Source organism: Acartia tonsa, chromosome 2 (genome assembly GCF_053477335.1).
Source record: "Acartia tonsa isolate MP-2025a chromosome 2, ASM5347733v1, whole genome shotgun sequence".
In the NCBI taxonomy this organism is placed as follows: Eukaryota; Metazoa; Arthropoda; class Copepoda; order Calanoida; family Acartiidae; genus Acartia; species Acartia tonsa.
Genome location: NC_137261.1, coordinates 38703632 through 38764579, shown reverse-complemented (window position 1 = coordinate 38764579; position 60948 = coordinate 38703632). Strand labels below are relative to the sequence as shown.

General features: G+C 33.9%; 3 protein-coding genes and 1 long non-coding RNA gene across 4 annotated transcripts; 3 read left to right on the top strand and 1 right to left on the bottom strand.

The window, feature by feature from the left end:
• Nucleotides 1–8094: 8094 nt before the first annotated feature.
• LOC145311770 (uncharacterized) lies at nucleotides 8095–9815 on the top strand. The gene is made up of 4 exons (XM_080150756.1): nucleotides 8095–8178; nucleotides 8668–8875; nucleotides 9004–9098; nucleotides 9243–9815. Exons 2-4 carry the CDS (start codon nucleotides 8669–8671, stop codon nucleotides 9784–9786), a joined length of 846 nt encoding a protein of 281 aa, XP_080006882.1. The 5' UTR covers nucleotides 8095–8178; nucleotide 8668; the 3' UTR covers nucleotides 9787–9815.
• Nucleotides 9816–13515: 3700 nt separating this feature from the next.
• Nucleotides 13516–15231, top strand: LOC145311771 (uncharacterized). Its single transcript, XM_080150757.1, has 4 exons — nucleotides 13516–13628; nucleotides 13745–13952; nucleotides 14275–14369; nucleotides 14523–15231. Exons 2-4 carry the CDS (start codon nucleotides 13746–13748, stop codon nucleotides 15064–15066), a joined length of 846 nt encoding a protein of 281 aa, XP_080006883.1. The 5' UTR covers nucleotides 13516–13628; nucleotide 13745; the 3' UTR covers nucleotides 15067–15231.
• Nucleotides 15232–16932: 1701 nt separating this feature from the next.
• Nucleotides 16933–20678, bottom strand: LOC145311769 (uncharacterized). Its single transcript, XR_013876788.1, has 4 exons — nucleotides 20534–20678; nucleotides 17838–17893; nucleotides 17400–17465; nucleotides 16933–17110 (listed from the first exon to the last, which is right to left on the bottom strand). It is a non-coding gene; the product is annotated as an uncharacterized LOC145311769 (long non-coding RNA).
• A 16201-nt stretch (nucleotides 20679–36879) lies between these two features.
• On the top strand, nucleotides 36880–39225 carry LOC145311768 (uncharacterized). Its single transcript, XM_080150755.1, has 3 exons — nucleotides 36880–37003; nucleotides 37794–38136; nucleotides 38328–39225. The coding sequence occupies exons 2-3, from the start codon at nucleotides 37795–37797 to the stop codon at nucleotides 38922–38924; spliced, it is 939 nt and encodes a 312-aa protein (XP_080006881.1). The 5' UTR covers nucleotides 36880–37003; nucleotide 37794; the 3' UTR covers nucleotides 38925–39225.
• Nucleotides 39226–60948: the final 21723 nt, after the last annotated feature.

The following is a 60948-nucleotide window of genomic DNA, read 5'->3' as shown; positions in this document are numbered from 1 at the left end:
TTAAAGTTCAAATTACTTAATTTTTATTCATAACAAATTAGGTTGTAATCTTGAATTCTAAAACTTTAGAATACATTGCTATTTCAGATCCATTGAAGGATCCCTATATCCCTGGGAAAAGGTAGAAGATAAAATTGCCGCTACATGTAAATTTTACCTATAATAGAAATTTACTATTATAAAAAAGGTAAGGTTAGGTGAATTGAATAAAAATGTTGTAATTATATATATTATATATGTATTATTTTTTTTTTATCTAAGTTGTTGATTGTAGATACCCTTGATTTCCCAGGAACCCAAAAGAAATCGCTACTTTGCGTTAAATGATTCCTTATTGATTTTTTTTAACAGCTGACCTGCCAACTTTTGACTGCCAGTGAATTAAACCCAGCGATAACCAACACAACTTGAAACGAAAATTCGTTAAGGATTCGTGATTTTGGTGGGAAGCACAGTAGTATAAACAACCTTTTTACTTGTCCTGAAATATTATTTTAGATTTATTTCACTTGTTGACTATACCTTATTCCTGAATTAAAACACATTTGAACTAATGTAGGATAATACCTAAAAGTTGAACAGGATAGAAATTTACCAGAATTTAAAGAATTTATCATACCTACATATTACATAACCCGTATATTGTTTTGCACAAAAATACTACGGACCACAGAACTCTAGCAAACCTAGAAAGGTCATCCAGGTAACCAAAACATAAATACTAAAAACTAAAAAAAAACTTTTAAAAGATCCAAAATTTCAATTATACATAACTAAAGTGGTTTTTTTTTTGGCAAAAAAAATAATTGAAAATATATCAAATGAATCGGTAAATAATTTGATTGATCCAAGGCCTAAAATGTTACTAAATAATAGGCGTAATGTTTATACTCTGATGTGAAGCTGCATCATCACTCTTGGACAAAATTTTTCTTGTTAAATGAATGACATTAAAGTATACTACAATGTGCAACTTGTGTTGTATAACGAATTATCTAAGAAATGTGTTATAAATTCTATTGGATCAAATTTAACTCAGACTTTGAAACTGGAAGTTGATTTAATTATCTTTCTCTGAATGGGATAATCTCCCTTATCTAACTTTTATTATCAATCTATAACTAAATAGAACAAGGACAGCTATGCCCAGTAGACTATAAAAGTTGGAAAGATTTTTAATCAATATAATAGATTTGAAATCTGCATAAAATTTTAAGGATTTTTTATAAAATTCGTTTTTTATATAATTCTTTATTTAAAGGCGCAAATACGATTTAAGTTAATAAATTTTGACCAATAGGATAGCTGGATTGGAAACTACCTACGCTCTAATTGGTTGAATGATGTACGTCACTTAAGCTTCTCCAATCAGAGCGCAGATAGTTTTCAATCCACCAATCACAGATCTCAAAATTATTTAACTTAATTTGTATTTGCGCCTTTAAATAAAGAATTATATAAAAAACTAATTCTATAAAAAATCCTTAAAATTTTATGCAGATTTCAAATCTATTATATTGATTAAAAATCTTTCCAACTTTTATAGTCTAATGCCCAGAGGTAGCACGGCATAAATATTTAACAGAGTGTTCAAATGGCAAATTGTGGGTAGTGTGTTACTTTCAAACCAAATACCTATCGAACACTGAAACCACCCCTATTATTTGGAAAGATATTGAGGGGAGGGTGGTAGTATTTGTAGGCCCTGATAGTGGTTCGAAGCCTGTAAGGCTACACAGTAAAAAAAATAACCTAACCTAACCTGACTACAAGTTAAATACATACAAACAATAAGTTACACCCCGTCTGTTTTGTTTTATCCACAAATATGTGGGGAGTTGTTTCAGAACGGAACAAGATATTTATGTAATGGCGCCGCTGATCTAGATTTTTAAAAATGCTATGCTTCATTCTGCTTCAGTAACCGATCCAAGTTCGTTTTTTTTAGTTTTACATACTAGATAGGTAAAGATTTGCTTAATCTAATATAAAAGGTCATAATCAAAACGGATATATAGATAAAATGAGACGATAAAGTTATTTGTTTATTTAGATAATATCAGCATCATCAGACTAATTCTTAAAAAAACAGTGTCCTGTTGCCAAAGTTAACTGATCACTTTTGTAAAATTATTTCTTAATTTTCATTAGGGTTGGCATTTTCGTGAGATTGCTAACATAAGATGTTTTAAACTGTTTTAAAGATTTTTATCAAAACATTTAAGATCTTTTTAAAGATTTGATGTTTGGTTGTATTCTACTGCTCTAAAGCTGAATCGGCAAAGTTTTGCATTGAAATAAGAATACATTCAATTTAGCCAATATTCCGGAAAATTAATCCACCCTACAAATCTACCAATTTTGTGTTAATAGAAAATGACAAAATATAGAATTTAAAAAAGTGTAATACTATATTGATAACTGGCGGTTACGCCCCTGGAGGCCTATTTATTATTTTAGTTTGTTTCAAAAATTGAAAGTAAATAGAAAATTTGTAGGGGGGGGGGATTTTCTTGGAGCGTGAGTGTGCCCCCTCCCCCTAAATAGCTATACACCTTCACAGGAACTATGAGAAGTTAGCCTGTAAAGAAGAACCATATCGGTTCAGTGATTAGCGAGATACAAACAGATCATTTTACTTTATTATAAGGATTTCAAATTTACTTATAACGTAAATTATTAATTATGCAAATTGTAAATCAATATTGCAATTTAATATAGTTGATGTTGTTTTGAGAATTTATTAGGCCCAAACCAGAAGCATTCCATCAACATGTATATTTTGAATCTACAGATAAAGATTGTACAATCAAATGGTTGGTTACCGACTATAGAAATTTAACCTTTAATTTGATCTAGCAGTTTTCAATCTTTAAAACCAAAAACCTGATTTTTTTTCAAGGGCAATACTTTGCAAATTTAAAGATGAGTTGTTAAAATTGCAAACTTTAAATAGCCACTCTAATTTCTTGCTTAATGAGATGTGCGTACATAAAAAAAAAGTATTTTGCTGTTATACATAAACTGCCAAATTAAATTGCTCTGTTTTGCTATCTGCAGTTTTAACCAATCAAAACAAAGATTTGGAGCAAGATTTATAATTAAATCAGTCTATAATGTATAACTATATTTTCAGTAAATGGCATCGAATCAAACCGATTACTATCCACACTAAATAGAACTGGTTCTCAGCTATACTGAAAAATAATGTATAGCATCGTATTACAGACATATTTCAGCGGATACTTTTAAAAGAATTGTAAAATCAATACCAGTTTTGTTAGCCCGAGTACAACAAATCTTGAATTCTTTTATTTTATATCCGTGGAGAGCTGTCTATAATACGAAGTAATAAATAACTATTTCAACATGGGCTCCTAAGCCAATTAGCTTCTGCTTGACAAATAAATCAATTTAAAACGTGTTGAAAACTCATGTATAATATATATTTAAGATTAAAGAAACTCCAACAATAAATAAAATTATACTCATAGGGTTAGTTCTAAATATTTTTCTCGCATTCATTCGAATCCGGTGGATAGGAACCGGTTCTCATCCATACGAAAAAACTATGTCTAGCATCAAATTATTCCCAGCTTTCTACGAATATAAAAATGTACAATCATAAGATTAAAACTGGTTTTAATCTTATAATTGTACATCCGCGGAAAGCTGTTTATAATACGTTGCGAGAAATAACTATTTTTTTTCTATGAACGGAAGATAATTATAATATCCGCCGGTCTTACAGTAATGCTATAAAATATCAATTAATCAACGTGTCTCCCAACTTGACTGATACGAATTCTCTTTTCCTCCTTAACGTCATGTCCTTTACACGATGATTAGCCCCTCCCCCTGGACATTACATTGGGTACTGTATAATTTAAATTAATTATCCCCTCCCAACCTGCAATGTTAAAACTTATTCCAGACAAGGGGAAGGAGATTCTAAGTTAATTCTAATGTCAACATTTACATTTATTTTATAATGAAGATGTCAACATTACTACTACAAAAATACAATTTATTTACAAAGATCTTATTCTATGTTGTTATTTTTGGTTTACTAGCAACTACGCCCCTATGGTCTCTAAGGGCACTTAAGTGTGGAGGGAAAGAGCGATTCCTCTGCTACGTATAGTTAGGGAGCAACGTGTTAAAATGTCCCAACTGACTTAAAACTTGACTTGCGAGTATATTAGTAAATATTAGACAATAATTCTTGCAAAAAAGACGTGCGTGCATTTTTAAAATTCAAATTGCGCAGCTTGTGTTAATGGTAGAAGCTGTGAACTGTATTTATTGGAAATATAAGAACGGTTCCTGTGCTACAAATAATCTAGGAGCTAGGTGGTAAAATGTCTCAAAATTTACTCGCAAGTCAAGTTTTAAGTCAGTTGGGACATTTTAACATGTAGCTCCCTAACGATACGTAGCAGAGGAATTGTTCTTATATTTCCAAAAGATAGACCTCTTATCGGTTCTAATGGTATGCGTAACATTTTTCTACTATTAACACAAGCCGCGCAATTTGAATTTTAAAAATCTACGCATTTTTTTTTGCTCACCCTTTAGATAGATAGATAGATAGATAGATAGATAGATAGATAGATAGATAGATAGATAGATAGATAGATAGATAGATAGATAGATAGATAGATAGATAGATAGATAGATAGATAGATAGATAGATAGATAGATAGATAGATAGATAGATAGATAGATAGATAGATAGATAGATAGATAGATAGATAGATAGATAGATAGATAGATAGATAGATAGATAGATAGATAGATATATAGATAGATAGATATATAGATAGATAGATAGATAGATAGATAGATAGATAGATAGATAGATAGATAGATAGATAGATAGATAGATAGATAGATAGATAGATAGATAGATAGATAGATAGATAGATAGATAGATAGATAGATAGATAGATAGATAGATAGATAGATAGATAGATAGATAGATAGATAGATAGATAGATAGATAGATAGATAGATAGATAGATAGATAGATAGATAGATAGATAGATAGATAGATAGATAGATAGATAGATAGATAGATAGATAGATAGATAGATAGATAGATAGATAGATAGATAGATAGATAGATAGATAGATAGATAGATAGATAGATAGATAGATAGATAGATAGATAGATAGATAGATAGATAGATAGATAGATAGATAGATAGATAGATAGATAGATAGATAGATAGATAGATAGATAGATAGATAGATAGATAGATAGATATAGATAGATAGATATATAGATAGATAGATAGATAGATAGATAGATAGATAGATAGATAGATAGATAGATAGATAGATAGATAGATAGATAGATAGATAGATAGATAGATAGATAGATAGATAGATAGATAGATAGATAGATAGATAGATAGATAGATAGATAGATAGACAGATAGATAGATAGATAGATAGATAGATCGATAGATAGATAGATAGATAGATAGATAGAAAGAGAGAGAGAGAGAGAGAGAGAGAGAGATTGAGAGACAAACCTAATCTACATAGAAATGATGTCTTATTCCTTTATAAAACTAGGAACATAGGGGTTGTTTCATAGAAGATTATTATTAGCAATTAATGCGCACTGCAAAGTAGATGCTCACTGGTAAATTTCGTAATGATTTTTAGAAGTCTTTTTAAAATAAAAACCGACCAAATAACACTAAACATAATGTTGTGTACTTATTAACTTAAAAAACATTGTAGCTTACTTTTTTGATATTAGAAATTTGAAGTGATAAAATTTTTATGTGGGGGTACAGAAGGAATAATTGTTCTTCCATTGACCTATCCAAATATTTCTGAAAAACCTGACCATTTCTATTTATTCCATTTCATTTTTTTAATAATATTTTCCTCACGTTGTTTCTATCGGATAAAGAATATAAATATAGTATTTGTGACATTTTCTGTTTTAACTTTTTTTTAATGGCCTAATTTTTTTCTGTGGTTAATTAGTCTATCATTTTTTAGAAAACCACATAGCTATCAATTCGATTTTACAAAAAAAAATGTGTATAAAACCACCTGACAATATTTCTATTCTTTCTAATCTTGTTTTAGCTACAAATGGTATACTGTCCCTATTGCACCTATTACCACTCCTGATCATATAGTTTAATTAGTTAATCCCCTTTTCAAAGTGTCAAAAATACTCTTTAAAGAATTTGAATTAATTTGTTTTTTTTCTTCTACTTAATGCTAACATAAATACAAGTTTTTCAATATTTACTTCTAAATCTTAAGTTTTTGAACCTATCTTATTTTTTAACATTACAATTCAAAATAAGATTGCTTTATCATTATTTGAAAACTTTTTTATCAAGATAGTACATAGACGTTTTTTTTTTAAATACGTGAGTCATAATTTCTAGACCTTACTTGATTTTTTAACCACTTATGTTGAGTCAAACAGTACGCAGAGGGATGAAAACATTTTTTTTTGCTTGGTATACAAAAATTAGAAACATCTAGAGAGAGAGAGAGAGAGAGAGAGAGAGTGTAGAAAGTAAATAAAAATGATTGTAATTCTTAGACAAATAACTTGTAGATAATTCAAATACATGTTTTGAATAAGTACTTTAAGCTTTATTAAAAACGCTAATTTAAGTGGCTTTTATTTTAATCATTTGAATTTTAATTTTCATTGTATGGTGTATTCATATGCTTAATTAGGATTTATTGGGGCATCGGAGCAGGTTTATACAACCAACTGAATTTTAAAGTCACAATATGAAAATTCTCTGAGGCTTAAATGCTGCCGAGCCCTAGCTTTTATGTTATACAGCTTTTGGGTAATCTCTAAAAAAAAAAAAAATTCCTAAACTTCCAAAATTGTTTTACATAATTATAAATTTCTTAATAATAATTGTAATTCCTAAAGCAACAAGTTATCCGTTTTGGCGTATCTAAATCTAATTGCTTATTAAGTGCATGATTATGCAATCAAACCCTTTGATTGCACGACCTTTGTCTTGCACTCCTATCTACATATTCTTGGAAAAATGTTGCGCCTGTTTTGTGTCAAAGTATTCTCCCTACTCTAACTATCTATGTATTGCAACTGACATAACATCAGAAGGAATCTTTTTTAATGTCTTTACTTTACTTACATTGTTTATTTGTGTGAATGGGTTTCCAATATTAACTTGAAAGTTAATAGGCCTATTGTTAAAAGCGAATCTTTTCTATAATTAGGGTCCGTCCGTCCGTCACAGAGAGTTGGCTCTTTTCGTTAATTTAAACAGGTTAGAATTGTCCTATCGAATCCAAACTTTGCATGATGATTCCTATAGTAGTTAGGTACAATTAAGAAAGCGTAGTAACTCTATAAACAATACCAGAATGTCCGTACATCCATTTTAAACATGTCGATTTTTAACTTTTTTGACAACAAATTTTTGTATGTTAAAATTATCCGATTCTTCTGATTTTTTGAAAACTGATTCCTATTACAACAAGGTACATTGTTATAAGCGAAGCATCTCTATAAACAAGTCCCAAAAATGTAAGTATGTCTTTAAACAGTATCATCTATTTATGCAGTTTTGCAACAAATTTTCTTAAAATATTGTTTGTACTGATGCATTAATATTCTGCTAATTCAGTTCTGACAATCTACAAGTGTTAATGTTCGTTTGTCCTTCCATTTCAGAGCTTCGCTTTTATGGATGTTGTCATCCTTGTTTTAGTATGTTTTATGATATGTTAAAGTTTTGACTATTTTTTCTACACCTTAGAATTAGGAACGTAGCAAGTATCCCTTAAAAATACTTTTTGTTTTGAACCAAAGATTTAAAAAAAAAATAATTCTAATATTAAAACTCCTTTATCTTATAGACCCAGCTTAACAATATACCATGACTCTTATTTATATGTATTTCCTTTAAGGGGTAAATAACACAATTCTAAGATTTTTTTTTATAAATATAGTCTAATAAGTAAAAACTTTGTGATATAAATGTTACATATAGTTCAAGTATTTGAAAAATTAGAAAAATTTTAGGAAGAATATTTAGAGAAATTTCTTCCACTTGAGTTAAAGTCGCAAAGCCTGGTAGAAAAAAATTAATATATAAATGGGTAGAAATCTAAATTTCTCCATCAGACAGCGTCTGGACACCAAACAAGGTAAAGCTTCTATAATTCTAAAAGATAAGGAAAAATCCCTTGAAATTTAACTTTTATAAATGTCGGACTCAAAAATTAGATAAAGATTTTATTTGGTAAAAACGATTGAAGGCTTTTAAAAATTGTTTTAGAACAAAAAAAAACATTTGCAAAGGCGAAGACATTTCTCTTTTGAAGAGTATAACTTATATTATACTTACAATCTTTATGAATAAGTAAAGGGATCTGTTTGTGAGTGTGCGTGTACCAAAGTATATTACTAAGTACTGAACTGATATGGTTCCGCTTTACAATGTAGCTTCTATTAGGTCCTGGGAAGGTTTATAACTAATTTGGGTGTCGCTACCACCGACCCCCCCACCCCTAAGATAAATTGTACCTAAAAAAAAATTCTCAAGAGACCTCTTGACGCGTAGCCGCTTGTAACTTATTTTATACGTACAATGGAAATAATAAAGTATTAGTTTTTGAATCGAGATGTTTGTTTAGGATGAAGGGTATCGTAATTTTATTTGTTGCCTGTCTGGCCACCGGCAGCATGGCCATGCTGGACCAGAACACCAAGGACATGATGAACAAGTTCAACTTGTACTCCATGTGCTTTGGTAAGGAAGCAGCCAAGAAGCACTACAAGTCAATCATGGAAGCCTGCCACTACTGCATGGATGTCTCCACCCCTAATGCCCTCTTTAATGAGGTAATTATATGATTTTAACTGGTACTTGTTATCGTTTTTGAATCATTTTAACAAAAAAATCAAGGTTAAAAGGTATATAATGCATAGATGATATATTTATTTCATTTTAAAACAATTATATTTTACAGGTTGACAGCCTTTCTGGAAACGAAGTTGAAGTACTGAAGGGTCTATTGAGCAACCCTGCCCTTGCCCAGCTTATCATGGCTTCCACCAATCTCAGGTATTTTCATTTTTTAAATAATAAATTTTTTCCGCATAATGTCAAAACATTAAAGAAAATTGTCTGGTTTTACAAGTCTCGTGTGACAAAAATAAAAAAAAAGAAAATATTTTTATTAATTGATTTATTTATTCTTGTTTTTAGAAGAAACAAGCGCGAAGTTGACCTGAACGAGCTGAAGGACAACATCCAGGACCACAAGATGGAGATGATGACCAAGATCGGTAACCTGACCTGTGTCCTTACCCAGATGAAGGTATTGACTGCTGATGGCAACATCAACATGGATTCTTTCAGCTACTCAGCTCTTAAGGCCAAGAAGATGGAGAACGCTGGCAGAGATGATGACTTTGTTAGAGCTATGGAGACTGGACTCTCTGACTGTAATGCAATCTCCCAGAGCTGGCCCCAGAAAACCTTGGACAGACACCCTCTGATGGCTGCCTATGGCAGACAGTGCGTCTTCTTTGAGTGCATGCACAAGATCAAGGAGAAGATGTGCTACCAGTGGTGCTTGTATGAGGGCGTCAAGGAGATGCACGGTATTGACACCGGCAGAGTTGATCTTGGTATTCCTGGCAACAAGTTTGATGTTGCCACAGGAGTTCACATGGTTATGCATGAGAATGCCCCTAAGGAGATGAGATTTGTTGAGAAGTTTTTCTGGGGCAAATCTGATATGATGTAATTTCAATAATTAAAATAACCAACATCAAACTTGTTTTTTTTTCTCCATTTGTAAACAAGATTTAGCCATTTTTAACGAAATGCATCTTGATTTTCAACCTGTTTTAACCATTTTAAATTAATTAAAAAATTTTAATAGGTTTAAAAACTGCAGGCAGCTGAAACATTTTAATTTCTTTCAATGTTCCTGTGATAATTTAATTGTAATTTTCTGTTCAAATAAAAGTTAAAAAAAAAAATTTTTCTATTTTTTTTAGTAATTTGTTTTACAATAGTAATGTTAACATACAACATAAACTTAAATTATTAAAACATAAAATAATGCATTAAACGCTTTTGACAGGTTGCAAAATTTTAAAAAAATATGGAAGCCAAAGAAAAATTTTCAGACTTAAAATTATCCTTTAATGGCCCTTGACTCAAAGAATTATTTTTAAAATTTTATATTTTCATTGTTAATAAAAGAACGATTTTGGTGTGGCATCTTTATAAAGCAAAGCAAAAAGATTGAAAACTTAAACAAACTACCGTGTTTGAGAATAGGTAACAAATAAATTAGTAGTTTAAATAATTCATAAGTTTTGGCCACATGAGCCTTGCAAGGTTTGCCTGGTCTAGAGTATTATACCTGGATTCTGGATTGCTTGAACACTTTAATTTGTTATTTTTTGCTATTAGGGGATATTTTAGTAGTTTATATTCTTTCATTGATTTTGATTTGTTAAAGTCAAAATTATATATTTCTCTGTACCTGCATGATCTTGTAAGGTTTGTTGGCATCATGTGCCCACCAAAATGGGGATATTATAATAAAAAATTTCTAGTTGTGTGAAGTTATTTCATAAAAACAATTAATTGATGTTAAGCATTCTATTGTTTACAACCAGAAAACCGAATTGACCAATATCCCTATACTGGGAGGGGGAAGGGAAATTACTTCACCCTCCCCTCTGCTATCTCTGATTCCATAGTTTAAACAAAAACAAACTAAAAATTAAAGTTGCTTGAAATTTTGAAATGAAAAATAAAATCAATTTTACCGCCACGGCCTTATATTTCGGTTAAATTCGGCAGCCGCAAGTAAGCTCTAAATTTAACCCGTTTGGATGCTCTGAAATTTTTTTAAAAAAGGGATTGCCATATTTGCGTCAAGTATATCTACTTCCAACTAATGTTTTAAATAGTACAGGTTAATTTCCCTGACACTTACAGGCGGCTAACGCGCAGCTGCCGAGTCCTGAAAAGTAAAAAAGTATTTTAACCATCAAGTCTGTAGTGTAAATTGTTTTCTTTTTCTTTTTTTTGAAATCAAATATTTATTTTTAATTATTCTTATTAATTTAACATCTTAAATGTAAGATTTGAAGCGGGGCGAGTTGGAAGAAGTATATGGAGTGAAAAAAAACCTGACACAAAAAAGGGGTGAATTAAACCACCCCTAAAAAGAAACTTTACTGCTATGATAAAAAACTTTATTAAATCTTATTTTTAATGCCCTGCAAGTTAGAGCAAATGGTTATGAGTATCAGTCAACATCCTTCAATTTAATTAATAGTAATCAAACTACTTTTAACCCTTACCGGTCACGCCCCTTTCCGGATCCTTTTATCTCTGCTCCTAATAAAGCTAGAAGGCTAAAAGTTTGTGTGTATGACCCCTGCTTGAAAATCAACTTCTGACTATAAGGTAGTCAAAGTAACTTTTCGCTTCCTTCATCCTTTTATTTAACAACCTTTGTTTTTAGGTACTTTTTAACTTTAAAACTATAAACGGCTGTAATTTCCTTATTGTTAAAGCTAGAAAAACAATTACTTATGTAAATCTTAAAACATAAATTTCGGCGGCGTATGTTAATACGTATGTTAGAAACATGTTTGAAAATCTTAAGTTTAAAATTCAAATTATATAAGTAAAAAGTCAGGACCTGCAGGATCATACCTTTAAACCTAAAAATTAACTTAAACGCCTATATTTCATATGAGGATGTAATAGTATAGGATATTTTAGTATTTTGGTAACATAAAATGCTTTGTTTGAGTAAAAAAATATTTTTAGATTTTACCTGGATGACGCTGCCAGGTTTGCTGGCATCCTGTGCCCACCCTGATGGAGAAATTAAAAAACTCTTAGTTATGTGTAATAACCATATTTAAAAGTCACTCATGTATAGACTTATATCTTTTACATACAGAATTTGAAATAAAAAAAACGAAGGGTTAATAGTCAATGAGCATGAACAAATTATATTGGTTGCCTAACTTTGTAAATATGTCACAGTTCTTCTCATATAATTGCAGTTTAAATGATAATTTCAGGAAACCATTCTGTAAAACTCAACCCTTCCATACACTAAATTGTATTGAATTGAAATTCTCTACTATGAAACAAGAATGATTAGGTCCATTGGTATTTGAAATAATACCGACAATTGAGAGTGTTAAAGAAAGAAGAAAGAGGAAGTTAAAGATGAGGAAACAATATAAATAAAATATAAAAAGAAAGAATAAATAATAAAAAAAAACACATAACAGAGGATCTCGAACCAATCATATAAATTTCAAGAAGGGGTTAAATTATTATTCTGGCTACCTAATTATAGAGGGGGGGGGGGGGGGGTCCGTGCGCTAATGCGTCTAAAAAATCAGGCAGTCTATTCTAGGGGGTCAATCTTTCTAAGTATAGCTTTGGTATAAAATGAAATGAAATATTTATTTCATGACACATGCACAAAAATGTATATACATACCATGATATAATCACAAACAAACAATAAAATTGATCATGATTACTTACATGTTACAGTTAAATAACAAAGGTAATATTATTTTCCCCGAATTCGTCTTGGAGAGTAGAAAAATTTGTTTTAAAAATATTGATCTTAGCCAGAGAAATACTAAAATAACTGTAAAGTTAAGATAATTTCTGCAAAATTCTGTTGGTTTCGATAGTTATTTTAGGATTTTACCTTTCATTTTTATTCACCAATATAGATTTTATGGCATTTTAAAGTTAGCAGGACGCTCCAGGATCCAGGTACCTCTGGTGCCAGGTATACCTGTTAACAGCCAGAGAAAAAAAGGAAGAGAACTTTTATTTTTATAAAATAGGGTTTATTAATATAGAGAAATATCAGTTATAGGAACTTTTGGGGGGAAGAGATGCTTATTCTCATAACAGTAGTTTGCTTTTCATATCCCAGGTAACATACATTAAAGACGGAACGACAGACAGGTGGATGTAAACCAGTCTATATTATGAGAGAAATAAAAAGTGACTATATTTCTGAATGTATATTGTTTGCTTTAGGTTTACATAAAAAAAAATCTTGTGTAAACCAACAAGCTTAGATAACAAAAATAATGAATCAGTTTATTGTTTTAACTATAAGTGGTAAAATTTTTACCTAACTAAGAATATGTTAGTTGGGATGAAATGTAATTTTCGTAAAAGCTTTATAAAAGCTCTTAATTATAAAGCACTTTATCAAAATTAAATATAACCAAATTTGGGTTCAATATCCTTTACTTAAAAGACAAATATTACCTTTAGAGTAAATACCAAATTGAATTACTCTTTGACCTCTATTACAAGGCTTGAAAACAAACCATGACTGTTAATAGTGTACACATTTCCCTACAGGGATGAATATAGAAACTTTTATAGATATAAAAAAAAATATGCTAATGCAGTGGAAAATTTTAAATTAGTACCTATTCATTAAAAATTATTTAGGGAGAAATATTTTTGAGAAATCACTTCCACCTAATATCAAGCTCAAATTGAATATATAAATGGGTTGTAATCCTAATTTCTCTATCAGATTTTATCTGGACTCCAAAAGAGGTAGACCTTCTTCATTTGAATAAATACACAACAAAATTGAATTAATTCTTTAGTGTTTCTTTGATAGTAAAATTATTAAGAATTTACTTTCTCTTTTGAATTTAATATCTTTTTAGGATGAAGGGTCTTTTAATTATATCTGTTGCCTGTCTTGCAACTGGCAGTCTGGCCATGCTGGACCAGAACAACAAGGACATGATGGACAAGTACAACTTGTTTGTCTCTTGCTTTGGTGAGAAGTCAACTAAGCAGTACTACAAGGCTATTATGGATTCCTGTCATTATTGCATGGACGAAGCCACCCCGAATGACCTGTTCAATGAGGTAGGTCAATATGAAATGAATGTTTTACATTGAAATATTTAGTATTAACAATACAATTTCTCTCATCTGAAAGTTCTAACTTTTTTTTAGTTTTGAATTTCATATGATAATGCATTTTGTTATACTAACGTATACGCCTCTAGGGGCCTCTAGAACATTTGTGGTTGGGAAGGGTATTTGACTCCCCCTCCCCTTAATATCAATTTTTAGTCTTAAAAAGTATAAACTTTCGGAAGACTTCTATTTTAAATGAGAACAATATCGTTCAGTGATTAGCAAGATTCTCCGGCACAAACAGACAGAGATATCCTGTTATTTTTAGGTTGATAGCCTTTCTGGAAATGAAGTTGAAGTTCTGAAGGGATTGTTGAGTAACCCGGCTCTTGCCCAGCTTATCATGGCTTCCACTAATCTCAGGTATGTAAAATGATGATATTATTTTAACAAATTGGCTATTTATTATAAAGGCTTCCTTAAAAAGTTTTATATATTTTTTTCTAGGCCAAATTTTTGCAATTGCTTTAATATGAAATTTAAAGGAACTAAACAATCAATGATTCTATATTTTAGAAGAAACAAGCGCGAGGTTGATCTTTATGAGCTGAAAGACAACATCAAACACCACAAGATGGAGATGATGACCAAGATCGGTAACCTGACCTGTGTTCTCAACCAGATGAAGATACTGACAGCTGATGGCAACATCAACATGGATGCCTACAGCTACAGGACCCTGAAGCAGATAATGACTGAGGAAGCTGGCAGAGACAATGACTTTTTAAGAGCCTTGGAAACTGGATACTCCGACTGCAATGAGATCTCTCAGAGCTGGCCACAAGCCACTCTTGACAGACACCCCTTGATGAAGGCCTATGGCAGGCAGAAAGTTTTCCTGCACTGCATGCACAAGCTTGAGGAGAAGATGTGCTACAAGTGGAAGGTATACAAGGGCATGAAGGAAATGTACGGTCTGGATACTGGCGAGGTTGATCTTGGAATTCCCGGCAACAAGTTTGATGCTGCAATGGGAGCTTTTATTGTTAAGCACGAAAATGCCCCTAAAGAGATGAAGTTTGTTGAGCACTTCTTCTGGGGTAAATCTGACATGATGTAATTACATCGAAATTTTTAAGAATTAGTTTTAATGTAAAATAGTAATATTTGAAGAAAAAAACTAAATAAGGCAGCTCAATCATTCCTTAACAATCTTTCAATATTGCTGTGATAATCAAATCTGTGTAACCTCTGATTTTTTGGATCAATACAAGTTTTAGGATAATTTGTTGTTTATGTTTTTGTTTTGTCTTGTTTACTCTCTGTTGAAAAGTTTATTTAGACTCACAATACAGAAGAAATCATTATGTGCACTTCTTGTGTACAACGTATTGTCATACAATATTCAGAATTAGTTACTAGCTTAAACGTTTCTTTAGTTAACTATAGATTATATATATAGATAGCATTTATATTTACATTTTGAGTAATCTAAGACTGTTTATATTGGATGTACTCTAAGACTTATCTATAATACAAAGTAGAACGATGTCTGTCCGTCTGTCTGTCCGTCTGTCCGTCTGTCCGTCTGTCTGTCCGTCTGAAGCTTAAGATCTCAGTAACCACTGAACCGATTGGGCTCTACTCTTCAGGGAATATACCTACTGGTCCTGTGATGGTTTTAAGCTATTTTCTTGGGGGGTGGGACACCCCCAACCCCCCCAAAAAATGAAAAATACCCCCCCCAAAAAATTTTTTTTTTTACTTTTTCTTTTTAAATCTAAAATAATAAAAAAATTAGGTTGATCAAACCTCTTGGGGCAAAGCCCCTAGAGGCTAGGGTAGAAGCCGCTAGTATAAACATATAGTACATGCCAAAGTTTAAATACAGCTAAACTATAAAAAGCAATAAGCATAAAATGTTTTTTTTTTACACAACCTTTATCATATTTGCAATGGGTTCATATGTGTAGCACATGTAAAACAGCCAAGTTATTATTGATATTCATTTTGAAAAAGGGTGGAATATAAGCCTCAAACAAAAAAAATGAATATCCTGTTAAAAAACTTAATTATAGTCCTAAAAATTCTTTTTATTTTCCCTTTTTTCTTCTTCAGAATTTCAACGAGAAGGGTTGACGCTTGCTAAAACAACCCTTTTTCAATTTCCATTTTAAATGCATACCAACGAATGTAACTGCAATGTTAATGTATAACCATAAACATTAAACTTTCCAACTTTATGCAATTTAGCGAGTAGTATAGAGCTCAATAATAGAGTAATAATGTCCTTAATATTTTAACTTGTTTCGAAGCTAATAGCAAATAGATTCTCACTGTTACAGGACTAATCACGTACAACAGACTCAAAAAAAGAGAGATAGCTTATTAATGAAAATCCAGAAAGAGATCAAAATGCAAAAGTTACAGAGAAATTATCTAGGGCCCCAAAAATCCCGTCTTTTTTATGTTGATTTTTATTTTTTTCTCGATATATTTTTTATGGATAAAATTATTCTTGTTCGAATATTGTAAAAAGATGCATTTTATTTTTACGTAGCAAGTTCTAAATTTAGACAATTTCCTGCCTTTTAATTGATTTTACTTTATGGTTTATGCAAAGCAAATTATTAGCATTTATTTTGACTATTTCTAATCTAAATGTGAATTTAATCTATCTATCTGTCTGTTTCTTTCATAAGATACAGCTAATGGCTAGATCGATTGGTTTCTATTTTTAATGAAGCTTTATTTTGGGTCATAAGTCCCTTTCTGATAAGAATCGTCCTTATATATGATCTTAGCTACGATTTTGAACACAATGGGTTTAAGATTAACCACATACCCTCAAAGGATTACCACATTATTACCCAAAGTCAAAGTGATTAAAGCCAAATTATCAAACATATATGAACAAAGGTTTTTTCCTCATCAATTTAAAATATACTACCAACTTGTAGGGTAGCTTTGCTGCCAAAATATACTTAAGATACGCACATTTCTTTATTCTAAATACATTAAAATTTTTTTTACAATTACACAATTTAAAATTCTGTTTCAAGATTTTGATTAATATTTATTTTTGTTCATATTCTTTTCTTTTGTAGAACCAGGAATAAAGATTTGAACTGGGAAGATTCTCGTACACAAGGGCGAAAAGTAACCTAAAATACGCCATACATTTTATAGTTATTTTGTTCTTTCCCTTAAAGTATCTTCTGATCACAGAACCCTCCTCCCGTATTTTTAGAAAAATTGAAAATAAAAAGATAGGTTGAAGGGGGGGGGGGGGGGTAAGGTAAATTACTTTTTTGTGTCTTAATGTAAACACTTGATGTATTTACTATATACTTAACTTACTCTTAAAGATTACTATACTTTTATTGACGTTTTTAACAAAAATGATCCACGAAAGTTACCTTCACATTAAAATTGTTAGATTGATGAAAATACCTTATAGGGAAAGCAAATCCTTCATAGGCCATTTGATAAACAGATTCTGAATAAACCTCACCCTCTGTCCAATTGAAGAGACACTATTTTTGTAATTAATAGTAAATAATCAATTGGTGCTTTCCTACAAAGTGCTGGTTGAGCACTAATAAAGTCTCACCCCCTTTGTTTTTTCATGAATTAGATTGAAAACAAGACGGGTGATATTGATCCCTAAGTCTAACATATGCGAGGTCAACATCTGCGGTGCCCTAACCATGGGGGGCTACACAGAACTCAAAATAACCTTACCTAACTGGATCTAAAGCAATAAACAAACAAACGAAAAATTACCCCCCTCCTCCTGAATTTCAATTAATTTGAAAATAAGAAGTTAGGGGTGGTCAAGAGGGCACTCCAAACATCAAGCAAATAAGTGTAAACTAAAATAGTGTCCCTTTAATTTGTTCTTGTCTTGATCTCACATAGTTTTCATTATCTTCTTCCTCGTAATACTAGAAACAATATAATTTCATTAATGGGGTTGAGATGGAAGGGAAACACTTGACTGCAAATTAGACTGGTACCCAAAGTAACAATAACAGTAACTGTTAATAATTATTACATTGGCTTGAGAATTTTTGGAACTTTAAGAAAACTTTTATTAAATCTAAATTGGTTGGTATACACTTTCTACAAAAGACGTATTTTTTAATTTTAGAATAGGAGGTACTTCAATTTTTCGTCGATTGTCTTATTCCTTAAGATCCCTGAACTAGGTGAAGTCTAAAGGCATCGTTCTATTATAAGATAGATTATATTTAAAACAAATAAAATTTGTGTTCTTTTTGATTACCTAAACTAAATCCTTATTCCAAGATACAAAGCAAGGCTCCCTGGTAATCGTTGGCATAAAGGGATCTATTTTAGTTGATTCTTACTTATTTAATTATTTATCCATTAAGTTTTTTCAAGTGATTTTATAGATGGTCTAGTTTAAACTCAAATTTTGCATATCATAAATGCACAAAGTGTATAAAATAAAAACTATTAAGATTTTGCAAAGAAAAGTAAGTGTTGAAAAAAATAAAAGTTAAACACTCGAGCATTATCCTTTCTTAATTAAACTTTAAAAAACCTTTTTTCTGCCCACTCTACTTAATAATAAGATGCAGAATATCAGCTCATTTCTTGTTTAACTTATGGATCTTTAAATAAAACTAAGAGAAAAACATTTTATTATGTTATTTATAGGATTCTAAAGAAATTTTTGTATAAACCAAACTGCATAACTTTTGCACCACTTTTGACGTCATATTCTCTGTCTCTTTTTTTAGGGGTTTCTTTCCCACATCTCCAATCATCTTCCTCATTATATGACGTCACAGGAATCAAAAGTGGTGCAAAAGTTATGCAGTTTGGTCTTCGTCGTTGTCTAAAAAGAGGTTCAATCTGAGAATACATTTTTTCTATTTTCAACTTGTAAATGTGTTTGAACAGTTTTATAAACTGCAGAAGAGATTAAAAATCAATTATTTCAGAATTTTCATTCTCTACAAAGTTGTATAATGTGAAAATAATCAAGGATAGCTAGCAGCACCAAAGATAAAAAAATCTCAGATTTTTTTTAATATCTTTAATATACTGCTCATAAACAATACTTAAAATGACTGTCATATATACGGACAGTCATACAAAATAATGGACACAAAGCCTCATACAACATAACTGTGTTTATTAAAATGACCCAAAAAATATACACTATACATACATGAATTGAAAAATATAACATTAATTTTACTTAATTAATATAGCCATTCTAGAGATCTTTTAAGAAATAGTCTATCCATTGTTTAGAATATCCATTGAGAAATTAGGATAGTTCTGTAGCCAGTGAAACTTATACCAGAGAAAGTTAAAAACAATATTGATTTTTGATTAACGATCTAAACTTTGCAAAATTAAAAACTTTGTTTTTCACACCAAAGTTTGTTTTATGTTTTAAAATTCGTGGAAATGAAGATATTAAATGGTTTGAATTTTCATAAATGCCTTTTAATGCCTGTTTTGAAAATAAAACAAATTTGAAAGCGAACCTACTTTAGAACTTTATTAATCTCTCATAATAATGGATTTATTATTACTTGGATCTTACACCATGTACCCTAATTAAGTGACACTCGTAGCTGGCTAAAATAAGGATACCCCCCATCACCGCTCTTTATCGTATCCTCTCCGCTACTACTGGATGAACGAAATGGCCAATACATGAGTTCCATGTAGGCAAACTAAATAGACGACAATTTTTCCCCTGTCATAATATCTACATATGTATATTCCATAACCATTCTGATATCGTTCCTACGTTAGAATAAGTCGAGTTTATTAGTAGCGAAGCTACTCTATGATTTGAAATGTTCGTTTGTCCGGCCGTCCGTCTGTCCGTCTGTTAGAGACAAAGTGGGAGAAACGTGATTTTCTCGGCTCCTATAAAAGATAGAAAGTTGAAATTTTCATGGATTAAATATGTTAACATTCTTCATATTTTCACCAAGATTAGTCAATTAATTGGGGTGCTAGATCGATTCCTACATTTTTAAGTTTTCATGATTTTCTCAACACCTATTCAAGATAGACGGCTAAAATTGTCAGGGATTATTTTGCCTTTTGGTTGGGGTGCTAGTTTGATTCCTAGATTTTTATGTTTTCATGATTTTCATTACTCCTATTCGAGATAGACGGCTGATATTTTAAGGGATAAAATAAGTTTACAATTAACATATACCCACAAAGTTTCATTGAGATTTGCATATTGGTTAATGTGCTAGATCGTTTCCTAGATTTTCACGTTATAAATCTTACAAGGTTTCGTGATTTTTTTTGTTTAATATTTTTTCCGGATATCTATCAATAATTTTGAGCTTATTTGTGTATAATAAATGTCCAAATGGATTCTGAGTTCCTATATAAAATTACTAGCGGCTACTCACCCAGCCTCTAGGGGCTAGAATAATATCTTAAAGCCCTCTGAAAATTGAATAGCCTTAAACCATCACATGAGTAAAGTAATGCTTACCTTAAAAGAGAACTCAATCGGTTCAGTAGATCTTAAACTTTAGACAAAAACTTTTACTGCTTTATATAATGGGATTTACCATATAATCTTGTTTAACTACCATACCATATTCTAATAACTCTGCAGGGATACTCTGAGGATCTGCCATTGTGTAGTGAAAAGTTTCCATAAAGTAAAAACAATTGCCTGCATATATCTGAAAATTGACGAGACACCATCATTATATTATAATTCTAACCGCTGAACCGATATGGTTCTTATTCATAGTGAATCGTCCCATGGCTCCAAGGAAGGTTTATAACTATTTAAGGATACCTACGCCCTCTCAAAAGAAATAATCACAAAAATTGACCCAACAAACTGCTTTTTTAACATAAATTGAAAGTGAAGGGTCTACTTCCGCCCCCCTCTCATTACCTCGGGTGCCCATTAAGGCCTCTGGGGGCATAGCCGCAAGTAATAAATATTTTAACATCTGACTTCATTTAGTTTGTTTTGTTTATTGAAAAATTGAAGATGATTACAGTCCCTCCACAGATTATGACGTCATACGATAGAATAACCTATGAGAGGCCAGTTTACACTGTAATTGACCAATGGTAAAATTTATGCTGGCCTCTCATTGGTTATTTTATCGTATGACATCATAATCTATGTCATCTTCTGAAAAATTATTTTTTTAATCTTTAATTATGCCAAATTTATTAATATACGTACATGTTTGTTATGTAAATCTATTCGTAATCTAATAATTGATACTCTGTTTGTTTCACTTTCATATTACTCTCTTTATATGGTCAAAGACGGCCTTTTTTCGAATTCTTAAATAACGCATGTTTTTTTAAATTTATTAAACCACTTAAAGATAAATTAAAAAGTTTAACTAGTCACAATTAAACATTTCTTTGATAACTAAATGATATATATTTGTGGTCAGAATGTTATTATGTATTATCATTTCAAGTTTTTAGGAGATAAGAAAAGTATGATGATATTTTACCCATATTATCGTATTATTAGCTACGCATTATCTTTAAATTATTGAACATATTTTATATTGTGAAATAAGGTCTTGAAGTTGGCTTACAAATTGCTCAAATTTTTATGATAAACATAAATATTATTGGTCTAGAAATTGTTTTAGACAATTCCAGAATATAGGGTAAAAAGATGAAACCTCACCAGGTACACGGGGCTATTAAAGGCCAAAAATAAACTGGAGGCGGAGCATTGAAGAGACCCTAACAAGGTTAGAAAATGGAGGGATGGATCGACTTCCCCTTCAGTGACCCGCGACTGTGCTGGTTATCGTGGGAGGTGAGGGGACCGAGTATTGACTCAATACCGTGTCAAAACTAAAGACACATGAAAAATGGTTCCTACTGCTGTTATGTCAAATGCGCGACATTAAAAGTTGACCCAGAACAGGTGCAAATGATTACCATGCATGCACAGTTAGGCCTTTCAGACAATGTTTGTGGAATCAAAGAATTTGTTGTCTGTTGGATGTTACATTACTGATTAAGCACATTAAACATGTTCAATGGGCGTGGAGAGGCTAAAGTGCCCCCAGTGACTAACAAACCATGTGTAAACGTCTGAAAATTAAAACTGTTAAGAACACGCCTCACTTGCAAAATTTCATTTTCAAATATTTGAGTACGATAATATTCTTTAAAAATGTTTTCATGCGTTTTTACGTGCTATAGCAAACATTTACAGTCAAGACAATTTGTCACTAATGAATTTGCAAAATTGTAAACTGTAAAAACTGTTGAATTTAAAGTAAATTTAATTGTTTGTCCGTTAAGATCTCGTACCACCATTGCACCGTTAATCTCCTTCATTTTTGGCGATTTCTTGCCGCCCTTTTCTAAATATAAGGGACACAGCCGCTATTTTTTTTAGATTTAACCTAATAATTACCTAATCTATAACTGAGTTCTAGGTTAAAATGATAAAAGATTAAAAATCACGAAACCTCTTCAAGATATTTTACTAATATACCTGTCATGTCATTGTTTTGCTTGCTTACACATAATTTACTGACAAACAACTTGATTCTTATTTTGTCATAGCTGATATTTTGATTCATATTTCAAGACATTTCCCCGATTTTTGCAACAAGTAGAATTTTAGAAAGTAAAATACTATATGGTTTGTAATTCTGTTTGTTTTGTTATTTATACCTTTTTATAAATTGTTTACCTTATGAAAGGATCATCTTTACAAAACAAATGAGAGGTTTTTGAACCAACAAAATTATTTTACCAATTCTTATATGCTTTATGCAATAATACGCAAATAAAACAAAAATATTCACTTAAGAGAGAATTATTGACGCATATATAAAGGTTATTCTAACAGTTCAATCGTTTGTCGTTAGTAAACAGTTAGTAGTGTACCCATTAAATTCATGCATAAGTGAAAAGAATAAAATTATTAAAAAAAGGACGTACAGAGCTTTTTGGAAGGGAGAATTCTTATTTTTTACACAAAACAAAAATAAATTATATATATATATATATATGAAGTTTTTTTCTTCTTAAAACTGCTCAAAAAAGTGACATGGCAGTTTTATCCCCTAGTGGCTGCCTGACATCTGCCCACAATGATTTAAAGATTTTTTTCCATACCTCAATAATACATTTCATGGATAGGGAAGTCTCACCCACAGAAAATTTTGTAGTCCTAATAATTATCATTGCAATGTATTGGGGGAAAGGGTTTCTTTTGCTTTATATAATAGTTATTAATCACATTGTATTTCTACATTGCTTTCTACATTTCATTACTATTATTAATTTTTTTTTGGGATGCAATTGATGAGATGCTACACGCTGAAAATACATTTATAATCATCATAGACATTACAATTTTAAAGAATATCTTTTTCGTAACTAAGCAAACAAATTCAAGTTAGGTACCAAATCCCCGTCCCTGAAAAAGAAATAGATATTTTTAGGCCCCTTCGGGGGTTAAAATATACGTACACTATTTGTAGTATTAGGGGATAAATCACACGTGGTTACAAGGACGCTATACAATTTTGAAAAAAAAGTATATGTTTACATTTAAAATATTTATATCATGGTTTTGAAACAATATAGAAGAAGGATTAATAGTAAGGTTACATAGATTTTGGATTAAATCAACAAGATAATTTTACAAATGGTATTATTAAGACTTATTGAATAGTTATGAATTTTGAGAAATTGGCTATAAGATTGTTTTCTTAGAAACGTGGTACAGCTTATTTTGTGGAATACTCAACCTTTTTATCGACGAAAAGTTACGGCTCCAAGCTGTTGAAATATATATAGAAATAAAATAAAAGCCAAGGAAGCAGAAAGAGGCGCCAGGGGAGGAATTGTTGGAGAGTAATGCTCCCATGACAAATTAAGAATGTGAAGTAGTGTGTTGGTTAGATACATTTGGTCATTGTTCTAATTAACTGATTAGTCATTATATTAGGGTTCTTGTAGAGTGGTATTATATTCTCTTGAATGCCTATTTCTGAATTCTTTACAGTTTTTACCTTAGAATGACCATTGAAAGGTATACCTGGCACCAGAAGTATCCTGTACTTGAAAGGATCACATTTTTTTGTAATTCTTAAAAGATATGTATAAAATGTTCAAGGGCTAATTAAAGCAGTATTTTTTCAGCTATAGAACTAAATTATAGAAATTCTATTTGGGTTAAACTCTGTATTTTTCGTTCCTCAATTAAAAAGATCTCTTTCATAAAGGTAATCTTATCTCTATTACTATAACTTTCAAATTTCCCTGGTTTTAACTGAATGAATTAACTGTTATCATCTATTTGTATGCACTTCAGCAGTTTGCACGACAACAATTTAAAAGAAGAATTAGTATAAGTGGCTGTAAAATAGTTGTAAAAATACACAAAAAACTATTTGGTTATTCTCATTATAACATAGGGCTATTAAACTTGATCATTTTATTCTTAATCTAATATTTTTTATTTGAATTTAAAAACGCCTACTTTTAATATCGATTTAAACATCGTAAACGAAATATTTCCAATATATTTATAACCTTATTCATTATACTTCCTCTGATTAAAAATATTTTCTACAGAACATATTATTTGACACAAAGTCAAACGTTTTACCTCACAAAGAGGGTGCTCTCCCTAAAAGTGACTACAGATCACTGCCAACGCCCCATAATTTTGAAAATAAATTGAAAATAACCTTTCCCATACCAACAGGGCTTTCTACTAACTATCATAACCTAACCTAACCTAACCTAACCTAACCTACCCTAAAGTTACAAAAAAGTCAGATAAACAAACTCCCATCATTATTTTTTAAATTTAGCTGGGGGGGGGGGGGGTTATGTGCTTAGCATGACGTGAGTGAAATTGCCCCAAACAGAATGTAAACCACTACGACTACGTACTAGAGCAAGAAAAATTAAATTCTTAGTTATACAACAAGGGAATGCAAATGTTATTTCCACATAAGGTAAACCTAAGGTATAAAATTTATATAGAAATAGTTCAACGGAAAATGTAAATATTTTCCAGATTATTGTTTTATATAGCTTAAACATATAGAATGAATGAAAGATTGATTTATGGTACCTAAAAATAATTATTGAGCAGTTCTGCTACTAAAAACTATGAGTAATCAAATTTGTGCAGAAAAAATGACTTGAAAAATTATGAATTATGATGGCCACTGCTTTTCACCAAATAGAGAAAATAGGAAACCGTCCAGATTTGTGAGATTGAATAATTTTCACCCCCCCCCCCCCCCCCCCACCCTAAACTTCATGAAACGGAATGTAGAGTGGTAAAACTTTTAAAGAAAATATGAATAGCAGGGTAAAGGAATAACTTATGTTTTTTAGAGTAGTTGATATAATTTTAGTTTAGAATAGGAAAATGTATTTTTTTAGAAAAATTTATTTAATTTCATAGATTAAAATTATACTTCTGTATTGTAGTAGACAAAATGGCATGTTAATACTCTATAAGCCATAAACACTTTTATTTATCGGTATTTCAAATATGTGTCAGTCATGACCACTTTTATACAAACTTGTATTCATTACCCAATTTATGTTTCTTCTGAGAACCACAACATTAATTTAAAGGAAAATTCCACCAAAAAATATTTGACAAAAAAATGTTTTGCCCCATCATCCTTTACAATAATGAAATAACTATTCTAGCCCAGGATTATAATAACTATAGACTAATAGTCCATTACAGCTGAGAGAATGAAAATATTTTTCCATACTTTTTTTTGTTAAAAATCAGCTTGTTTGAAATTACATACGGACCTTGCTACGCTTTCTTAATCGTACCTAACTGTTACAGGAATCAAGAAGCAATATTGGATAAAACAATTGTAACATGCCTTAAATAAGAATACGAGCTTTCTATTACATACAGACTGTTCCTGTTAATAGAAGAGCATCGCTTCAAGCATTTAAAAATTACTTTATTGTTAAGTTGGCTTTGACTTATTGGAAAAATATGCTCATTTTTATGAAAAAGCCTTGTTTGCAAATAAAAGATAATGGTTTGAGTTTTAGTTTATTTAAAAAAAAAAGAAAAGAAAAACATTATCATCCACATAACTAAATATTTTAATGACTTATCACTTTTTATTTAATCTCTAATTCAATTGATAACAACGTACAATATTTAATAAAAAAATAAAGTTTTCATCGTTAACATTATTACTTAATAACTCACTCGTTGCTTCGCCACTAGCTCTAGGGAAGGTTGATTTGTCAAAAAGCAGCCTAAATCCACATTTATAAGGCTTACCTAAAACGTATAACCCATTCTGACCACAATGTTCTTATATCTTTAGCTGCAGACAAAAAACCTTGCTACTTTATATTACAGGATGTATTTGTATATGTCTATTATGTTGATATCCTTCATCTTATGCTTATGTATGACGAACAGCTTGTTGTGCCCAGTGGCATGCGATAGGAGGGGTGTCAAACCCCCTTTTATTAAAATTTGGAAGGACTGCCTTCTCCTTTTTTCACCTCCTAATGGTGATTTGCTGTGCATGCCACTGCTCTTTGTTCTGAATTAGGTTATTAACCAGTTTTATAAGCTTACAGGCTTAGATTATGTTGCTTCATTTCGTTTTTGTCATAGCAGCTATTTTATCATTTTCAGAATAGCATTCCATTAAAAACTCATGTTTTTGTATTCTTACTGGCTATTTGACATCATAACAAGGTAAATAATGAGAAAACTTGCATCCAGGTTTCACACTAAATTTAAATGGTTATCTATTTCTATTTAAATCCGATTTACATGCATTTATTTTAATTATCTGTTTACATACAACTGTAAATTAGAAATTGTAAACAGTAAACAAACTCAATGGGATATCACTTCCGCGAAATACACTTATTTAAACCACTAGGATTCCAAAGTTTCTTCAAAGATTCCTAAATAAACTTGTTACTTTCATCAAAAAACGTTCTTATTTGGTATTTTACATGGAAAATCTTATATGACAATAAACACAACAAAAGTATGTTAAGTTCCCTACTTATTAAATTGGAGCATTAAGAACAGTGAAGGAACAATCTGGCCATATTATTAGTCAATCTAATTGGATCTTATTGCGTCTGACAATCGATCTAGGGTTTAAAATCTATCACAATAATGTTTGGAAGTGATTGCACCCCAACAAACACAGACTCAAATCCAATGTGTAGTTAAATGAAATTTGATTACTTTCAACTCCTGCATTGATGTTGTAGTACCCAAGGGAAAAGTCTGTATGCTATTCCGAACTAAAATAGGCACATGCACGAGAACTTGCGATGCGAGCAGCGCCGGTAATATTTTTACATCCCCCTGGATTTCCGTGGACAATTGTTCATTATACGCTACAACACTTGTTTGTATCTTAGTATGGGCCAGAGGAGATCGAGAGAGAGGACAATGGACTGTAAATTACACTGGTATCCTACTTTTTTATAACCACGTTGTTTTATTCGTTGATTATAAAAAATGAGGATCATTTAAAAGACACAAAGTTGTTCCTAAAAAGGGCAGAAATAGCCTTTTAGGAAAGGACAGAAATAACCTTGCCTTATCTCAGATAAGTGTTGAAAAAAATCACCCGGAAACCTACTCCAACAATATTGTATTTGTGAGGGATGATATAGATTCCCAAAATATAAGGATTAAGTTGATAGTTTAAAAACAAAGACAGGTAACTGCTATCGGCCGATTATTTTTGTAATTGTTATCTTGCCTCTTATTATTTCAAGAACTTGAAATTTTGTAAGCAATAATGTGTTAACAGACTTCCAGACACTGTTATTTGAAAACTTGACTAAAACAAACAACAATTGAATTTAGTCATGCATATAAAAGGTCTTTAGCACATAGTGTACAAATGATATCTTTCTTAAAGGTGAAAAAAATAAAGCTTCTAATAACTTTATTTTGTAATAAAAGCATACTTATTTATTTTTTTTGGAATTTTAAAAATCTTCTTACTTTAAATATTGCCATGAGTAAAAGATACTTTCTTTAAACTTACTAAATTGGGCCCAATTCTTCAAAATTTCTTTAAATTTTTTAGGCTGTCCTAGAAGTTATGGTTTATATAATAAAAGCATACTTATTTATTTTTTTTGGAATTTTAAAAATCTTCTTACTTTAAATATTGCCATGAGTAAAAGATACTTTCTTTAAACTTACTAAATTGGGCCCAATCCTTCAAAATTTCTTTAAATTTTTTAGGCTGTCCTAGAAGTTATGGTTTGCTATGTCATACATTTTCCTTCATATCCATGTATGGCTAAGAAAACTTCTATATAGCCGAGAAAATTGGATAAAAACCATTATGATGAACATTATGTACTATATTAAGCGTTGTTATTTCCCAAGCAGCAAGCCAGAGGGTGTCACTTAACGATGGATCCGCAGGGTTCTCCTTATTTTGTATACAGAGTACTGAAGTTTATTTAGAAAGCTCTAATTCCTTACTTGCATTCAACCTTAACCATCTCAATATGACTGTAAAGTCCCCGCGTCGTTGTTAACATCACAGAACAATAAATTACTGAAAGAAGATTATGTTCTGTGGTTATCTCAGAGTATTTTGTATCTTTAGAAACCACGTCTCATCACAACATGTACCCTTTTATAGTAATGATTAAATTATTTAAAAGTAGCGCAGCAACTTAATACCAATATAAAGAATCATAATAACTTACAAGCCAGGATAGACAACAAATAAAAACTAAAATCATTTAAACTCTAAAGAGTATATAGATTATTGAAAGATTAAATAAGAAAAGTATGTAAGTAAATAAATTTTTGGGTGCCTAAGGCAACCCAAATTCATTAACCCTTAACAGTCGGGCCCCTTGCCGCACCTTAATCAGTCGGGGGGGGGGGGGGCGTTCAACGCCCCCCCTTATTATCTCAGTTCCTATTAGAGCTAAAGGGCTAAAAAATTTTGTGCAAGTCCCCTGTGTTATGATGAATTTCCGACCTTTTATAAGTCTAAGTCAATTTTCGCCTCCTTCACCCTTTTATTTGACAACCTTTGTTTTTAGGTCCTTTTTTACTTAAAAATTTCAAACGGATGTAATTTTTTTATTTTTAAAGCTAGAAGAACAATTTTTTTGCAGAAAATGTTTTTTTTATGTAAATTTTATATTTAAAATATCAAAATATAAATTTCAGCGGCCGCAGCTGTACTTGGCAGCTGCCAGCCGCCGCAGTCGGCGGTCGGCGGGAAAACGGCGGCGGATCTTTATGAAATTTTAATACATTATCTAGACATATAAGAAAAGCTTATGTTTAAAATTTGAAGTCTCTAAGTCAAAAATTGCGGTTACAGAAGCCTTTTAAAGATTTCTGGAGACCTGGAGGATCAGGACCTGCAGGATCATACCTGGAACCTGAAATTGACTTGAACACCTGTATTTAAGACTAGGATGTACTACTAAAGGATATTTTAGTAATTTGGTAAGATAAAATGCTTTGTTTAAGTCAAAAAAATATTTTTGTTCTTTACCTGGATGACCCTGCCAGGTTTGCTGGCATCCTGTGCCCGCCAGGATGGAGATTTTCAAAAAATTCCAACTCTCAGTTATGTGTCATACCCATACTTAAAAAGTCAAGCAGTTTGGGCTCTTTATCTTTTACACACAGAAAATGAGATAGAAAAAACCGGATGGGGGGGCGTTCAACGCCCCCCCCCCCCCCGACCGTTAAGGGTTAAAGGGGGGGGGGGGGTAATCTTTATATCATATAGGCAAGGACATCAAGCATTTTTTAGTGGGGGGGGGGGGGTAATTACCTCTTTACCCTCCCTCCTCCTTGGACGTCCCTGGCGAATCAGAGAAAAAGGTCACCAAAAACTGAACAAAAGCCATTTCGATATCCAATATGGTATTAAAAATTTTTAAAAAGCCGTGCCACATTTACATGAAACTATACTTGCTTTAATATTTAATGATGCGCTACATTTAAGTTTATAGAATGAAAGAAAGTGTTGACAACAAACATATATTAATCAGTAGGAATAAAATGATATTTCTTTTTCAAAAAAGAATTTTTACAGTTGAAGCTTTTCTACATATAGGTTTCATAAGTAACAAATTAGTATTTGCTAATTTGAATAAAAATTTAATTTTAGTCTTGCTGATTTTAAACAAAATTGTTCTTGTCACGCTAAAAAAGTCTCACAATTTTGTAAAACACATTTACATTTTTTTAACCATCTCTTAAACCACGTAGATAACAGCATGCAGTCTAATCTGTAATAATAACAACCGGAAAGTGATTTGTATTGAAATCATTGCATCTCTATAAGCAAGATTGTCCAAGCTTTTAATTTCTTAATTTTATGAAATTCTATAAAATAAAATTGTACAGAAATAAATAAAATATTTCCATATGCAGACCTAATACACATATAATAATAGAGATTGAAAACAAAATCCTTATAAAAAGTAATAGGATATGTGTATGTGAGTCTGTCTGTATATCTGCACAGACGGATCTTGTTAACCGCTTTACCGATATGGTTCTCCTATACAGTGAAGCATCTCATATGTCCTGGGAAGGTTTATAACTATTTTAGGGGACGGAGCTACCAACCTCCCAAGAGAAATCGTCCCTAGAAAAAATGACTCCCATATTCTTCTTTTTTTTCTAAAACTAAAAATCAAAGTTGGGGGTAAAATTGTACCAAAATATTTTCTTATGCAGACCTAAAACAACTATGATAATAAATGTAAAAGACAACCAAATATAAAAGTAACAGGAGCTGTGTCTGAATGTCTGTCTGTCTATCTGCACCGAATGATCTTGCTAACCGCTTAACCGCTTTGTTTCTCCTTTACAGAGAAGCACAGGTTTATAACATTTTTTTTGGAGAGTACCTCCACCTTCCCAAGAGAAATATCTTTACTCCTAAGATTCCATTGCCTGTCTTTCTAACGGTGTAAATGATGTAAATAGATATTTTCAAGTTTTAATCAAAGATAAATTTATAACGTTTTGTGAAGATTCGTATGACCACTGATCATTATTACTTTCTATGTCCGTTTTATCTGTCTGCTATGCGTCTGCTATCTTCTCTTTGAAAAAATTGTTTTGGGTCTAAATTAAATCAAAGAATTCTAAAACTTTCGAAACGTGATTTGAAAACATTATAATCTGTTTATTTAAGATCTAAAATTGGTTAAAATTTGTCCTAATTCTTATTTGTGGGTTTTTCCAACTCATCTATCTAACTCTAGAGTTCATTCCCTTCTTAGTATCCTTACAATAATAGAAAATAGGAAAAAATATAATTAGTAAAAAACATGTTGCGATCACTGATCATCGAACACTTTGATTGAATAACCTTTCATATTACAGTTCCTATAATAGAAAAAACAATCAACTTATTAGATTAATCGCATCATAAGACCATCCTTTGATTGAACAACCTATGTGTAGAAGTCTAAAGAAATTCAGCTTTGAGAAAGATATGACTTTAGTAAGTGTTTTAAAAAATTATTCTTAATATTGGACTAATTAGATGAAATATTATTAGTTGAAATGACTGAACACTGACCAATTTATAATTGTGCCAAAAAAATGGCTCAAGTCATGTTTTAGAAATAAAAGTGCATAAATCACTTTTCTAGAGGAATGCTGGTTGCTTGTGTGTGTGTCTAGCAGTGTGTTTGTGTTTGTGTGTGGTTGCAGTGAGTGGCCGCAAGGATAATTAATTTCTAACTGGGCAACTGGTTAAGATTTTATTTATGGGTCTTTTAACTTTTTATAAGCGAAGCTTTCCTATAATTAGGGTCGGTCCGTCCGTCCGTACGTCACAGTTAGCTCTTTTCGTTAATTTAAACAGTTTAGAATTGTCCTATCGATTCCAAACTTTGCATGATGATTCCTGTAGTAGTTAGGTACAATTTAGAAAGCGTAGTAACTCTGTAATCAATACTATCTACTCGTCGTCGGGGGAGGTTATAAAACGAATGATTAAAATGAAATAGGTTCCTTCTTCTGCATGTAAGGTGCACGACATAAATAGTTAGAGTAGGGGGGAATGTCAAAACAGGAGCAACTTATTACCATGCACAGACAAACTTCCAGGCAAAGGCAGGGCAATCAAAGAGTTGGTTGTCTGTGAGTGTTACTTAACCTTATGCCCCCGGCTGTATGAACAGAAAAGAAAAGATTTGCCCTTAGTTATACTTGGCTGTTGGACTTGACGTTAGAATGTCATGGATAGCAGTCTTACGCGTAAGAGGAAATTCATCGGTACATTAACATTTACTCTTAGGGTAGGGAAAAAGTATTGTCCATATTTAATCAAAACTCATATCATTATCTATGGCTCTGTATTGACATCTAGACAGGTAATCAAATGCATGGGTATTTGTAATTTGTAAACAAAAGATATAAATATATACACCTGGCCGTAAATTAAATGTTTCTAAACACTCCCCGAGGTAACAAGTTTCAGGTAAAAATCCATCTTAACTGCCCTTTGGATAGTTTAAGGTTTTATGGTCAGCTTTATCTAATTGTTAACTACATTTTTTTAAAAAGAAGGTTATACTCCGAGAGTAAATAATCTTTTGCTGCATTCAATGACATTTATTGATCATTTGATTTGTCTTTTACTTAACTTTGTTGTTTTTGTTTTTTTTGGATTATAAAAGACTAGTGGCTTCGACCCTAGCCTCTAAGGGCTTCACCCCAAGAGGTATTGGGAAATCCCTCTCCAATATAAAATCGTTTTAAACCTTTCAGCCTCTTGGGGTTTTGCCCATAGAAGTTATGGGAAAAATGTCCTGTATTCTGTGTGTTTCATGTAATCTGCGTAAACTTTAGTTAATACCCTATTTTATACTTATCAGAAACTGTATATTATTAACAATTACTTTACAGAAAATGTATTTAAAAAAAATTGATTTAATACCTATATTTGCGACTTTATTACACAGAGACTTTAAATTTTTAACAATTATATTTAATACCTATATCATCTACATTTAACAACTATATTTACGACAACCTTCAAAAAATTTATTCAAAAATATTCTTAATAAATGAAATAAAAAACTTTAAAGTAAAAATAATTTTTTTTTGGGAGGGAGGAAGGTTCATTGGAGCTTTGCCCCATGGTGCGGTGGTGGTTCCTCCCACCCAAATTACTGGTTTTTGTTTACTAAAAAAATACAAAAAAAATTGGGGGGGATTTTTTAAATTGGGTCTCCCACCCATCCTGGAAAATAGCCTAAAACCACCGCAGAACCTGTAGGTATATTCACTGAAGAGCAGAGCCCAATCAGTTTAGCAATTACTTTATTTTTTTACAAAAAAGAAGTTAATTTTTTGAGGGGGTTCATATTTTATCTTTTGGGGGGGGGTTGGGGGTGTCCCACGGTCCCACCCCCAAGAAAATAGCTTAAAACCACCACAGGACCAGTAGGTACATTCTCTGAAGAGTAGAGCTCATTCGGTTCAGCGGTTACCGAGATCTTAAGCTTCAGACGAAAAGACATCAAGCTACTTTGTATAACAGACTAGCGGCTGTGCCCCTAGCATCTAGAGACTCTATCGAAGTGATATGGAAGGGTAGACAATAGCCTAAAACCATACCCATCCTTATTTATAAAAATACAAATAGCCTAAAACCATATCAGGACCTATAGGAAGCTTCACTGTAAAGGAGAAGTATATTGGTTCAGAGAATAGCGAGAATCTTCGTTACGCACAAAAAAGCTTACTACTCTGTTTGCTGTAATTGCTTCACTTGTTGTTTATACAAATTTCCTTGCTGGCCAAAAAAATATATTACATATTACATCAATCAAAACGATTTAAATCCTAGATTTATTGATGTAACTACTGCGTGTCTAAATGAAGCTTAATTGTTGAAATTCGCACAGGGAAGATAAACAATTCTAAATGCATTTCCCTTTACATACACAGCTTCGTTCTTCAGTTTTAAGCAAGGCTGATAATATTCATGAGTAGATAAACACAAATAAAATCATGAAAAGTAGACAAAAGGACAAAGTGAGTTATAGAGCAGATATTCAGTGGCCTTAAAAAGACCCATAGCGAAACTGACTCATACACTTAGAAACGGACGGACAGACAGTGTTACTAAAAATTATTGAAATAACCGGCATATGAAATATTGTTTTCGAGGTAACTTAGCTTTAGAAATATTTATATTTTGAAAATATTGTGTTCGAAAGTAATGTTAGATTTTTGCATCGTTATTCTGGCATTGTTGTTCTACTGAAAATTGTCTTTCTCTTCTATTCCTGGAAATTCTACTTAACTCTAATCAAATGAAACCTAGTACAGTAGAGGTAATGGTAAGGTTCTTTTCATAAAATCAACTCTTCACTAAAATAAATTGATTTATGACGATTTATTGAGAGTTAAATAATTAAGTTTGTTTAAAAACTAGAAAGACAACATCCATATCAGCGAAGCTCTGAAATCAGGTAGAACAAACAAAAATATGAACACTTGTACATTCACATCACTGAGAGATACTTCGCTTAATATATAGTCGTAGGGGTTCCATTCTCGGCTCAACACTGCATTATAACTAAAGATGTTAAAAAAAAGGATTTATTGATGCTATTTCTGATGCGAGACATTAATAGTAAAAGTAAGGAGAATGCCTAGGCTCAAAATAGGCGCAACTCATTACCATAAACAGTTATGACTTCCAGATAAAGGTCGCGACATCAAAGAGCAGGTTGTCTATTACTTAACCTAATACCCCAGGCGTTTGGATATAAAAAGGAAATATTGGCTCCCTTAGTTATACTTGGTTGTTGATTCTGACGATACAGTGTCATGGACAGCAGGCTCGCCCATATGAGGTAATTTATAGGTGATAGAAAAATAGGCATGTTTTATTGAACCCGAATGTGTACCCTTGATAGATTAACCATTACAAGAAATATTATCAGAAACTTCAAGAACTAAAAAGGTAAAAAAACAGTCTAATAATAATTTGTTCCTTCACTTGGAGAATATGATTATAAAATGCAAGTTAAAACAACTGACTCTCTAATCCTTAATCTTGGAATTTCATTCTATTTTAAGATTTGGAAAGTTTAAGAATTCTAAGAACAATTTTAGTGTTTGAGAAGAGAAACTGGGTAGAGAATCTTTGAATAACATTGCATTCATAGACGGACAAACCTATATTATAAAGCAACTTCAATAACAAATGTTAATAAATGACATAATGAAATATTCCACATATTTCTACATTAACAAGGATGACAACATCCATAAAATAATTAGAACTTACAGAGTATCAGCATTTTATATAAATTTATAAATCTGTTCAAAATGGTATGTAAATTTGTTTCAAATGCTAAAACACAGTATGCTGTTTAAGGACAAACTTATATTTTCTAGGACTATTTTATAGAGATGCTTCGCTTATACATTTTACCTTGAACTCCTTTAAATATTTCTTTCAGAAATCCAATGAAAAATTGTTGCCTAAAAAAGTAAAGATGTAATCACGTTAAAAATAGACATGTTATTGTTGTATTGAAAAAGATTGTAGTTTGTCTATGAAAATAAACGAGAAATCACATTTTTCTGTAAAACCGATATACAGACCAAAATAAAGAGTAGATTTGTAATATAAGCTCAAACAACTCTTTTTCAACAACTCTATAATATTTTCAATAATTTTAATTCTTTTCGTAGTCTGTGTTATTCTTGTTATTATTATTTTAAGCTAAACAAGAGTTAATACCAAAAAACTGCCAATCATATATTTGGAAACATCAAAACAACAAAATACATATATTTTTCAGGGATACAGAGATTGGAAAACATTTAATAGGATAAATATAATCATCTACGATAATTTTCTGTGAAATTATGTCTTTTGTAGCATACATTTGATTGGAAAAGAAAGATTTATAGAATAATTTTATGCAATTATCCTTTCCTTCCTGAATTACTGTACATGTGAAGAGACTTGAACGAACGAAGGAGAGAGAGAGAGAACAAAAGAGAGAAAGGAAGTATAAAAAAAGACAAAGAGATAAAAAGAGAGAGTGTGAAGAAAGAGGGAGGAAGGATAAAGCATTCGAAAGCAAAGTAAACACTCGCACGATCCTTACAAAGATTCTAAAACTATATTTTAGCAACACATATTGAGAAGAATTATTAGCATAAGTTAAAAAAGTAGTCTATATTTTCTTGGCAAAAAGCAAGTTTGATCAAATTTTTTTTTCATATATCTTTTGAAGATTTTTATAAAAAATTTAAAAAGACATTTGGTTAATTGAAAGATAATTTGAGTTTTTATTTGATAAAATTTATTATTAGATTAATGCCTTATGAGATGATAGATTATATTTAATTTGAACAAGTTTTAATTGAAGTCCTTAAATCTAATTTGAATGAGCTAAGAGCAAGGCACTACTCTTATTATACAAAATATGAATGTTAGGTACAAATGAATAATTTTTTTAGAATGTTTTTAGGACCTACACGATAGCTAGTGTATTCACCGTAAGACAAACATTTTTTACGCATTTTATCACATAAATTATATTGTAATTCAATCTTTACGCATTTTATCACATAAATTATATTGTAATTCAATCTTTAGAAATATATGAAAATTTTTGCTATTAAAAAAACATTGATTTGTGGTTGTATTACTGGACACCTTGCTTAAAGGTGGAAAGGCGCTTCTGTAAACACATATATATGAGCGCACCACATCATGATAAGTAAAATTCTCCTGTCACTACTACATACAACAGGGGTTATTATTCTTTCTCAAAAATATTTTTAACAAAAATAATTCTACAAAGGCCATCAACCATAACGTAAAATTTCTTGTTATAAATCCATTTTTTTGTATTTTTTTCTCAGTTGATTTATATTTAGCCCTGTGTTCTCTAAAAGACGCAGAGAAAACTGTAAATTTCCTATTTAAGTGTTATGACCAGGAGGCTAGAGCCATCAGTTGGTCTTAAACCATTACACAGATAAGGTGAACATTAACTTTATAACAACAGAGCAATTTTTATTGGCTTTCTAATTTGCTACTTTGAGATTTTATGCAATTACACAAATTAGATACACTTTTACAAACAGATTAACTATCTAATATATTTTACCTTTTTGATTTGTTATTCAATTCTTAAACAGCTATTTAGGGCATTTAATACCAATTAGAAGTGCTCATCTTTTAAACTATTTTACATGTATTTTGTGTCTGTTTTCTAAAAAAGTCTAGTTGAATGAAATGCATTTTAGAGTAAGACTTTTACAGTACCTGATTTATTTATGATTTCTCTTTTTTCTAAGATATCTCCAAATGCATGCAGCATATATTTATATACTTTTTTAGCTATAAAATAACATTTAATAATTTTTTATTTGGATGATATGTTAAGACCACAAAAAATATTTTAGTTATAAATAATACAAATTATTCCAAAAAAAATTTTAGAATTGAAATACTAATTGCTTTAATTATAATAGCTTTTGTATGTTACAAATCTAAAAGTTCTTCCAAGCATAACTTTTTCTATAATTATCGATTTTCTTATGATGTTTTTTCCCTTTTTTCAAATTTAGATTCAACTCATATTAAGTATTTGGTCTCACCCCCCCCCCCCAAAAAAAAAAACCATATTTCTTACTTTTTGATTTGTTCTTCTAACTTATTTTATTACAATACAGATCAAAGTAACACACCAATAGACAACCAACTCTTTAGGATATTAAAAATTATAACTAAAAAATATTTGACTTACTAAAGTTTATTTTATGTTAAGGATGTTGAGGCTAGTGATCTTGTCAGTTCTAGGACCCCTAGCTGTGCTAGCTGGGGAGTCAGTAGACATGAATATGATGCACAAGCTCAACAAGTACAACCTGCTGGCCAACTGCTACGGACACGAACAAATGAGCGAGTGGTCCCTAAAGCAGTACAAGGCTGTCGAATTCTGCAAGTCTATCCAGTCCCCCATGTTCAGCGGTCCCGCCGCCGGTATCAAGCCCTTCCCCGCCATCAACGCTGAACAGATTAACGCTCTGCGTGGTCTGTTGAATAACCCCGCCTTGAGCAGTCTTTTGGGTGGAGCTGGTAACACTCAGCAGAACCAAAGATGGGAACAGGTAATTTATAATCAATATTCTTAATTTCTAAAATACTTTGTTTAATAGTTATTTCCATAATGATAGTAATGCTACTATTATGCTAGTATTTTCGACAAATTTTTGAAAATCACATTCAGTTTTCAATAATGATAAGTGAAAGTATTTCTTTATTTTATAAAAATTAATATCATATTCTTATTTTAATTTAGGTTTGGGGACAATTCTTGAACAGAAACAAGAGGGCGGCTGAGGGACTCCTCGAGGTCACAGAGGAGGACAAGGAGGAATTCATGCAGGACATGATGGACTTCAAGGAGAGCATGATGACCAAGCTGGCCAATCTGAGCTGTGTCCTCACACAGATGGAGATGTTGGACGGTTCTGGCGAGATCAACATGGACTTCTTCAGCTACGACAGTTTCTCCAAGTTTATGAGCAAGAGCCCTGCCGGTCAGGACAGTGGATTCGTTCGCAAGATGACCGACAGCTTCTCCGACTGTTATGATATTTCCAGAGCCTGGCCCCAGAAGTCCCTAGACCGTCACCCTCTGACCAAGAAGCACGGCAGACACATGATCTTCTTTGAGTGCTCCAAGAAGGCCGAGATGATGAACTGCGTCAAGTTCCAGATGCACCAGTACATTGAGACGTACTATGGCCAACACGATGATAAGGAGATGGAGAAGATGGAAATGCCCGGAGACAAGTACGACAAAGCTATGATGGCCGTCAAGGTTATGATGCACGCAGCTACTCCCGAGGAGAAGTTTGTTGATGACTTCTTTTGGGGCAAGAACAAGATGTAATACTCTTGCGCAGTTTCTGCTCAAATTTTGTGTGCCAACTGAACTGATTCGGGTGCACCCAGCATTTTTACAACTAGCTAAGTAGGTCACGGCATTTAAAACACATCCTTGCATCAAAAATTGACAAAAATACCGTGATAGTACTGTCGCCGGTTGGTAAAATGCTGGCTGTCCTGATATGTAAATGAATTATACTGTAATCTAGTAATATACATGCTTATATATACGTTTAATAGTTACCCCCTATTCTGGTTAATGACTTAATTAGTTATATGTTTGAAATACAGAAAAAATGCTTGTATCAATCTTTTTTATTTGTATTAAAATAAAGGAAATAAAATAGAAAGTGTAATAGTGTGGTATCCGCCGAGGATAAATGGCAGACACCGGAGTTCAATTAGATTACGGCAGTGTGACAGACGTGGACACCTTACTATAGAGAAGCTACGCTTCTCTAGCATTCAATAGATAATAATCAACATCTATTTCAGTTGTCACTTTATTGAAGGTTTAAAGGATACTAAAGCTATATACAACAAACAATAACTACATGGATAGGAATAAATAATCATAACATAAAAGCATTATAATACATATACAATGGTCAGTTTGGGCAATAATGATCCCCCATCCCTGAAAAGGGTGGGGGAGAATTAAGAATACAGTTAACCATAATAAACATGACAGATTCAATCATTAATTTTAAGCATAGGGAGGGGGTCGTCAGACCCCTTCCCCAGGACTCGGGGGAGGGCCATTGACCCTCCACCGAACCCTAGATCAGGGGTGCCATAGGCATGGCTCACGGTTGCCGAATACCACAACTCTCCCCTCGGAAGGCTGGGAGAGGGTTTCCCTACCAGACTTCCGACAGTGGTTGAGGCCTTCGGTCCGCTCCTTAGGGCTAAGATATATACAAACGATAATGATTCAATGGAATCCTAGTGGTGAGTGTTTTCTCAGGGTTGATGGGCTCCCAATGTGGGATAGAAGGCAGAGGCTGGCTTGGGTTGGACACGTTGGTCAGCGCCAGCAGGTGTCAGGTTGGCTGGTGGCACAGTTGTTGCTGGAACGGTCAGCAGTGGGGCCTGCTGGTTGTTGTTGGCAGCGGCTGGGGCGCTGGCTGCCAGGTTGATCGTCTGAGCAGCGGGGTGTCCTCCTGAGGGGCCGCGGGGTCTGCCAGAGGGCGGTCCTGGCCTACCTGGGCGGTCATGCCCGCTATCAGCTGATTGCATAGACACCATCTCCTCGGCTGCTTCCCTGCCGATGGGAATGGCATCCCAGTCTACTGAAAAGTCCCGGGACTTGGCATGGGTGAGCCTGGCTCTAGCCAGAGCTTTCCTATACAAAGCTGGATGGTACAGGAACACTTGTGATATCGCATTCAGGGCTGCTCGGACGCCTCCTTGTGCTGCTGCCAGAGAAATGATGGTTAGGTCCCCCAGCAGTTTGAGGATCAACAACAGCAAGCACAATATGGCTGCGCCATCTCCCCACTCGTGGATAGCTTGTCTAAATCCAGCCCAGACATCCAGGGCGGCCTCTCCTTCCTCCGCCAGTCGGTCAATGTTGTAGGACACTATCCCATGGTCTCCTGTGGCCGAACAGCTGCCTTGCTGAACGCAGGAGCCATAGGATAGGCCGGTCAGCATGGCGCTCTTGTATGCTGGGAACGCCAGCAGTTGTTGCCAGTCGTTCAACTCAGCCTGCGAATACAAGCCCCCTGAACTGAAGTCATCTAAGGGCTCTGTCAACAATTGCTTAGGCGTATCCAGCGGGGGTGGCCTCTTCTTAGGAGCGGGGGTTAACTCTATCCAGCCTTCCTCCGCGTGCACAGTCAGGGGGTAGGTGGAGGAGCAGGGAATCTTGGTGGCGTGTTCACTATATACTCGTGTCACAGCGTCTACAAAACCTGTGGGTTCTACTGGCACTTTGTCCCAACACTCCTTGTGTTCGCGGACAACGTATTTATGGCGTTGGCAGGTCAGCTGCAGCAGGATGTCTCCCCTCAGTACCGAGAACGTGCTCCCCTGGACACGCACCGGGTGGGCCGGGTCTAGTTGCTGGAGCTTCCAGCAGTTGGCCGCTACTTCTTCTGCTGCTGTGCTTTTCATGCGCGTTTCCAGGGTAAACCCAATATAACCTGCATGTATTTGGGCTTGAAGGGGGACGTCAACATCCCTGGCCGACACTCTGGGCAGCGCAGCCGCGGCTGGGTCAGCTGCCACGAACAACGCTGGATGGTTGGTGGCATGGGCCTCGAAGTCGCAGTTCACAATCGAGGTGGGGTTGGTCATGTTGATGAAAAACTGGGCCTGATGGTCAACCAGGTATGCATCCATCACCAGGCTGGGCTGGAGGCTGCGGATCAGCCTCAAGGGGCAATCTCTCCCCAGGTGGTCCCACACGTAGGTTGCTTCCCCAGTGATGCAGGACAGCTCAGAATGGGGACACTCCAAGGTCAGATGGTCAGATTGGGACTCCACCCGTCCATCCTCTACCACGTAGGTCTCTTCTTTGACCAGCAGCCGTCGCTCCTGGAGCACTAATTCATTGCGGTACAGCTGGCCCTCGAAGTGGACGTCCTCCCCTTCACAACCCACCCCCTCGGGGCTGTTGACGAGGGCGCCCACCATGTCGATGGTGAAGAACAGGGGATGGTTCAGCTGGAACGTCAGTGGCTGGGTCTTGCCTGGCAGCGTGTAGACTCGGTTCCTGGCCAGGTCTCGGCACGCTTCTGGGTCTATCTTGGTTGGCCTCATGAGGGTGGGGACCGAGGTCACCTTGAGGTGACCCCATACCCCACACCTGAATGTCCACTGGGACACGGTGAGCTGGCAACTGTACCCGGTTGTTTCCCTCACCTTGACTTGCTGCAGGACGTGCACTTCATGGCCCAGGGGCACCTCCTGGTGTAGGGGCTCCGTGTTACACATCTTTTCTTTATTGTAGGATGTGACGTGGGTGGGGTTGGCACAGTCCCATCCCACCAGGACGTAGCTGGTTGTAGGCCACACGGCTGCCAGCAGGAGGCCCCACAGGACCATCCACCAATGGGAGAGGCTTCCAGGCAACCATCTACCTCGCACACGCGGCTGGGGATCTTCAGCTCTGGTCACGTCTGCTTCTTGTGGCTGGACACGGCTGGGCTGCTCCTGGCTAGATACAAGTTTCCATTGAGCGTTATCTTTGTGCGGCCGGGGCACCCCGATACCCTCCCCAATGACAGACTGGCAAGCGACTGGCGCTTGCCTGGGTGTCGGCTCCCCTAGCCCCAAGTGCTCCCTTCCCTTGTCCAAAGCATGCCCAGTGGCATGGGGCTGAAGTGCATGTGGCACAGGCTCGCCCTTACTCACTTCCCTCCCCTGCCCTAGGAACTCAGGTGCATGTGGCACAGGCAAGTCCTTATTCTCCAAAATTTCAATCTCCCCAGCCTCTGGTGCAGGGGGCACAGGCAAGGCTGGGGTTTTACAATAGCTTGGATACGACACATTTAACAAATTCAACTTATCCTGATGTTGAGCAGCTGGGTTCCCTCGGCTGGCAGGGGGCTCTGGATGGCATGTAGCTGGGCTCTCCCTGCAGGCTGGTGGCGCTGGCTGACTGGGGGTGACGGGTGTCACCCCTTCCTCTGGGACTGCTGGCTCGTTCCAGGACTCAGGTCTCTCGGTGGCGGCGACGGTTGTCGCCCCAGACATCAGGTTGGAGGCTGGCTCGTTCCAGGATCCAGGTATCTCGGTGGCGGCGACGGTTGTCGCCCCAGGCACCAGGTGGGAGGCGCTGGATAGCACCCCCCCGTCATCCCAGGTGGCGTCCCATACATCGATGCAGAGGCGCTGGCTAGCGCCTCCTGCCTCTCTCGTTCAGCGGCTGCCAGGGCCTCCCCGTACACCGTCTCAGGGACGCTGGGTAGCGCCCCTCCACTCTTGCTGGGTAGGCTCAGTCGGGCAGGTTCCATCATGTTGAGGCTAAAAGGCTGGGGCCTCAGGACCTCTGGCTCGGCGATGTTGTTGGGTTGTATCAGCTCTGGCCCCAGATGGTTGAGGCTGAAGCCTAGGCCAACCCGGTTGGGTTCAGCCGCGCCGCCCAGTACGTTGATCCTAGCTGGGACAGTCCCAAACTGCGGCATCCCATCGGCTCGGTCCGCAGCTTTGGGGGCGGCTTGCTGCGGTGGTGCTGGGGGCGCGCTCCCTTCCATGTGGGCCACTCTGCTGGGCTTCCCTGGAGGGGCGCCCTTATCGGCGGTGCGCCTGCGGCTGGCTACCTGGGCCCAGTCAGCTCTACAATCGGCCGCCGTGTGACCGTCATAGTGGCAACGCTCGCACTTGGTAGAACGGTCACGGCGTGGCTGGGTGCGTCTCTCCTCTAGGCTAACTTCCACAGGCGTTGGGCAGTCTCGAGCTCGGTGGCCTCTCCCCTGGCAGCGGAAGCAGCGACCTGGCACCTTGTCATCTGGAGCGACCTTCCCCATCTGGTGGAGACCCGGAGCCAAGGCGCCAATCTCCATTGGCTCCGAATCATCATACTGGGGCAACTGGATGCTGGCGGATCCAGTCAGCCCGTCGGTAGAGTCCACTAGGCACACACCTTCTTTCAGTTGCTTTGTGATCATGGTGACGGTAAACATGGCCTTACGAGTGTACTCAGGTACACTCGTAATTTCATGTCCCATCATGATGCGTTTTACATTGGCGTTACGAATTCCACGATTTAATTCGTCCACCAACAACTCAAGATCCTCATGGCTGTAGGCGTCCCGATACAGGGCACATTTAGTGGATATGTACGCCTGTATCGGTTCTGTCGAGTGTTGCTTGTAATCCCTAAACGCTTGTTTAAGCGTTTGGGATTCAAAAGCAGGACGAAATAGCATTTCACACTCGGCCTTGACCTGCTCGTAGGTCAAGGCTTGGCCTGCCTCGCCAAACAGATGGGACGCCATTTCCGCCGCTTGCCCTACCAGTGACAGTAGGAGGGCGTTGCGGCGGTTGAGGGAATCATGAGGTGGCACGCGGTAAGCCGCCCATGACATCTCGAGTCTGCGGATATGTGACGACCAGGATTGCTTGGGCGGCCCTCTATACTCCGGCAGATTGCTCAGCATCAGCTTGCGGTACTCGGCTGGGGCCGGCTGAGGGTCATCCTGGAGCCATCCTGGGGCTTGATCACCTCCTGGGGCTTGCGGCTGGTCCATCGGGTCAACGGTTCAACGGCGGGACACAAAGTTATACAGTACTAAAATGAATGGTTTGTCACTTGAGGCTTTCTAGCCTAACAGCCAACACTGTTTGTATCACTAGGTTGGTAGTTTAGTTGCAAAGGTATAACTTAGCTGTACTTATCACTAGTTAGGTGCTGAGGTTGTAGGGTAGGCTGGTAGGGGTAGATAGATGTTGAGGGTCTGAACTGCTGTCAGGAACTGATTGGGTTTTCCTTTATCACACTAGAGCTAGAAGGAGAGAAGCTTGTAATTCTTTATTTGCTAAAATTACCCCTGTTAAATGCTATGGAGTAGCTCCGCTCCGGTGTGTGTGTGTGTGTGTGTGTGTGTGTGCGTGAAATCTCCTGTCCTTGCAACGCGCGTACGCACCGTCAAATCCGCGCACACGGGGAAAACGCGCACTTATCCCTCAACTCGCTCTCTCATTGGTCCGCTTTGTCCGTTGAATTTATGATATCTTCCGCACTCTGTTGCGCTACCCGTGAATGGCGCTCTGTGTTCCCGGTCGCTAGCTCCACACTACAGACGGACTTAGTCTAGTGTGGGTAGGAAGGGGGAAGCGCGTGAGGGGACGGGGTAACTCCGTCTGTTCCCCCTGTGAGGGAGGGGGGGGTAACTGTGTGCTGGTGTAATAGTGCCTTTTCTTCTTAATCCTAGGCTTATCTATTATATCACCCTGATTGTATTTGCCTTCAATGGAGAGGGGCTCCTCCCTTTCCCTTGGAATAAGGGGTGTATTGTTGTTGTGCTGTGGGCTTGAGGTGATTTGATTGTATATCAGGGTCTTTATTATATTACATCTAGCTTCTATTTTTGTCCTTATCACAATTGCATAACAGATTTGTTTACTAACCCTGTTCTATTTTTAGCTGTTATCACAATACACAATAAATCCAAGCCTGTTCTATTTTTAGATTTATCACAACACAACAATTTGTTTGCCAAGCTTTGCTCATAAATCTATTGTTTAGCCATCACACCAGGGTGGTAATCCCTGCAATGTGACATAATATCTGTTTTTCTAGATGGGTGGCTGCGTTGTAGCCTCTCAGGATACTTGGAGTTGACGTAGTTTTTCTCTGTTCTGGTGCACTACACTCGTATGTTGGCTCGCAGCTTGCAGCTATGTGGCATGTTTCAGCCTATCGGCGGCAGGGAATGTCCCGTCCTGCTAGCGCCGCTGATCCAAATCCGGCTGATGGCGGCAGGGAATGTCCCGTCCTGCTAGCGCCACTGGTTCGGATCCTGCTATTTCTTGCAGTAAAGTTGGCCTATTTTCAGCCGTTTACACTTATTTGGCTTGTTTCAGCCGGTCTGCAGGCCTGTTTCAGCCCTTTGAGCGCTCAATTCTCCGTTAGATATCGGCGCTGCTCGCGGTTCTTCGTCAAATTTCGCTGTCTCGCTTCCACAACTGCCGGATGCAGAGTCAAACTTTGCTGTCCAGGGTGGGTAATTCAGGTTGCTTGCGTCAGTTTTGCCAGTTTCACTGCTGGGAGTACCTTAGCCTCAGATGCGCGTCTGCTCTACACTTGTGGTTCGCCGTAATCTCACACAGCTGTCACCAAAAGTTGTGGTATCCGCCGAGGATAAATGGCAGACACCGGAGTTCAATTAGATTACGGCAGTGTGACAGACGTGGACACCTTACTATAGAGAAGCTACGCTTCTCTAGCATTCAATAGATAATAATCAACATCTATTTCAGTTGTCACTTTATTGAAGGTTTAAAGGATACTAAAGCTATATACAACAAACAATAACTACATGGATAGGAATAAATAATCATAACATAAAAGCATTATAATACATATACAATGGTCAGTTTGGGCAATAATGATCCCCCATCCCTGAAAAGGGTGGGGGAGAATTAAGAATACAGTTAACCATAATAAACATGACAGATTCAATCATTAATTTTAAGCATAGGGAGGGGGTCGTCAGACCCCTTCCCCAGGACTCGGGGGAGGGCCATTGACCCTCCACCGAACCCTAGATCAGGGGTGCCATAGGCATGGCTCACGGTTGCCGAATACCACAATAGCAATAAACTCAAAAATAAATATAAAATAACTAGATAGACAGTCCGGGAATTATAGTAGATACTCTTAAGTCAAGGTCGTTTTTATAGAAATGTCTTAGGCGTAACTAAGATAGCAACTTATAAGTAAGTTTAAATAAGTCAATATGTCTGTCTGTAATATTGAGAATATTATAGAGCATCTTTGCTTCTTAAATCAATTAGTGCTTTGAAAATGGATATATTATAACTTATTTTTTACGTTTTCCTCCTAAATTATTTGAATTATTTTCATATTGATTGTTTTTCTAGAAGAAATTTTATGTATATATTGTATGCCTGACTACCCTCACATTTTAGTAGCGCATTTACAATGTTACCAAGGTCTGTTTGTACGTCCATACGTCGTTACTTCGTCTCTGCAAAATTAAATAGTAGACTATATCATCCTTATTTATTTACGAATTTTCAAGATATAAAATTATGAGGAATGTTTACTTAAATATGTATTCCAGGGAGGGAGGTGATATTTGAGCTGTTTATTACCCAAGTCCCCAAAGTCTTAAAATAACGTTTTTTTATTCGTTGGCTTAATGGCCTTTGGGACTTTTATTGAATTTTGATTAGTTTGTTCATTTAGTTGAGTGTCCAAACGTTTCAACCACTAATTGTAATCTACAGAAGAGGTTAAGTTTTTGTAAAATCATTAGGGATTTACGTCAGTTTTTCAGGCATTGTCTTATCCATGGAAATATTCACATTACCTTAAAAGACTTTAAAAATTGTTGTGTTTCTGAAAAATTTTAAAACATCAATTGACATACCAAGTTTTATTCCTCATATGTAAAATTAATATCAAATAATATTTCTGCGCTACTTATGGATATAATGTTCTTGTTATTATCACAATACAACAATAATAATTATTTCAACCAGAAAATAAAATATTTTACTTGTTTAATGGATACTAGCGGCTTCGCACCTAGCCTCTAGAGGCTTTGCCCCAAGAGATAAATTTAAAAAAATAAGTATTTCTGGTGCTGCCATTTATCTGCCTAAAACAACTTTTTTTCGGGAAGTTATATACCCTGAAGAATAGTGTCCGATCGGTTCAGTGGTTACCGAGATCTTAAGGGACGAACAAACAGACGGACAGACATCATTCTACTTTGTATTATAAATAGAATACGTGAAAATTGTCAGAGATTCTAGCAAACCCTGACAAAAAGTTTCGCCCAGCTGGTTTGTATAACAATACCCCCACAATAAACACCACATATGACTTTACCCTATCCCCTCTCCTAATCATGTAGTAACGTGTTGACATATATATGTGGACTCAATAAGCAACCTAAATTGACGATAAAAATTTCCCTTTTACAATATCCACGTATTCCATATTCATTAAAAAATAATTTAATAAAATCTCGGCGAGACAGCAAAAGTTAATTTTAATTTTTGACAACCCGTAGTCCCCAATCATTATTTGTTTTAAGCGAAGACATTCTACATTATTTTGCGCAGTTCCGTCCGTAACTTTGAGCTGTGGTCTTGAATTAAAGATTGTTAGAATTGTCCTATCGATTTCAAACATTGCATGATTTTTTTCTATGTTAAAAGTAAGGTCCATACAGAAATTGTAAATTTTTTAGCTTCTTAAGTTTAAGAATAGAATTAAAATTGATCTTTTGAATATAGGTTCCTGTAAAAATGAGGCACAATGTTACAAGAGAAATTTTAGTATCAAGCAATTGCACACAGTGCGTTTGAAGGTGCTTTGATTTTTGTGTCAGAACCTAAATTGGGACATAGTGCATTTTATTACCCTAGGTTAGGTAACTTCATTTCACTTTTCAACAAAATCTAAAATGCAACCGTTTTTGAGAAAATTAGATTTGAAAATTTCAAGTTCAATTTTTATCCACTAGGAGTTAGCGCATAATCATGACAAGAAAAGCAAAGATTATTTATTTGAAATTTGGAACAAGTTTGCTTTTATAAAGTTCTTTATAAAAGCACCCCTGAAGTGAGTTGATTCATGGCCATTTTTATCAGTTGCTTTGCTAAGGTCACGGAAATTCAGCCTTAAATAAATCATATATATAGAGGTTTTATGACAGACTTTACAAAAGCAAAGTTGTTCAAAATTTTAAATAAATAATCTTAGCTTTTCTTGTCATAATTATGCGCCAACTCCTAGTGGATGAAAATTGAACTTGAAATTTTCAAATCTAATTTTCTCAAAAACGGCTGCATTTTAGATCTTGTTAAAAAAAGAAATGAAGTTACCTAACCTAGGGTAATGAAATGCACTATGTCCCAATTTAGGTTCTGACACAAAAGTCAAAGCACCTTCATACGCACTGTGTGCAAGTATATCTATATAATTTTCAAATAAAAATTTGAAAACTATTCGAAAAATTTACAATTAGTTTAGACTTGTAATTGATAATGCATATTGAAAGTGCTGTTACTCTAAATTTATTAATGTTCGATAGTCTGATTTGTCTAGCTTCACTATAATGAATGTGACAATCCTTGTTTAAATAGTATCAGCCTAAAAAATGAACATTATTTACATCGATTTACAAAAAAATGATTCTCGTCATTAAATTAAATATTATAAGCATTATCTATAATACAAAGTAGAATGATGTCTGTCTGTCCGTCCGTCTGTCTGTCCGTCTGTCTGTCTGTCTGTCGGTCTATCTGTCGGTCTGTCTGTCCCTTAAGATATCGGTAACCACTGCACCGATCGGATTCTACTCTTCAGGGTATATACCTATTGGTCCTGAGCTGTGGTAGTTTTAAGTTATTTTCTTGGGGGGTAAGGGGTAAGACACCCCCCCCCCCAACCCCCCATTGCTGAAGATTTCCTTGGTCCTTTTATGAATTTTGCCTTAATTTTTTTAAAATCACCTCTTGGGGAAAAGACGAGTAAATAATATAATAAGATAATTAATAGCTATTTATCGCAGCGAAGGCAAGGGCTAACAAAACTAATGTTAATCGTATGATTTTGATATTCGTGGAAAATTGTCTGTAATACGATGCTATACTTGATTCTTAAGAATGGCTTAGAACCGGTTATAATCCAGAAGATTTTAATCGGTTTCGAGGCCATACTTGAAAAGTTAATATTTTAAAAAAGAAAGTCCATATTTGTACACTTTATTTCTTTTTTAAACACATATAAACAAGACAAGATAACAAAAGCGTAATTGCTTTTGTTTGAAGATGAATTCACAATAATAACAACAACCTTAATTCAAAACAACACATTGATGCGTATTTCCTTTTAGGACGCGTAGCAAATCTGCAAATACAACGTGTTGGTTGTTTGGTCTGTACTGCAGTGTATAATACAGCAGTCTAACATTTCTCTTTGCCATTCTTCATTTTATTAATCATAACCTTTATTCTAAAACACATATTTATGTTAATTATTAAATTTTAGTTTTTTTGTTCATCAAACCTATTCAGGAGGAAGTCCATGGGTCTAATATAAATCCTTATATAGCCGGTTATCTCAGAAGCTATAAAAGATATCAAAACAAGTTTAAAGCAAAGGTGCCTAGAATGAAAAATCAGAAATTAATTTACCACCGTTGTACCGCTATGTACCGATAAAAACGGCAAAATTATAAAAATAGGAAGTGGTCCCCCGAACCATTTTTAAAGGTTCGAGACTACTATGAATACGATTTTCTTTTTATTGATGTCTCAAGAGATTATACAATTAAGATAAATTAAAAAGTTTCGGAATAAAGAAAACAGAAACGATTGTGTTCATGTTCAATAGTAATCAACCTTTTAGATAAACAAAATACTGCAGGTAGGCACATAAAATAAAGCCTATTTTATATCAAACCATATGTAAATGAAAAAATAAATTGAAAAAGTAAAACTTGAAAAGCAAACGTCCGTCCGTCAATAATATTAAGAAAGTCCATAAGTAAATGTTTATTTTTATGACCACAATATTTATAGGATATAATAATTCTTCCATATCGGATATTAAAATTTTTGTTTCTCTGAAGATAAGGTGCGAAGCAGCTCTATAATGAAGTCTTAAAATGAACATTTAAGTCCGTATTAAAGCTAGGGTTGGGCCGGATATCCGGTGTGGCCGGATATCCGGCCATTTTCAATATCCAGCCGGATACCGGATATTGAAACTATCCGGCCGGATATCCGGCTCTATAATTTTTTATACTTTACACCAAAAATCTCTGCTTTTTAAAATCTTAAATGGCTATAATTTTCTTATTAGTGAAGCTAGAAGAACATTTTTTCTGAATAAGTTTAACTTTATGTAAATTTATATAAGATTTCTGAAGAAATTTTTTTTTACTACTTTAATATCTGGTAATTTGGCCGGTTATCCGGCCGGATATCCGGTAATTTGGCCGGATAACCGGATATCCGGCATTTGAAATCAGCCGGATATCCGGTATCCGGTATCCGGCCAAAAAAGTATCCGGCCCAACCCTAATTAAAGCACCTTGTAATCAATTAGTTTCTGACAGATTTACAAAGAATTCTCTTGTTTAAACTTCTATATATTGTGAAAGTCAAGATTCGTTTGGCTGTCTGTTTTGTTGAGCCTTGCTCTAATGGATGTCGTCATTCTTGTTTTTACATACATTTATAAATCCACTTGCCTTTTTTCATATCCTATTTTAGAAAGAAGTACGCTTTATTTTTCTTACGCTTAGGATCTCAGAAATTATTGGGTTGAATGTGCTCTACTCTTTTGATGAGGTTTATAAATTTCTTTGAGTGGCTTTAGGCTATTTTTCTGATCTGTTTAACCCCCCAAAAAATGTTAGGGGTAACTAGCTCTAATATAAAACACTAACAAAAAATTTTCAGTATTCAGTACGTTAGCGTTAAAGAGAAGCTTTGCCTATTTCAAGTACAAAGACGGTAGGTTTTTTCTTCAAGTGTTTACTCACAAAATTCAAGTAAACATGTCACATCATCTTTAAAAACATGGATCGGGATATGGTATCTGAAGAAAATTCTACGTGCCAGCAACATTTTCTACAGTCAACAATATGTCAAATGATACACATATTAGCATAATAATGAACACTGTAAAACTTTTTTTTCGATATGCCTTTTGAATGTTTTATGTCGACCCAATAGCATACTATTAGACAATTTTATGATTACAATGAAATAAGCCTTTCTATATGTACAGAAAAAAAATACAATGTTTCTAAGCACGGATGATTTTTTTTATGGATTGAAATAGTTTCCTTTGGATATCCTATCCATGTCTTGTCTGAAAATACTGAACAACAAATAATTTGTCTCAAAAAAAACATTGAGTCTTCTTTGGTGTTCTTTAAAGCTTAGGTTATATTTTTTTTCAAAATTATTGAATATTGATAAATATTCTAAAAATACACAAGAATTTTGAGCTTTTCTATAACTAGGGTTGGTATGTCCGTGAGTACGTAACGAATAACTCTATTCGTTAATTTCAAACTCGGCATGATGATTTCTGAAGCAGTTAAGTAAAATCTAAAAGGCATTTCAACATAATAACATTATTATCTTGACCAAATAGTTCGTATGTTCATTTGATTAATTGCATTTTCAATTATCAGCTTCTATTGACATTGTTAACAGTATTTTTTATTTGGGGGGGGGGGAGGTAGCTGGGGCTGACAAGAAAAGATATTTTTCTTTATAGATTCCTAATAGTTTTTATCCCTAACTATTCGTGACTTTTGGTTTTTACTCTCCTCCATAATAAAGACTCTTCAAATTGGGACTTTTTTTAAACAAATCATTCCATATTTATTTTTTAAAATTTAGTCTGTCTGTCGGTTAAATAATCTGTGAAGCTCGTTTCCAATGTATTTTTAAATTTACAAATATTCTTGTAATAATTAATCAAATTATTTTCAAAAGCTTAATATATATTTCTTGTACTGTTTTTTTAAAGTTGATTCTGACAGCAGATAAGACAAAAACTAGTAGGCAGTATTTTTTAAGAATAGCAGTACACCTCTTATTGAATGTAATTGTTCTTGTTTCTTAATATTTATAGTTGAGTTCACATCACATACTTCAAAACGTTTCAAAATTGTTCGTAATCTTGAAATTAACTTTTATTTTTTAGATATTTTTTGTAAGCTGTTGTTAGTAGCGAAGCTACTCTATAATTCGAAATGTCCGTCCGTCCGTCTGTCCGTACGTCTGTCTGAGACAAAGTGGGGGAAACGTAATTTTCTCGGCTCCTATTAAAGATAGGCAGCTGAAAGATTCCCATGACATATGTGCATCTAATCTATACATTGTTTTGTCCATCTGTTTGTTAATTTGGGTGCTAGATCGATTCCTAGATTTTGAACACAGTAATAGTGTCTGACTGATTTTAAAAAAATAGCCAATGAGAGACCGTTATTAACCAATGGTAAAATTTATAGTGGCCTCTCATTGGCTATTTTTTTTTGTTACATCATAATCAGTCACACACTATTACTGTGTTACTAGATCTTTTTTATTTTATAATTTTCTCGACTCCTTTTCAAGACAGACAACTGAAATTTTCAGGGATTAAGTAAATTTGCATCCTACATATTTTTACTAAGTTTCATTAAGATTTTTATGTTGATTGGGGTGCTAGATCGATTCCTAGTTTCATTTATGTCTTTTTAACATACTCAAAAGATTATTTTTCCTGATGTCTATCAATAAATTTTGATATTCGCTACTTATGGATGTTGTCATCCTTGTTTTACACCAACTTAGCTATTAAATCACTTTAATATATATTAGCAGCTACGCCCTATATGAGAGAAAAATAGGCTCGAACCTCTTCTTTACGTTTTAGTTAAGAAGAAAAATATAAAAAAACAAGAATGACAACATCCATAAAAGCAAAGATCTGAAATCAAAACGGTAAGAAACGAACATGAACACTTGTCAGAACTTGTAGAGTGTCAGAACTGAATAATCCGATAAATTTAAGCATTCAAAATTCAAAACAAAATTGTATGTACATTAGTTTAAAAACTGTTTAAATCCAGGATAAACATTAAGGACATACTCACATTTTTAAGACTTAATTATATATATGCTTTGATTATAACATTATACTCTGTTGTCCTAGGAATCAGTATTCCAATAATCAGATCAAAAATGAGTAAATAAGGACACACTTACCATTTACATTGTCGAATTTGATTATAGAGACAAATAGCAATGGACGTACATATCCTAATTATAGAAAAGGTTATATTTTAAAACTGAGAGAGAAAGCGGTATTTTTTCCAGGAGCGAATTTTCTTAGGAAGGTGGAGGTAACCTTTACCAAAATAATTATAAACCTTCTCTGAAACAATATAAAACCGATTTTTATTGCAATAGCAAAAACAGAGGATGGTTTGTCATCGCCAATATCGAAAAAATAAATATTTTAAAATTACAATCAATATTTGAATTTTACATTGATGAATAAGCTATAAAAATTGGAAAGAATTTTAATGAATATAATAGATTTGAAATCTGCATAAAATTTTAAGGATTTTTTTTATAAAATTCGTTTTTTATATAATTCATTATTTAAAAGCGCAAATCCAATTTAAGTTAATAAATTTTGACCAATAGGATAGGTGGATTGGAAACTACCTGCGCTCTAATTGGTTGAATGATGTACGTCACTTAAGCTTCTCCAATCAGGGCGCAGATAGTTTTTAATCCACCAATCACAGATGTCAAAATTATTTAACTTAATTTGTATTTGCGCTTATAGATAAAGAATTATACAAAAAACGAATTTTTTAAAAATTCCTTAAAATTTTATGCAGATTTCAAATCTATTTTATTCATTAAAATTCTTTCCAATTTTTATAGCCTATTGATGAAAACACATCTACTTATTCCCGCAAACAAAATGATTGTATTTTTGCTAGCAGTAGAAATGGCAGTACACCACTGATGGCCAAATTTTTTGTGTGATTTATCTGAAAGTATTCGTCCTTGTGTAAACAAGAGCTTAACAAATTTAATTTTAGATTTTACAATGTAATAGAACAAATACTAATTTGTACTATGTGCAAATAAAATACTACTTTACATTTTGCCAGTGCATTGCACTGTTGCAAAATTTTCTAGTACCCGAATGTTGCTAAGTAGAGTTACCTAATTTTTTCACAATCCACGACAGAATTCGATCTCTTTTTAAAAGAAGTGTCCAAATTTAGGGTTCTCTCTTAATTTATAGACTAAGATAGATTTAAATCGTAGAATATGTGTAGAGATTCTTCACTATTTTACAGATTTGATTAAGACATTTTTTAAAGAAACAAACTTATTTTCAAAAGTCGTCTTCCTGGCTGAAATTATAAAATGATAGAATCTAAACACACAAATCAATACACTATTTGTTTTTTTTTCAAACTTAATATTAATTTTTAAGCTGACAGACCTAAAGAGGAAATTGTGATTTAGTCGGACGCAAATTAGGTATAGGTATAACAAAGACTGATTTTGGTGGGTAGTAATAGTAAATACTATGGTAGCCACAAAAAAAAAACAGCTGACATTACGAAATTTTTTGTTATAAATAATTTAGTTGTTGGTTAAGCCTATATCTGAATTGGTCCCGAGTAAATCACAATGTATTTTTAGGTCTGTTAGACAGTCAAGACAAAACGAGTTATAGGGTAGTTTCGCCACAGAAAAGGATTAAACAAGAGCATATGTTTATATTTCTTTTTTATTCCCCTTTCCTAGATTGCTCATGCTCATCATCTATTGTCTTTTAACCTCATAAAATCACTGTATTAACAACGTTCTTGCATTTAAGCAAAACTTTAAAAAATTGCAATAATTGGTAAATGTCCTGATGATTTCAAACTCAGCCCATGATTTCAGTAACAGTTAGGGCTAATTTAGAAAGCAACTCTATATTAATACAAGGCAGTCAATTTTAAATTACATGCATAATAATTGTTTAGATTCTTTTATGAATTTTAAAATAGTATGGTATAACAATCCTATTCATTTGATTTTTGATTTATTAATTGCCAAACAATTAGAAAGTCAAAAAAGACATTTTTTATAATAAAATCTTAAAATGTAAGTAATCATCATATATTTAAGTATTTTTTGGGATATATTGCATTGTTGCTCTGTATTTGTTATGTTCGTTTGTCTGAGAATCTGAATTGATATTTTCATTATTTTACAATATTTAATCAGAATTATATGTTCAAATAATAAGAATGATAAAAAATATTTTTATTTTACTATTTAACTTAGAATGTATTGCATAGGCGTCCAAGGGGGGTGGTAATGGGCCATTTGGCACCCCCAAACGATTTTGGGGGTGCCGTAGGCACCCCCAAAATTTTGTGAACAATACCCCCCCCCAAAAAAAATTACCCCTACCTTGGGGGTGCCGTAGGCACCCCCAACGATTTTGGGGGGGGTATTTACCCCCGCCAAACCATTTTGGGGGGGGTAATTACCCCCCCCAAAATAAATGTTCTTTAAAAAAATTTTTTTTGGGGGGGGGGGTATTTACCCCCCCCAAATTGAATGTTCTTAAAAAAAATTTTTCTGAAATTTTTTTTTTGGGGGGGGAGGGAGTAATTACATGAAACATAAGTTGTTTGTTGTTAAATTGCCTACAAAAAAGTATAAAAGCAAATTTTTGTGAGATGATTTTTACGGGTACTTATTGGGTCTCAAAGTTGAACGAGAAAAAAAACATTTCTTGATTATTTTTAAAGGTCAGAAAAAGATTGGGTTGTACAAAAACGGGTAAGAGTTAGGAGTCTAGACGTCTTCATGGGACAGAATAAGCATTCAATTCCATTGAAATCATAAAAAAAAGCTTGTTTAGTTTTCTCAAAACTAGTTATAAAACTTACCAGGACCTATAAGACGCTTCACTTTAAAGTATAATCATATTGGTTCATTGGTTAGTGAGTTAATTATTGTATTTTTATGTTCTAAAGAATGAGATACTACTATATATTTGAATAGTAGTGGCGCCCTTAGCATCTAAGAACTCGTGTTTTCTAAAGGGTAAAAAGGGAGGAGAAAAATAGCCTAAAACCACTCAAAGGATTGACCTATAATAGTGTGGAACCATCATGGGATCTATGTGAAGCTTTCCTAAAAAGGAGAACTCAGTATTAAAAGTAATGAAATCTGAAGCTATAGTCAAATAAACCTTACTTACTACTTTATGTTATAGGATAGTACTTATTAACTTAATAGATTAGGTAGGTGCTTTTTTTACATAATTAAATTACCCCCCCCAAAAATTTTACCCCCGGGGTAAATTAGTTTGGGGGGGGTAATTACCCCCCCCAACAGATTTGGGGGGAGTATTTACCCCCCCCAACAGACTTTAGGGGGGGTAATTACCCCCCCCCCATCAAATTTTACCCCCGGGGTAAAAATTTTGGGGGGGGTAAAAAAAAATTTCGGCGCGCTTCGCGCGCCATTTTACCCCCCCCAAACACGAATTACCCCCCCCCCTAAAATTTTTTACCCCCCCCAAAAAAAAAAGCTTGGACGCCCCTGATGTATTGTACGAACACCGCCACCCCATCAATTATTGGTATGTCACATTTTATGACTTTATCTTTGGTGGTAGATAATTGAGATACAAGATGGTGTGCGTGTGTGTGGGTGTGAGTGTGTGATGATAATAATAATAGTGTCATCTGTTGTATTAAAATTATATTCCCTGAAGACCTTAACCTCTTATACCATACAGGAAATTAAGAGCTATTCAACTAGAATAAAAACTAAGGGAAGCTTTGCAAATTATTAAAAAGCTGTTAAAATTTATGAAAGTTTAGGTCATTTTGCCAAATCCTATGTATACTTCTTAGACTAACTTAGGAGTTAGTGTTTTCAAGTCATATATTTTCCAATATATTTATGCAAAGCTGAGGAAACCCTAATTCCTAGGCTAGACTAGAAATTTTATAGGATTTGTTAAGTAACTGTCAATCACAAAATATCCGTATATTCCTGGTGGTTTAAAAATAGAGTAATTACAGATCAATTTTGGATAACTATATTGTAGGATATACAATACACAATTGGAAAAAGTCTAATTATTATATATATAGTTACTGATGATTTGAATTAGAAATAATATAACAGCAACAAATTCTAGCGTGCAGAGCTTAAGCGGCGGACACAGTTGACGTATTCATTAATGTCTTGATTGTAGAGAGGCTTTGCTTCAACAAAAGTTACGCAGGGTAACTGCACACACGTTTATTTATAGGAAAACAAAACAATACTGAACTCAGTATTTACAGATTAGGTTGGGTTAAAAAAGATTATAAATGATGGAAGGAATGGGCAGAAAACAAAAATACAATTACATTTTAAAAAGCAGAATGAATATAAGCAAAATATTTATAAGCACATTGTTTTTTAATTAAGCAATTCATACCTAAGAATTATCAATCGGAATAAAAACATAAGAAAGTTCATTGCCATGGAGCTTCATGATCTTTTATTTTTGTATAGATTCGCGATTTCTTTAATTTAATTTAATAGTCTATATTTTTAATGGAATTTCTTCAAATTTTATTTAATTCATTATTCTAATAAATGTGATTGATATATAATGAGTGATATTTAACATTAACAAAATTGAAATTCTAAAATTTTAATTTAAAGAAATCAAAATCAAATCTTCCTAAAAATCACGAAACCTATTATTCAATGTATTGTTGTTTTGACTTTAACAACGATTTGATGGAACTTTAAAAATGAAAGTAATAGATTAAATAACATTCATCAATTGAATCTTACTTGCTTTATATGTAAGGTTATATGTAGTAATTTTTATATGATAGTTCTCATACATAATATAAATTGTTTGTTTTTAAAATTGTCCTTGTTAAAAGTAAAGTTATTCTGCCTTAAGGTGAATTATTTTTTATTAGTTGGTCTCCGCTTGCAAGGATAGTGTCCTCCTTGTTTATCTAGAATAATGGAGATTGTTTTGAAAGCACATTTATTCTAACTATATTAACCAGAGTGCCATATATTCCTACAGGGCTGCATATTAATAAAAAATATAAAAAAATATAAACGTCTAAACAAACATATTAAGATTCCTTAAAAATAACAATCTAAAACTAACTTGAGTTAGAACTACCTTATACTAGAATGTGATAAATTCACTGGGTGAAAAAGTCTCTGATACTTATTAGTTATTTATTGAAATATATTTCAGTGAACATGGCACCCTGAACTAATATAGTCACATGTCTGGCAAATCAGTAAAACATTACAAAATAAACCTTAATTACAATGAAAGCAGATACAATTCCACACTTAGAATACTAGGTCAATGAATTAAAACACTTCAGATTATTATTCTAAAGTCTTATCTGAACATGGTAATGGTAAGGGGTCGATTTATAGACAAATGTATTAAACAGTTACAGGTTTTTTTTGTCTGAAGCTTAAAATATCAATAAATACTGAACCGATTGGGTTCTCGATTTTGTGTGAGCTTCACGTAGGTTCTGTAATGGTTTTAGGCTTTTTTTATATCCTGGAGATTAAAAGGTATTAAAAATTCGCCATGATGATACACAAAATTACCCCTTCTGTAGATTAAAATAAGTGATGAAAGTTGACTAAAATCCCCAAAGTTACTAGGCCAACGGCTAACGAATAAGAAAACGTTATTATAAACTTATTATAGACAGGGGACTAGTGTATTAAACAGCCAATTCTCCCTTCTCTCTGGGCATATCCGCTATACTATAGATAAACAGATGTATTGTTGAGATATACCCCTGTAAAAGAATGTAATTCTCCAAGGAATAAACTCATCTTTTCTCTTTATGTAAGAAGAGTAGAGAATTATCTCCTCATTTAAGCATATTATTCTCCAGTGTTCATATTATGGTTCTACACAATTCCAGAAGCGCAGCTGCTTTTTAATTTGGATATTAAGTTATTGTCCGCGGTATTCATAGTCTATAAATTTAAATATATCTGATTTCCCCTTAATTTCCTTCCGTTCGTAAGAATTTTTTTTCTTACTTTTAAAGAATAATAGTGGTTGAGTCCCTAACATCTAAAAGCTCTGTATTTGATTTTGAAGGGGTATAAAAATGACAGAATGACAGGAAAATAGCAAAAAAAAATTAAAACAGCCTAAAACCATCCCAAAATCAATGTGAAACTTACTGAAAACTAAAATTCAATCGGTTCAGTCGACCTTCCCCTCCCCCCATCTACTACAATTTAAATTTTAAAAAGATCTTTCGGTACACAGACATCCTGTATCCTGTTACTTTTATATAAACGTTGGCGGCTAAAACGAAATTTTACCCAAACAGCTATTTAAACGTTGTTATTGAAATAATCGCCAGAACCCTAAACCCTAAATGTAATGTGGCTAGGTATTTGTGTCGTTGATGAAACTAAAAGCCTGGTAAGAGGTTTGGAAATTTAGTTAATTGTCCTGGGACTTGGGCGGGGCTAAAAACTCCCCTATACATACAATAACATTGAGTTTATAAAACTTTAGGATATAGAGTTATTATTTTTAGAGTGTTTATAACTAATAGTTTTTTTTGATTCAGGACCTGATTGACTTAAATACTATTAAAATATTAAAGACGATTTACTTAATCATATATTAATGCTTTTATATTGACTTAGTATATATGCAATGCCGCTGAAATAAACCAATTACGTGTCTCCTTGTCAAAATACCAGCGTATTATTGGATGTCATTTGACAAAGGAGATACATGATTGGTTTATTTTAGAGGGAAATCCCCAAATAAAAAATGTGTCATCAATCAAAAGAAGTATATAATGAACTAATATTTTTCTAAAATCATTGGTTCATTTTTTGCAAAAAGTAATATAGGGAGGAAAAGTTTTATGCAGAACGGAATAATAAAACAAGGATTACAACATCCATAAGTAGCGAAGCACAACATTTTTTTTGATGAAACAAGGAGATTTAAAGTGTATTTATTAAAATCAAAAATAGATTTATTGGAGAAAATAAACACGAAACCTTGTTTTATTTTGTATGATGAAGACAATTAAATTAAATTACATACTAGATGCACATAACAATGGGAAAAAATATTTTGAAACTGTTAATGCAAAAAAGTTTTAAAATTGGACCAAAAATACCAAAGATATGGGGAAATATGTCAAACATATAAAGATAGCCAAAAACCTGCTAAAAGGCAGTTTGGCCGCCATTGTTTCTTTTCTTAAAACGCCAGAAATTTAATTTTGATATCTTTAACTGAAAAATTTTTGAAAATTGGACCATAAAGACCAAAGATATGGGTAAAAATGTGAAAAATATAAAAATAGCCAAAAACCTGCAAAAAGGCAGTCTGACTGTCATCGTTGTTTATTTCAAACGACAGGAAATTTAATTTTGATATCTTTAACTGAAAAAAATTCGAAAATCGGACCATAAACACCATAGATATGGGTAAAAATGTGAAAAATATAAAAATAGCCAAAAACCTGCAAAAAGGCATTCTGACCGTCATTGTTGTTTTCTTCAAATGACGGGAAATTTAATTTTGATATCTTTAACTGAAAAAAGTTTGAAAATCGGACCATAAACACCAAAGATATGGGGAAAATTTGGAAAATATAAAAAATAGCCTAAAACCTGCTAAAAAGCAGTCCGACCGCCATTGATGTTTTATAGTTAATTGTGCTCCTTAATGATGGGAATGTTGTCAAAAAATTTCAGCTCTCTATCTTTTATAGGAGCCGAGAAAATCA

Excerpts from the sequence above, each read along its gene's own strand:
- LOC145311770 (XM_080150756.1), top strand. The coding sequence starts at position 8,669 with ATGAAGGGTATCGTAATTTTATTTGTTGCCTGTCTGGCCACCGGCAGC. Across the intron at positions 8,876-9,003 it reads CTAATGCCCTCTTTAATGAG|GTTGACAGCCTTTCTGGAAA; the intron begins GTAATTATATGA and ends TATATTTTACAG. Across the intron at positions 9,099-9,242 it reads ATGGCTTCCACCAATCTCAG|AAGAAACAAGCGCGAAGTTG; the intron begins GTATTTTCATTT and ends TCTTGTTTTTAG.
- LOC145311771 (XM_080150757.1), top strand. The coding sequence starts at position 13,746 with ATGAAGGGTCTTTTAATTATATCTGTTGCCTGTCTTGCAACTGGCAGT. Across the intron at positions 13,953-14,274 it reads CGAATGACCTGTTCAATGAG|GTTGATAGCCTTTCTGGAAA; the intron begins GTAGGTCAATAT and ends TGTTATTTTTAG. Across the intron at positions 14,370-14,522 it reads ATGGCTTCCACTAATCTCAG|AAGAAACAAGCGCGAGGTTG; the intron begins GTATGTAAAATG and ends TCTATATTTTAG.
- LOC145311768 (XM_080150755.1), top strand. The coding sequence starts at position 37,795 with ATGTTGAGGCTAGTGATCTTGTCAGTTCTAGGACCCCTAGCTGTGCTA. Across the intron at positions 38,137-38,327 it reads AGAACCAAAGATGGGAACAG|GTTTGGGGACAATTCTTGAA; the intron begins GTAATTTATAAT and ends ATTTTAATTTAG.